The sequence below is a fragment of the Pristiophorus japonicus genome, unplaced genomic scaffold (assembly GCF_044704955.1).
Source record: "Pristiophorus japonicus isolate sPriJap1 unplaced genomic scaffold, sPriJap1.hap1 HAP1_SCAFFOLD_45, whole genome shotgun sequence".
NCBI classification, from domain to species: domain Eukaryota; kingdom Metazoa; phylum Chordata; class Chondrichthyes; family Pristiophoridae; genus Pristiophorus; species Pristiophorus japonicus.
The window spans coordinates 2,191,124-2,263,212 of NW_027254352.1; the positions used below are offsets into that span (position 1 = coordinate 2,191,124).

The 72,089-nt window shown below is 45.4% G+C and overlaps 1 protein-coding gene and 1 pseudogene across 1 annotated transcript in view; one reads left to right on the plus strand and one right to left on the minus strand.

The window, feature by feature from the left end:
* Positions 1 to 10,848: 10,848 nt before the first annotated feature.
* LOC139251830 (probable G-protein coupled receptor 139) lies at positions 10,849 to 54,238 on the minus strand (annotated as a pseudogene).
* An 8,409-nt stretch (positions 54,239 to 62,647) lies between these two features.
* The window catches only part of LOC139251831 (probable G-protein coupled receptor 139), a 9,581-nt gene continuing 139 nt past the window's right edge, over positions 62,648 to 72,089 (plus strand). The window contains exons 1-2 of the mRNA XM_070873314.1: positions 62,648 to 62,828; positions 71,327 to 72,089. The exon at positions 71,327 to 72,089 is cut by the window's right edge and continues 139 nt beyond it. Coding sequence (XP_070729415.1) covers positions 62,648 to 62,828; positions 71,327 to 72,089 — 944 coding nt within the window. The remainder of the gene's footprint in view (positions 62,829 to 71,326) is intronic.

The following is a 72,089-nucleotide window of genomic DNA, read 5'->3' on the forward strand; positions in this document are numbered from 1 at the left end:
AAAATGGCGGACCATTTGAACAAGTACTTTGCTTCGGTATTCACTGAGTAGGACACAAACAACCTTCCGGATATAAAAAGGGTCGGAGGGTCTAGTAAGGAGGAGGAACTGAGGGAAATCCTTATTAGTCGGGAAATTGTGTTGGGGAAATTGATGGGATTGAAGGCCGATAAATCCCCAGGGTCTGATGCGACTGCATCCCAGAGTACTTCAGGAGGTGGCCTTAGAAATAGTGGATGCAGTGACAGTCATTTTACAACATTCCATTGACTCTGGATCAGTTCCTATAGAGTGGAGGGTAGCCAAAGTAACCCCACTTTTTAATAAAGGAGGGAGAGAGAAAACAGGGAATTATAGATCGGTCAGCCTGACATCGGTAGTGGGTAAAATGATGGAATCAATTTTTAAGGATGTCATATGAGTGCATTTGGAAAGAGGTGATATGATAGGTCCAAGTCAGCATGGATTTGTGAAGGGGAAATCATGCTTGACAAATCTTCTGGAATTGTTTGAGGGTGTTTCCAGTAAAGTGGACAAGGGAGAACCAGTTGATGAATATTTGGACTTTCAGAAGGCTTTCGAGAAGATCCCACACAGGGGATTAATGTGCAAAGTTAAAGCACATGGGATTGGTGGTAGTGTGCTGACATGGATTGAGAACTGGTTGTCAGACAGGAAGCAAAGAGTAGGAGTAAATGGGGACTTTTCAGAATGGCAGGCAGTGACTACTGGGGTGCCGCAAGGTTCTGTGCTGGGGCCCCAGCTGTTTACTCTGTACATTAATGATTTAGACGAGGGGATTAAATGTAGTATCTCCAAATTTGCGGATGACACTAAGTTGGGAGGCAGAATGCGCTACGAGGAGAATGCTATGAGGCTGCAGAGCGACTTGGATAGGTTAGGTGAGTGGAGAAATGCATGGCAGATGAAGTATAATGTGGATAAATATGAGGTTATCCACTTCGGTGGCAAAAACAGAGAGAAAGACTATTATCTGAATGGTGACAGATTAGGAAAAGGGGAGGTGCAAAGAGACCTGGGTGTCATGGTACATCAGTCATTGAAGGTTGGCATGCAGGTACAGCAGGCGGGTAAGAAACCAAATAGCATATTGGCCTTCATAGCGAGGGGATTTGAGTACAGGGGCAGGGAGGTGTTGCTACAGTTGTACAGGGCCTTGGTGAGACCACACCTGGAGTATTGTGTACAGTTTTGGTCTCCTAACCTGAGGAAGGACATTCTTGCTATTGAGGGACTGCAGCGAAGGTTCACCAGACTGATTCCCGGGATGGCGGGACTGACCTATGAAGAAAGATTGGATCAACTGGGCTTGTATTCACTGGAGTTCAGAAGAATGAGAGGGGACCTCATAGAAACGTTTAAAATTCTGACGGGTTTGGACAGGTTAGATGCAGGAAGAATGTTCCCAATGTTGGGGAACTCCAGAACCAGGGGACACAGTCTTTGATAAGAGGTAAGCCATTTAGGACCGAGATGAGGAGGAATTTCTTCACCCAGAGAGTGGTGAACCTGTGGAATTCTCTACCACAGAAAGTTGTTGAGGCCAATTCTCTAAATATATTCAAAAAGGAGTTAGATGAAGTCCTTACTACGAGGGGAATCAAGGGGTATGGTGAGAAAGCAGGAATGGGGTACTGAAGTTGCATGTTCAGCCATGAACTCATTGAATGGCGGTGCAGGCTGGAAGGGCCGAATGGCCTACTCCTGCACCTATTTTCTATGTTTCTATATTTCTATGTTTCTAAAATGGTGGAACTACGCGGGGAAGTGTTCCATTGGTTAATACAGGTTACAGCAATTTCATTGGCTGGTACAGTGCAATTAATTTTATTGGATAGAGTAAATTCTACTGATTCCATTGGTACATTCAGTTCTGACGACTGTTGCTGAGGAAAAGCCTTTGCAGGTTATGTGTTAATTTTCTGCGAAAGTCTTCCCAGGCTTATTCTCAGGCTCATGTTCTTGGCAGACATATGGCTACCATCTACTTAATAGAGGCATTGTCCCTGTTATCTTCTGTGGCTGGAACATCGTGGCCTCCTCACATTATATCTGAGAGCTGTCTACATAAATCTTGTGCGTGTTCTTATCTCCTAAGCGAATTTCTCTGACCTCAGTGTTTCTGCCGAACACAGCTATTTTAGCATGAACGCAATTTAAATCTTACTCTCAGTCTTCCTTACTTTATTTTAATTACACCGAATTACTTTACCTCTAATTAACGTTTTTCGCTCTAACACTCATATACATCCACATCTACCCAGTCTTGAGCCTGGGACCCTCTGTCTCCACGCACTGGTTTGGCAGACGTCATCTTCATCCTCAATACAAGCTTTTTCTGTTATGTTTTTAAGTTTCCATGCTGACGACGGAATACAGGATTTTGATAGTAATGAGTCCTAACTAAGTGCATTACAATTTGAAAAAACGATTTATAATTTATTATTTTCAACAGTTTGCAAGTGCTCTGTGTGATTCTACCTTCAGAGAAGCGACATGAGCGATAAACTAAGACAGATCTGAGCTCCTCGGTATTATTTCCCAGTGCGTTTGTTTCGCAGTGATACTGTGTGACGCAACACCATAATGACTGGTGGGAGAGCTAGAGCCTTGCGTCAGCAGAAAATCCAAAGCAGTGTCTTTGTCTTTGCAGAAGCAAGCTTTTCAATGAATGTCCTTGGTTAATTTTATACTTGCAATGCCTAATCCCTCAAAATACTCACCAAAGCCTGTATTCTTACAGCTGGATGCAAGTTGTGATCTCCTTGTGAGGTGCAGTTTTTTCAGGTCATGTTCCTGAGCTGCCCCAGGGATGGGGCAGTGTGAGATGTCCCTTTGCGGTGCAGTTTCTGAATCTGAGATGCCCCACGGATGGGAAAGTGTGTGATGTCACTGTGGGATGCAGTGTGTTCAGTGTCTGGCCTTGAGCTGCCCCAGCGAGCGTGCCGTGTGTGATGTCACTGTGAGGTGCAGTAAGCCGTGAGTCTGAAACTGGGCTGTCCCAGGGAAGGGGCAGTGTGGGATATCACTGTGGTGTGCAGTGTCTGACCGTGAGCTGGCCGGGAAGCGGGCGGTGTATGATGTCCCTCTATGGTGCAGTCTTTTCAGTGTCTGACCATGAGCTGCCCCAGGAGTGGGCAGTGCGTGATGTCTCTGTGGGGTGAGATAAAGCGAAAGTCTGACCCTGAGCTGCACCAGGGAGGGGTTAATGTGTGATGACACTCTGGGGTGCAGTGTCTACCCCTCAACTGCCGCAGGGAGAGGCAGCGTGTGATGTACTTGTGGGGTGCAGTGCCTGAACCTGAACTGCCCCAAGGAGCGGGCAATGTGTGCTGACGCTGTGGGGTGCATATCCTCAGTGTCAGACCCTGGGCTGCCGTGGGGAGGGGGCAGTGTGAAATGTCCCTCAGGGATGCAGTAAGTGGTGAGTCTGACCCAGAGCTGCCCCACGGAGAGGCAGTGTGTGATGTCCCTGTAGGGTGCAGTATGTTCAGTGTCTGACCCAGAGCTGCCCCAGGGAGGGGGCAGTGTGAAATATCCCTGTGGGATGCAGTAAGTGGTGAGTCTGACCCAGAGCTGCCCCAGGGAGGGTTCTGTGTGTGATGTCCCTGCAGGGTGCAGTATGTTCAGTGTCTGACCCAGAGCTGCCCCAGGGAGGGTGCAGTGTGTGATGTCCCTGTGGGGAGCAGTATGCTCAGAATCTAACCCTGAGCTCTGCTCACACATACTTTTCTCGGGGACAGTTGCACGCTTCTCAGTTGGCATTAAATTGTCGGACATCACCATCTGCTGGACGCAGGTGGCACTACTGAACAGATCTTGATGGCTCAGCCGGTTCACAGAGTAATCTAATTGCAACGCCCGGCAAGAAGAATGAATCTTATTTCGGTTGTATTGACGACATACTTGGTAGTTTACAGTATTGGAAGTAAGCACTTTAAAAAGCCCATCACTCATTACGTTATTTGAAAAATATACAGAATCGTATTCACAGCTCAGGTACAGTTCAGACCTGGATGTGTTTAAAACTTGCACGAACAGTAGAAGTGAACAGGGCGACTCTCTTATGAACTGCTCGGTGTGTGCTTCAGCAGAAAGCTCCAATAAGTACCTCCCTTCCCACATTGGGGGCAGGTGAACATAGACATAGAGAAACAGAGAAAATAGGTGCAGGAGTAGGCCAATCTGCACTTCGGGAGTGCACCGTCATTCAATAAGATCATGGCTGAACATTCCCTCAGTATACCTTTCCTGCTTTCTCTCCATACCCCTTAATACCCTTAGCTGTAAGCGCCATATCTAACTACCTCTTGAATATATCCAATGAAGTGGCATCAACAACTCTGTGCGGCAGGGAATTCCATAGGTTAAGAACTCTCTGAGTGAAGAAGTTTCTCCTCTTCTCAGTGCTAAATGGCAAACCTCATGTCGTATGACACAGTCCCCTGGTTGGGGACTTCCCTAACATCGGGGACATTCTTCCCACATCTAACATTTCCAGTTCCCTCAGAATACTATCGGTTTCTATGAGATCCGCTCTCATCCTTCTAAACTCCCGTGAATCAAGGCGCAGTTGATCCAGTCTCTCCTCACATGACAGTCCAGCCATCCCTGGAATCAGTCTGGTGAACCTTCGCTGCACTCCGTCAATAGCAAGAACGTCCTTCCTCAGATTAGGAGACCAAACTGAACACAATACTCCAGGTGAGGCATCACCAAGGCCCTGTGCAACTGTAAAAGACCTCCCTGTTCCTATCCACAAATCCCTGTGCTTTTAAGGCCAACATGCAATTTGCCTTCTTCACTGCCTGCTGTACCTGCATGTCAACTTTCAATGACTGATGAAACATGATACCAAGGTCTCGTTGCATCTCTCCTTTTCTTAATCTGCCGAAATTCAGATAATATTCTGCCTTTCGTGTTTTTCCACCAATTGCACATTATAATGCATCTGCCATGCATTTGTCCACTCACCTTACCTGTCCAAGTCACCCTGCAGCCCTTTAACGTCCTCCTCATAGCTCACACCGCCACCCAGTTTAGTGTCATCAGCAAACTTGGAGATAATACACTCAATTCCTTCATCTAAACCGTTAATGTATCTTATAAAGAGCTGGGGTCACAGCACTGAGCCCTGCGGCACTCCAGCAGTCACTGCCTGCCATTCTGAAAAGGACCCGTTTATCCCGACTCTCTGCTTCCTGTCTGCCAACCAGTTCTCTATCCACGTCAGTACTCTACACCCAATACCATGCGCTTTGATTTTGCACACCAATCTCTAGTGCGGGACCTTGTCAAAAGCCTTTTGAAAGTCATATACACCACATCCACTGGTTCTCATTTGTCAACTCTGCTAGTTGCATCCCCCAAAAATGCCTGAAGATTCGTCAAGCATGATTTCCCCTTCATAAATCCATGGTGACTTGGTCCGATCTTGTCATTGCTTTGGAAATGCGCTGCTATTTCATTCGTACCGATTGATTTCAACATTTTCCACACTGCTGATGTCAGTCTAATTTCTGTATAATTACCCGTTTTCTCTTTCCCTACTTTTTAAAAAAAGTGGTGTTACGTTAGCTACCCTCCAGTCCATATGAACTGATCCAGAATCGATAGACTGTTGGAAAATGATCACCAATGCATGCACTATTTCTAGGGCCACTTCCTTATGTACTCTGTTTGCAGACTATCAGGCTCCCGGTATTTATCGGTCTTCAAACCCATTAATTTCCCTAAAACAATGTCCTGCCTAATAAGGATATCCTTCAGTTCCTCCTCACCAGACCCATTGTCCCTTCGTACATTCGGAAAGTTATTTGTGCATTCCTTCGTGAAGACAGAATGGAAGTATTTGTTCAATAGGTCTGCCATTTCTTTGTTACCCATTATAAATTCAACGAATCCGAATGCAAGCGACATACATTTGCCTTTACTAATCTTTTTCTCTTCACATTGCTTCCGAAGCTTTTGCAATCAGTTTTTATGTCCCTGCAAGCTTCCTCTCGTAATCTATGTTCCTCCCGTCAATTAAATCATTAGTCCTCCTCTGTTGAATACTAAATTTCTCCCAGTCCTCAGGTTTGTTGCTTTTTCTAGCCAATTTATATTCCTCTTCCTTGGCTTTAACACTATCCTTAATTTTCCTTGTTAGCCATGGTTGAGCCACCTTCCCCTTCTTATTTTTACCCTAGACAGAGATTACAATTGCTGAAGTTCATCCATGTGATCTTTAAATGTTTGACATTGCTTATCCACCATCAACACTTTGAGTATCCTTAGGAAGTCTATTCTAGCCAATTCACGCCTCATACCGTCGAAGTTACCTTTCCTTAATTTCTGCACCCTTGTTTCCGAATTAATTGTGTCACTCTCCATCTTAATAATGAAATCTACCATATTATGGTCACTCTTCCCCAAGGGGCCTCGCACAAAAAAATTGCTAAATAGTCCCTTCTCATTACACATCACATTATGATGGTCAGCTCTCCAGTTGGTTCCGAGACATATTGGTCTAGAAACAATCCCTCATACACTCTAGGATATTCTCCCCCACTGCATTGCTACCAGTGTGGTTGGACCAATCAATATGTAGATTAAAGTCGCCCATGATAACTGATGTACCTTTATTACACACACCGCTTATTTCTTGTTGGATGCTGTCCCCAACATCACTACTACTGTTTGGTGGTCCTATTAACGTTTTCTGCCCTTTGGAATTACGCAGCTCCACCCATAACTATTCCACATCATCCAGACTAATGTCCCTACTTACTAAAGCATTAATTTCCTCTTTAATCAGCAACGCCACCCCGCCTCCTTTTCCTCTCTCCTATCCTTCAAAATGATGAATACCCCTGGCTGTTGCGTTCCCAACCTTAGTCAACCTGGAGCCATGTTTCTGTGATGCAAAATACATCATATCCATTCTCACAGAGCGTTCAGGCTTGTATTTTCAACACACTTTGCCTCTTCAGAATGTTTCTGTTATGCGGCCCTTTTTGTTGTTTGCCTTGGGTTTATCTGCCCTCCTCCTTTACTATTCCCCTTTCTATCTTTTGCTTCTGCCTCCATTTTACTTCCCTCTGTCTCCCTGCTTAGGTTCCCATCCCCCATGATGGGAGCTTAAATCCTCCCGAACATCACTAACAAACACTCTCCCTAGGACATTGGTTCCGGTCCTGCCCAGGTGCAGACCGTCCGGTTTGTGCTGGTCCCACCTCCCCCAGAGCCGGTTCCCATGTCCTAGGAATTTGAATCCCTCCCTCTTGCACCACTTCTCAAGCCACGTATTCATCTGAGCTATCCTGCGATTCCTCCTCTGACTAGCACGTGGCACCTCTACCAATTTTGTGATTATGACCTTTGAGATCCTAGCTTTTCATTTATCTCCTAGCTCCCGAAATTCGTCTCGTAAGGACCTCAGCCCGTTTTTTACCTACATCGTTGGTACCTACAGCACCACGACAATTGGCTGTTCACCCTCAATTTTCAGAATGTCCTGCACCCGCTCCGAGACATTCTTCACTGTTGCACCAGGGAGGCAACATACCATCCTGGCGTCTCGGTTGCGGCTGCAGAAACGCCTAGCTCTTCCCCTTACAATAGAATTCCCTCTCACTATAACTTTCACACTGATTTTCCTGCCCTCCTGTGCAGCAGAGGCTCCCACGGTGCCTTGACCTTGGCCGCTGCTGCTCCCACCTGATGAGTCATCCCCCTCAAAAGTACCCAAAACGGTGTATCTGATTTGCAGGTGGCAGGATGCATGGGGCCCATAGACTACCTTCCTTGCACTACTCTCCCCAGTGTGAACTCGCTGATGCACCATCAAGCGGGAGGGATGGGTGGATCCATTGCCATACACGGTACATTTAACAGCATATGGACATAAGAACATAATAAATAGAGCAGGAGCAGGCCGCACTGCCCTTCGAGCCTGCTCCACCATTTAATACGACCAAGCCTGATCTGATCACGGATTCATGTCAACTTCGCTGCCTATTACTCATAACCCCTTATCCCCACATCTGTTAATAAACTGTCTATTTCTGTCTTAATTTTATTCAATGACCCACCTTCAACAGCGCTCTGAGGAATCGAATTTAACACCTCCACTAAGCTTTGAAAGAAGAAATTCCTCCTCATATCAGGTTTAAATGGGCGTTGCACCTCCCCTTTTCCTAGTCTGCCGCCATTCAGAATATTATCTGAATGATTGCAGATTAGGAAAAGGGGAGGTGCAAAAAGACCTGGGTGTCATGGTGCATCAATCATTGAAAGTTGGCATGCAGGTGCAGCAGGCGATGAAGAAGGCAAATTGGTTGTTGGCCTTCAGAGCGAGGGGATTTGAATATAGTAGCAGGGAGGTCTTACTGCAGTTGTACAGGGCCTCAGTGAGGCCTCACCTGGAATATTGTGTTCAATATTGGTCTCCTAATCTGAGCAAGGACGTTCTTGCTACTGACGGAGTGCAGCGAAGGTTTACCAGACTGATTCCCGGGATGGCACGACAGACATATGAAGAGAGACTGGAGCGACTGGGACTGTATTCACTGGAGTTCAGAAGGATGCGAAGGGATCTCATAGAAACAACTAAAATTCTGTCGGCCTCTACAGGTTAGATGCAGGAAAAATATTCCCGATGTTGTAGAAGTCCAGAACCAGCGGATAGTCTTAGGATAAGGGGTAGGCCATTTAGAACTGAGATGAGGAGAAACGTCTTCACTCAGGGAGTTCTTAACATGTGTAATTCCCTACTGCAGAGATTTGTTAATGCCAGTTCATTGGAAATAGTCAAGAGGTAGTTAGATATGGCCCTTTCAGATAAATGGATGAAGGGTTATGGAGAGAAAGGTGCAAATGAGTACTGAGATGAATGATCAGCCATGATCTTATTGAATGGTTGTGCTGGTTCGACGGGCCGAATGGCCTACTCCTGCAACTATTTTATATGATTCTATGTTTTTAATGTCCCCTTATTCTAATTTTAACTTGTTTCTCTCCGCTGTGAATCCACTGCAGTTGCATGGGGTTCGTGGACTGAGTGAATCCCTTCGCACGCCCGTGGCAGGTGAACAATCTCTCTCCAGTGTGAACTCTTAATGTGTCAGCAGGTGGAAAGAGTGCGTAAAAGACTTTCCACAGTGAGAGCCTCTGAGTGATAGCTCTCATCAGTGTGAACTATCGCGTGCTTCTGCACGCCGGATGAATTATTGATTTTCTTCCGACACACCGCACAGAACTACCTCCCTATGATGTGAACACGCTGATTATTTTCCAAATATCACTATTACTACCCTAACACTTTTAGACTTCACAATAACTTGCCTTAATTATTGCTCCTCGATTTCGCTCCCAACGCATCATTTGTCGGCGTGGAAGTAAGCCCTCTTCATGCTTGGCCAGTCTTCAAGAATTTTTTGAGGATTTAACGAGTAGAGTGGACAAGGCGGAACCAGTAGTTGTGATGCCTTTCAAAAAGCGTTGGACAAGGGCCCACACAAGAGATCGTTGTGCAAAATTAATGCACATGCTATTGGTGGTAATATTTTGACGTGGATAGTGATCTAGTGGGCAGACAGGAAGCAGAGATTCGGGATGAACGGGTCTTTTTCAGAATTGCTGGCAGTGACTAATGGGGTGCAGATGGGCTCAGTGCTGGGACCCCAGCAATTTATAATATACATCGATGATTTAGATGAAGGAATTGTGTATACTATTTCCCAGTTTGAAGATGATACAAAGCTGGGTGGCGGTGTGAGCTGTGAGGAATATGCTAAGAGGCTGCAGGGTGACTTGGACTGGTTCGGTGAGTGGGGAAATGCATGGCAGATGAGGTATAATGCGGATAATTGTGAAGTTATCACTTTTGGTGGCAAAAACGTGAAGGCAGAATATTATCTGAATGGTGGCTGATGAGGAAAAGGGGAGGTGCAACGAGACCTGGGATTCATGGTGCATTTGTCATTGAAAGTTGGCAAGTGGTGAACAAGACAAATGGCATGTTCGCCTTCATATCTTGGGCATTTGAGTATTGGAGCAGGGAGATATTACTGCAGTTGTACAGGGCCTTGGTGAGGCATCACCTGGATTATTATGATCAGTTTTGATGTCCAAATCTAAGGAAGGACGATCTTGCTATTGAGAGAGTGCAGCGAAAGTTCACCAGACTGATTCCCGGGTTGCCATGGCTGGCCAATGAGAAGAGATTGGATCCACTGAGCCTGTATTCACTGGAGTTTAAATGAATGAGATGGAACCTCTTAGAAACATATACAATTCTGACGGGACTGGACAGTTTAGATGCAAAAAGAATGTTTCCGATGTTGTGGAAGTCCAAAAGGACAGGTCACAGTCTAAGGATAATTCGTAAGCCATTTAGGACCGAGATAAGGAGAAACCTTTTCACTCAGAGAGTTGTGAACCTGTGGAATTCACTACCACAGAGAGTTGTTGATGCCAATTCGTTAAATATATTCAAAATATGGCCCTTACGGATGGATCAAGGGGTATGGAGAGAAAGCAGGAACGGGGTACTGATGTGAATGATCAGTCATAATCTGATTGAACGGTGGTGCAGTCTCGGAAGACCGGATGGCCTACTCCTGCACCTATTTTCCATGTTTCTATGTTTCTATATTTCGTGGGACTGCCTACGATGCTGATGGTGATTCACCCGGACTGCAGGCCCCTCACAGGCCGCCCGTTGTAGACAGTGTGTGAGTGAGAGTATTATTATTCACGCGAATCACTGGCCACGCGGGGAGAGCAGCTCGCTCACAATACCAGGACACAGGGAGTCTGATGCAGGAACGTTTCTGCATCCTCTCATCGTTTAATTAATTTCAGAATCAGTGTGAAGGGATATTTCCCTACATTCTTCAACTCCTGTCTGAACTTAGTCTGGGTCACGGCATAAATTCCCGTGTTTGTGCAGCAACTCAGCAGCTGCAGCATTATTCCAACGTCCATTACATAAATAGGTATATATACAGAATCATACTCCAAAAAGTACATCTGGGTCCAGATAGAATTCACCATAAGCACCGCCCACAACAGGATGAAATTGCCGGAGATAACAAACAGTAAAATGATGGAATTCCTGCGGCTCGCCATCTCTGGGTCACTGGGACACTCCCCACTGCTGGCACCCAGGAGTTGCCTGCGTGCTCTGCTGGCCAATATAATATGCCTGGCGGTGACAGTATTGAGCAGCAGAATCAGAGCAAATGGGATACATGGGGTGAGAATATAATGAAGGAATGTGATTGCTGCCCAGACTGGTGAATTCAGAACATCATCTGTTATAAAGCAAAACCAGGGCATGTTGTCAAGTATATAGAAACCTGTCAACATAAAATACCAGAAAATGTTCTTGAACCCGCTCAGCAAAGTCACGGTTCCCAGAACCACAGCCGCCGTTCTCTCGGTGCAATATTTAGTTTTCAGCTTCTGGCAACAAATGGCCACAAAGCGATCAAAGTTGAAACTAACGGTGAACCAGACAGAACAATCTGTGGCTGCGTGAATTAAGACGGCGTGAATATTACACACATGGAAGGACCGCACGAAATGGAACTCTTTCTGATAAAGAATCGGAAAGTGTCTCAGTATCAGGTCGAGGATAATGACCAGGAGATCTGTCGCTGCCATGGCCACCAGATAGCGAGTGACACATCTGGAGAGACCGCACTTTCCACGAGGCAGGATCATAATCGTCAGGATGTTAACTGTCAGGCAGGGAAATAAACAGGTAGAGCAAACGTTAATTTGGGAGCAAGGAATAGACTCCAAACTAAAATAATTAACAATCTTTGACAAGGTAATCACCAACTAAATTGATTTATCAGCATTAAATCAGACGACCCATCCCTCAGTCAATGAGCCGCCAAATGCTTATGCAACATCATGATCATATGCAGCCCCTCGAAAGCGAGAAAGACTTGCTTCCACGCTAAAAGTGAGTTATCTGGTAACTTGAACAGTCCAACATGGTAATTACAGTCTCTGTCACAGGCGGGACAGAGAGTGGTTGAAGAAAATGCTGGGTGGGGATTCTGGTTCGCCGCACGCTCATTCCGCAGCCCTCGCTTGGTTTCTACATGTTCTCGGCGACGACTCGAGGTGATCAGCGCCCTTCCGGATGCACTTTCTCCACTTTAGGTGATCTTTGGCTCGGAACTACCATGTATAGGTGGGGATGTTGAGTTTTAATATGAAGGCTTTGAGGGTGTCCTTGAAACGAGCATTTGAAGTATTTGAACACAAATGGAAGAGATTAATTGTTGAGCTTTTCACCTGTTGGTTTCCACTTGTGCAGAGAATATTAGACGAGAAAATATGATAGTTTGTTCATATTCTAAGCACCTAAGTTACAATCAGCCGGGGTTGTTTATCCTGAAATACAACTATTTTTGATTGAAACTATATATGAATTGCTCCCTCATTGTAGAAACATAGAAAATATAGAAAATAGTTGCAGGAGTATGCCATTCGGCCCTTCAAGCCTGCACCGCCATTCAATGAGTTCATGGCTGAACATGCAACTTCTGTACCCCATTCCTGCTTTCTCGCCATACCCCTTGTTCCCGCTGGTAGTAAGTACTGTATCTAACTCCTTTTTGAATATATTTAGTGAATTGGCCTCAACAAATTTCTGTGGTAGAGAATTCCACAGATTCACCACTCTCCGGGTGAAGAAGTTTCCCCTCATCTCAGTCCTAAATGGCTTACCCCTTATCCTTAGTCTGTGACCCCTGTTTCTGGACTTCAGCAACATTGGTAACATTCTTCCTGCATCTAACCTGTTTAAACCCGTCAGAATTTAATACGTTTCTGTGAGATCCCATCTCATTCTTCTGACTCCAGTGAAAACAAGTCCAGTTGATCCAGTCATTCTTGATATGTCAGTCCCACCATCCCGGGCATCAGTCTGGTGAACCTTTGCTGCACTCCTTCAATAGCAAGAAAGTCCTTCCTCAAGTTAGGAGACCAAAACTGTACACAATACTCCAGGTGTGGCCTCACCAAGGCCCTGGACAACTGCAGCAATAGCTCCCTGCCCCAGTACTCAAATTCCCTCGCTATTAAGGCCAACATGCCATTTGCTTTCGTAACCGCCTGCTGTACCTGTATTCCAACCTTCAATGACTGATGTACCATGGCACCCAGGTCTCGTTGCACCTCCCCTTTTCCCAATCTGTCACCATTCAGATAATAGTCTGTCTCTCTGTTTTTAACACCAAAATGGATAACCTCATATTTATCCACATTGTACTTCATCTGCCATGCATTTGCCCACTCGCCTAACCTATCCAAGTTACTCTGCAGCCTCATAGCATCCTCCTCACTCCTCACACTGGCACCCAACTTAGTGTCATCCGCAAATTTGGAGATTCTACATTTAATCCCTTCGCCCAAATCATTAATGTACAATGTAAACAGCTGGGGCCCCAGCACAGAACTTTGCGGTACACCACTAGTCACTGCCTGCCATTCTGAAAAGTAGCCATTTACTCCTACACTTTGCTTCCTGTCTGACAGCCAGTTCTCAATCCATGTCAGCACACTAAACCCAATCCCATGTGCATTGGCTTTGCACAATAATCTCTTGTGTGGGATCTTGTCGAAAGCCTTCTGAAAGTCCAAATATACCACATCAACTGGTTCTCCCTTGTCCACTCTACTGGAAACATCCTCAAAAAATTCCAGAAGAATTGTCAAGCATGATTTCCCTTTTACAAATCCATGCTGACTTGGACCTATCATGCCACCTCTTTCCAAATGCGCTGCTATGATATAAATGTGCAATAAAACCGATAACTGGAATGATATTACACTTTTACCATTGAAGAAGCGAATTAAATCTGGTTGCCGGTGTTGATGATGCACTTCAGTCCCTCCGGCAGCCACCTCTCGTGGAAGGCCGCGAAAGTTCCGGTGGACACCACTTGCTCCATCTCAAGGTACACCTTGGCTTGAACGTATCCGCGGAAAAGAGGGAGGCAGCCGGGCTGAACGATCCTCTCGAACACCCGCTGCCTGGACCAGCTGATGGACCTCTTGGCCATGTCCCGGAGCAGTCCAACGATGATGATTCGGACCTCCCGCTCCCCCTCCGCACGAGGGGCCCAAAGATCAGAAGTGTACAGCCGGAGGCAACAGATATATCCACTCTGTTTCTCGCAGAGAGACCTACTGAACTGAGACAGATCGGCATGGGACCAAATTGCAAATTCAAAATAAAGATTGGAAATAAATGAATGAAATCTGGCTGAACGAACATTTTGTTTGAATGTTAATGACGCCTGTAATCCTGTTCCACCCATCAGAAGCACTGCAATTAATGCAGAACTTGAGATGGTGACAAAGGAGACACTGACTGGAACTAAACCATCAGCGGATATTTACCCGCCTGTAACATAGCGTGGACAGAACAGAGCGAAGAGAGTTTCGCTTCCTCTGTTCAACTCCAAGTGAGAACAAAAGACGAGAAATTGGCTGATAAAAGGAAGGAATAAAATAATAAAAAATGACGGCCTCTGATATGATTTCTGAATTATTGCATCACAGAAAATAACGGTAAAACATTCACAATAAATAAATATTCATGAACCTCAGGATCTCTGAGATGATTCCAGTGATGCGACGATGCGACTTCCCAGATAGGGCTCCCACCTCGCTCCAGGAGTTCACACCAACATCTGCCTAGATTACACTGCTCCCTCCCTCAGTCTCGATGTTTAATGACCAGATTCGCCGACATTACACTACTCCCACCTCTGTCGAGAAATTTCATTCCCAGGAGCGCCTAACTTCCAGTGCTCTCACGTCGGTCCAGGGATTTCATTCCGAGATCCAAAAGCATTACTCCGCTCCCGCCTCTGTGATTGGACCTGACTTTTTGGAATGAACATATGATCTTGGCCGCAACTCCCCTTCCATGCCCATTCCCTTAACTCCCTTCTCGTTTAAAACTCAGACTATCTCCAATGAATAATATTCAATGAAGCTGCCTCCACAGCTTTCTGTCGAAGAGAATTCCAAAGATTCACGCCCCCCTGAGAGAATAAATTGCTTCTTATTTGTGATATAAATGGGCGATCCCTTATTCTGAACCTATGTGCCCTGGTTCTAGATTTCTCCCACTAGAGGAAACATCATCTCTGCGTCTACCCCATCAAGCCCCTATAGAATCTTACACATTTCAATAAGATCACTTCGTAGTTTTCTAAACTCCAATGTATACACGCCCAACCTGCTCAACCTTTATTCTTATGACAACATATTCATCTCAGTAATCAACGTCGTGAACCTTCTCTGAACTGCCTCCAATGCAAGTAAATCCTTCCTTCACTGAAGTGACCAAAACTGTACACAATACTCCAGCTGTAGTCTTATCGACAACGAGTGCAGTTGTAGCAGGACTTCTATATTATGTCCCACTTGAAATAAAGCCTGACATTCTGCTGCCTTTTCTAATTGCGAGCTGTACCTCCATGCTAACCTTCTGTGTTTTATGTACAAGAGCACCCAGATCAATCTGGACCACAGCAATTTGGTATCTCTCCCCATTTAATGATAATTTGCTTATTTATTTTTCATAACAAAGAAGATAGCGTCACATTTTCCACATTATACCCCATCTGCCATTGTTGTGGCCCACCCACTTAGACTATCTATATGCCTTTGCAGATTTTTTGCGTCCTCCTCACAACATGCTTTGACACTTATCTTGTATTAGTGCTTCGATGCTGGTACACCTGGACAGTTCCATTGGGCGGGCCACATCATCTGGATGCATGACACAAGACTCGCAAGCAAGCGCTCTACTCGGAACTCCTACACAGTAAGCGAGCCCAAGGTGGGCAGAGGAAACTCTTGAATGAAACGATCAAAGCCTCCTTGATAAAATGCAACACCCCGACCGACAGCTGAAGTCCCTGGCCCAAAACTGCCTGAAGTGCACGAAGTGCATCCAGGAGGGCACTGAGCACCTCGAGTCTCATCGCCGAGAGCATGCAGAGACCAAGCGCAGGAGTAAGAAGGAGCATGCGTCAAACGAGTCCTACCACCCTTTCCTTCAACCACTGTTTGTCCCACGTGTGACAGAGAGTGTAATTCCCGTATTGCACTGTTCAGTTACATAAGAACTCATTTTTAGAGTGGAAGCAAGCCTTCCTCTATTTAAAGTGACTGTCTACGTTGATGACGTCGTATCATCAGCAAAGATTTAACATTTAATATAGATTTTTAAATTATGATGGGTTTTGATAGACCGAGTATGTCGAAAATGTTTCCAGTTGCACAATGGTGTATAACCAGAGGAGACAGGTTTAAGGTAATTGACAAAAGAACCACAGGAGAGATGGAAAGAGTGTTCTTTATGCAGTGAGCTGCTGCGATCTGGAATGCGATTTGAGAGAACACGGTGGAAGTAGATTCAATAGTTATTTTCGAAAGGGAGTTGCTTTATTCGTGGAAGGGGATATATTTACATTTTTCTGGCTAAAGAGTTGGGCTTCTGAGATAGTTCTATCCAAGAGACGGCATGGACACGATGGACCGAGCGGCCTCTTTCTTTGCTGTATTAATCTAACAGTCGATGAGCAAGAGACAGAGACAGTGAAATGAGGAGAGGCAGCGTGAAACTGCCAGAGAGACAGAGAGAAAGTGAAAAATTCACAAAGTGCCAGAATGAATGAGAAAAAGAGAATAGAGACAGACAGTATGATTGGAGGACGGAAAGAGGGAAGTAAATTAATATTTATTGGACAATTGGATAAATATTTGAAGGGGAAAAAATTGCTGGACTATGGGAATAGAGTAGGGGAATGGGACTAATTGGAGGGGTGAGACCATGGTGGGAGTTGAACACATGGATGAGAATAATAAAAATGAGATATTACTTAATCGGGAGCCAATGTTGAAGAGCAGATTGTTGATGGGTGAACAGGACTTAGTGGAGTTAGGTTATGATCAGCAACTTGGTTAGGTGATCTATAATTTATAGTGGACTGTAACTGCGAGGTGGGCAAGGAAAGCATTGTAATGGTTGATTCTTGTTTCACAAAGTCACTTGGTTATTGAGGCGAAGGGATGAGATGACCAGTATTATGGAGATGATAGTGGGCAGAACCAGTGATTCAGAGGAGAAGAGGTCAGAATTGAACTCAGGGAAAAAACAGAATGCTGAATTTGTGAACAATCTCGTTCTGATTCAGACATTGGCCACAGAGGGGACTGAGTCAGAAGATATACAATGTGATGAAGACTTCCAAAGAATGAAGTGACATACTCAGTCATACAGTGAAATATAGAGTGGAGTTATAATTGTTGGATCTAGAGACTTACCAGGAACACCAACTACAGGAAAGAGTGTGGAATAAATTAAAATATCACTCGTACAATTAACAAAGTATGCATAGTTAACAGCTGTATGAAGAGATTTCCCAGGAACAACAACTGCATCAAAGGTGAGAAAGCAATTTACAAGTCTTGTAATACAGCGAAATTTGGTTGCAGAGTTAATAGTTGGATGCATAGACTACCATGAACAACAAATGCAGCAAGGAGGGGAGAGTAAAATATAAGATCAGTAATACATTGAACCATGATTACTGGAATAATTAGATAGACTTACCAGTAAAACCAACAACAGCAAGGACGGGAAAGTAAATGTATTGAATAATACGAAATGCGTAACGGATTCGCAATAACAATGATAATTCCTCATAATGTGCAACAAGAAAGTTAAAATACAAGATGAAACTCCTGCCATTTGTTGTAACAGTCCAATCCATTTTTTTTCAGATTCTGATACATTGTTGTATCATTCCAATCTACTGTTCTCAGATTCCGACTCCCTCTCTGTGGAGCAGTGCGATGATCGCTGTTAGTGCCAGAGGTGATGTATTCACTGTGACTATGGGGTAACACTTTGAAAGGAGTGCTATTCAATATGAGCCAGAATCACTCCAGTGACACAATTTGGTAAATAGAGCCTATTATTAATTACAGTCACTGAATAAATGGCTTCTGTAAACCCGTGGAGACTGATATTAATTACAGTCCCTGAACAAACATTTTCAACTAACCCCTTTCAATCTAACACTTTATGTACCACAATAAAGTAGCTATCCTGGAGGAGCTTTGATCACCTGGATGGGTAAGAGAGGAAGGTTCCCAGATACTTTTCCCGAAATTGACCTGGATTTTAAACTGGTTTTTGCCTCTCCCGGTAGATCACATTGCTCCGGTTGGGTTGGAGTGTATACTGTTTCAGTTTATGGTGTGTCTCAGCTGTGTGGGGCAGTCTGCTTGTGCTTGGTGCTCTTTACTTTTCCCCATTGTTAATGGTTCAAAAGATTACATGTAAGCTTCAGGGCTACTGACCGATGGTCTGAGTCTTTGTCGGCCGGCGTGGATATGATGGGCCGGAAATGACCTCCTGTGTTGTAAATTTCTATATTTCCATGTTTCTATATAACTGGTCCGAATGGGAATTATGAGTGTTGCTGAGTGAAGGAATGATGGAAATCACTCAGGCCAGAATCTTTAATCCTCCCTGGATATGTCAGTGGTGCCAGAGGACTGGATGTTCGCAAATGGTACACGCTGTTCAAAAAAGGAGAGAGGGAAAAAGCCTGTCGCTACAGGCCAGTCAGAATAACGTCTGTGGTGGGGAAACTTCGAAAGGCCATAATCCGGTATGAAATTTTCTGTCACTTGGAAAAACATGGATTAATAAATGACAACCAGCGCAAATTGTGTTAATGTCGTAGTGTGTCTGAAAAACATGATTGAATTTTTTGATGTAATAACCTAAAGGTTTGATGAGCGTAGTGCAGCTGATTTTGTATACATCGACTTTTAAAAGGCGTTTGATAAAATGTCACTTCATCGACTTGACAGGGAAACTGAACCTCATGGAATTAAAGGGTCAGTGGCTGTGTGGAGACAACATTGGCACCGGAACAAATAACTGAGAGTGGTGGTGAAAAGTTGGCGTTCAGACAGAAGGGAAGTATAGAGTGGTGAAACCCAGGTTCTATATTAGCGCCAGTGCTCTTTCTGATAGAGATTAATAGCCAGGACCTAAGTCTAAAGGCATAATTTCAAGTTTGCAGATGTCACGAAACTCAGAAATGTAGTTAGCAGTCGGGAGCATAGCAGACATCAGGAGCACAGTGATAGTCTGCTTAAATGGGAAGATGCATGACAGGCAAAATTAAACATGTGTGAAGTGATACATTTTTGAGAAGGAACATGACAAGATACAATATAAGTTAAACAATACATTTTTTAAATGGCGTGCGGGTGCAGAAACACCTGGGAGTCGATGTGCACAAATCTTTGAAGGTGGCAGGGCAAGTTCATAAAACTGTTAAAAACGGAGGAAGAATCTTTGACTTAATGAATCATCGGGTATGGCAGGAAAGTGATTGTGCTACTGTACTAATGATCCAGAGACCTGGAGTAAAGATCCAAGGACATGAGTTCAGATCCCACCACGGCAGCTGTGCAATTTAAGGTGAATTAAATAAATCTAGAATTAAAATAGTGTGTCAGCATTGGTGACCGTGTGGATCTCGGATTGTCATTACCCATCTAGTTCAATAACCTGTTTTCGGGATGGAAATCCCCCGTCCTTACCTAGTCTGCCAGCTATATGATCCCAGTCTCACAGCAATATGGCTAACTCTAAATAGCCCTCTAGATGTATCGATGAATTCACCAGCAGCTTCTCGGTGGAATTTGGGATGGACAATAAATGCAGCCCCCACCACCGATTCACACATCATGAAAGTACAATAAAAATCTGTTCAACATCGGTTAATCTCTGCATGACGATTCGGCAGCGCACATTGCGAAAGCATTGGAGAAGGTGTGGAAGAGATTTAATCATCATCATAGGCATACCTCGAAATCGGGGATTACTTGCTTCCACTCGAAAAGTGAGTTCTCAGGTGATTGAACATTCTAATATGGGAATATCGATCTCTGTACCAGGTGGGGTAGATAATGGTTGAGGGAAAAGGTGGGTGGGACTGGTTTGCCGCACACTCCTTCCGCTCTCTGCGCTTGTTTGCTGCATGCTCTTGGCGACGAGACTCGAGGTGCTCAGCGACCTCCCGGATTCTCTTACTCCATGAGTGCAGTCTTTGGCCAGGGACTCCCAGCTGGCAGTGGGAATGTTTCTCTTTTTCAAGGATTCGTTGAGGGTGTCCTTGTAATGTTTCATCTGCCCACGCGGGGCTCGTCTGCCATGTAGGAGTTCAAATAGAGCGCTTGCTTTGCGAGTCTCGTTTCAGGCATGCGGACAATGTGGCCCGCCCAGCGGCTCTGATCAAGTGTGCTCAGTGCTTCGCTGTGGGGATGCTGGCCTGATCGAGGACTCTAACGTCTGACATCCCAAGGGATCTGCAGGATCTTGAGGAGACATAGGTATTTATCCAGTAATTTGTGGTACCTACTATATACGGTCCACGTTTGTGATCCATACAGTAGGCTGGCTATGACTACATTCTCGTCGACCATGAGCTTGGTGCCAGATTTTATGGTATGATCTTCCAACACTCTCTTCCTCATGCGACCGAAGGCTGCGCTGGTGCACTGGTACCCCCAGAGAGAGTTATAAGTTGATATAAGCAACTGTGATTTTTCCCGTTCGATCAGAGAATATTAACGGGAGATTTAATAGAGGTTTTCAAGAATATGAGGGCTTTGGATAAAGTAACTGAAGAGAAACTCTGCCAATGGTAGAAGAGTTGTTAACCAGGGGAAAGAGTTTTACGAAAATTAACAGAGAGAAGATGAGGAGAATTTGTCTTACACTGCGAGTTTGCATCATCTGGATTGTTCTCACTGAAATTGGGCTGGAAGCAGATTTAACAATAACTTTTAAAATTTGCAGATGACACAAAGATTAGTGGGAAAGCGGGTTGTGTGGAGGACACAGAGATTTGGATAGATTAAGCGAATGGGCTAAATTTTGGCAGATGGAATAAAATGTCGGAAAATGTGAGATCATCCACCTTGGAAAAGAAAACAGTAAAAGAGAATATTATTTGAATGGGGAGAAATTACAACATGCTGCGGTGCAGAGGGACCTGGGGGTCCTTGTGCATGAAACTCTTTTTGAGTCTACCTGCAAAACATAAACCATTAAACCGTGCCATCCGACCTGGGTGACACACCAGACATTTACAAGGCCCTTTTTTTTTCCTTTTTTTTTGTGTTTTTCTTTTTTTTTTTTTTGGGGCTCTAAAATCACAATTTTCCCAGTGCCCCCTATAAAAGGGAAGGGGACACTAAAAGCACCGGCAATTAAAACAAATTAAACTTTTAAACGCAAAATCGCATGAATCTCAAAAATTTAGTTTGCAGGTGCAGCAGGTCATCAGGAAGGCGAATGGAATGTTGGCCTTCATTACGAGAGGGATGGAATACAAAAGCAGGGAGGTCATGCTGCAACTGTACAGGGTATTGGCGAGGCCGCACCAGGAGTACTGCGTGCAGTTCTGGTCACCTTACTTAAGGTAGGCTATGCTAGCTTTGGAAGGGGTACAGAGACGATTTACTAGGCTGATCCCGGAGATGAAGGGGTTAACTTATGATGATAGATTGAGTAGACGATGTTTTTACTCGTTGGAGTTCAGAAGGATGAGGGGTGATCTAATAGAAAAATTGAAAATAATGAAAGGGATAGACAAGATAGAGGCAGAGATGTTGATTCCACTGGTCGGGGAGACTAGAACTAGGGGACACAGCCTCAAAATACCGGGGGGGAAATTTAAACGGAGTTGAGAAGGAATTTCTTCTCCCAGAGTGTTGTGAATCTGTGGAATGCTCTGCCCAAGGAAGCAGTTGAGGCTAGCTCATTGAATGTATTCAAATCACAGATAGATAGATTTTTAACAATTCATGGAATTAAGATTTATGGGGAGCGGACGGGTAAGTGATGCTCAGTCCACGGTCAGATCAGCCATAATCTAGTTGAAAGGTGGAGCAGGCTCGAGGGGCAAGATTGCTTACTCCTGTTACTAATTCTTATGTTCTTAAATTCTTATGTAATTGGAATCAACATTGGAATTCCGGTATTTGAAGGGATCTGGGAACAGAACAGGGGTGTGCGGCTGATTGAATAGCTCGATCACAGAGCCTGGAGCAGCATGATGGATCGAATGGCCTCTTCTGTGCTGTATGATTCTGTGGTCCTGTGATAACAGAAGCCATTGAGTCCTTGTCTCGTGTGGAATCGATGCTGTGCTCTTTTTGAGCCTGTTTCTGATCGTTACTTGTGCTCTGATAAATGCAATAGCGGAAAAGCAAGCACAGTATAAAATAGAGTTTAAAAAACCTGAAATCATGAAATAATTATGAGACCAAAAATAGGGCCATGATGATAAAATCGTCACCAATAAATCCAATAATAATTTCAGGAGAAGCCTCTGCAACCAGAGAGGTGAGAATGGGGAACCAACCTCCAGAGGCAGTGGTTGAGGCGAATAGTACAGAATCATTTAATGGGAAGCCAGATCAACAAATCAGGGAGAAAACAATAGAAGATTCTGCTAATAGGGTAAGATGCAGAGTTGTGGGAGTTGTGTGGAGGAATGGTGGTGGTGTGTGTGCTGCATAAACGCCAGCGTGGTGCAGTCGGTTCGAATGCCTGCTTTGTGTGCTGTACGATATATATAATTTGCTTAGCCGAGCATGAGCCCCGCTCTGATCACATCCCGCGCCGGGATTCAATCCTTGCATTATAAAGCATTGCTCTGATTCCTATTACATTATTTGTATCTATTTCCTCTAAGTATATCAGGGATAAATGTAACCAAATCACAGATGAAGGTTGCAGCAGAAGAGAAGATCGTGCAGGAGGGCAGACAGTCAAAGTTATGAAGGTGGAAATCACGATGAAGACAGAACATGATGCCACCGATGTTTCAATCGCAACACTCAGCGCTGAGGAGTGAAGGAAGTGCCTGAGGAACCCGAAACCCAGCCAGAGACAGAAACTACCAGGGTGAACAGAATGAGTTTTGTAATAATACGACTGACCAACAAAAATGCTGCATCTGCGTTAAATGCTCAGCAATTTGAGGCGTGGAGAATGACAACCAGTTCAGGTTAAATTGTTCCACCGGCAGGTACAGCACGGGTTTAGATACACAGTAAATTTATCTCTACAACGTCCCATCAAATACTTCCAGCGCAGGTACAGCACCGGTTACATATCGAGTAAACTTCCCGCTACACTGTCCCGATCAAACAGTCCCAGGTCAGGTACAGCGGGTTAAATACAAAGGTAAGCTCCTGCACAATATCCAATCAAACAATCCTAGGACAGGTACAGCAAGGGTTAGATGCAGAGTAAAGCTCCCTCGAGACTGCCCATCAAACATACCCAGGGCAGGTCCATCACCGGTTAGATAGAGAGAAACGCTCCCTCTTAACTGTCCCATCAAACGTTCCCAGAGCTGGTGCACACGGGTTCGACACAGATAAATCTCTCTCTACACTGTCCCATCCGGTGTGTGTTGCGCTCAGACCCTCACTGGGTGTGAGATCAGCCGAACTTAGAACCAGCCTGGATTAAGTAACAGACTTTCGCAATGATCACTGCCTCTCCTCCCTCAGTGATTCCCCTCGCTGGGCTGTTTTGCTCCAGTCTCCGCATGCGATCCATGACGAGATTTCAATACCTCCTTCTGTCGCCCACTCTATATAAATTAATCCACTTTCATCCTGGAACGAATCTATTGACCATCTGCAAGGGCATGGTTGATTAGCAAAGATGTTATCTGGCTATTGTGAAGGCCCTGAGCTATCTCAACAAGAGCTATGCTTAAAACCACACCTCCGCATAAAACACACCAGACGACCACGCGTTGACCTCGGACTCAAGGGAGCAATAAAGAAAATCCAAAGATAAACTTGTACAACAATATAACAATATAAGGCAAGTGACACCTGGAAGAAGCGACCAATTGGGTTTTCGATCATGCTTTGAAAACCAATCACGTCACTGTTAATGCCTGTCCACGAGGTCACTCATGTGGCAAAACCTGTATAATTAACGTGTAATTTGAACAGTTCGGTTGAGATCCTCTCAGGCGGATGGGAAGTGAAATGCTCCCCCTGTACGTGCTGAAATAAAAATTCGTTGAACATTATTGAAGTTATCAGTCTGTAGATTCCGAGTTTGTTAATTGAGTAGAAGGGCGATCCTCCCCATCAATTGGCGTAGTTTGCAGGATTCTGAAACGCAAACCCGAAACGATGTGGCAGCTGTTGGGGTGAATAACCTTTATTAAATACCAGCTACAAGTTGGAGCTGTTAAACTGTTTACGGGAAAGCAGGAAATCTACAGAGAGAACAAATAAACGCGACAAGGAGAGGACGGAGGCAAAGGAATAAGGACAATTTGGGTTATGAGTAGGCTGCAATGAGCTTAAGTGGCGTGCAGTACTAACGACCAAGAATCGGTCAGGAGACACGATAGAGGTACAAAAGGAGCCCACTAAGGGAATGATAGTCCCTTAGCAATCTTGGAAGTGTCGGGGAATACGACTGGTGACCATCAGGATCTATACGGAAAATGCTAGCAGATAAAAACATAAAACTAATTGAGTGAATGAAGAAATAGGAATGGCAACCAGACGAAACACTGGAGAGGCAGGCAAAGTGACTGAGATGCAAGCCAAGGAATAAAGGAGACCGGGATCATACGGAAGTATTAGCCTGCTATCGGGTACAAAATAAAGTGATAGAAACAAAGGATCAGATAATGCAGGAGCGAAAAGCTAAAATAAAATAGATGGAAGAGGCAGAAGTAAGCAGTAGGAATGTTACAATATGTGCAGCAGTAACTGGGCGACCTACACTGCCTGCACCGATACCAATATAACGCCCACTTGAACATTTCAGTGAAGAAATAGAGAATAGTTGGGGACCACAGATGGTGAAGGGCGAACACGGGGAGCTGCTAAATCGGAATCGAGCCTCTCAGCCCAAGTGGCCGAATTAGTCGCCCTAAAGGAAGGCCTCAAAGAGGCAAAAGGTAAAAGGGTAAATATGTATACAGACAACTGATACGCATTTATGTGGTCCACAATTACATGGTGGCCTGGAGTCCGCGAGGTCATATGACATCGGGGCGAGGACCAATTCGACACGAGAACAGATTTACCGAAGAGGTAGAGACTTCCCTCCAGCCCCAGGGATATGTCATAATAAAGAACAAAGCCCATAACTAAATAACTGACTGACATCAGCAAGGCAATGCATAGGCAGATGAGGCAGGTAGGAAATTGCCAGAAGCATGGGGCCTATGGGCTAAAATAAGCACCTGTGCGCTTGGGCCGGAAGAAGAAAATATGTTTAACGTACAGGAGGCAACCCGACAGCAGGGAAATGTTGAATGGAAAAGACGGGAAGCTAAACAAGGAATGGATGGTATCTGGAGAAAATATTTTAATGTGGTAGCCCCAGGGTGCATCCGACAACACCTACTGAGTATATAGCACGGGTATGCGCACACAGGAAAGACCAGCGTGACGAGTTCAATATCCCGATGTTGGTGGTGGAAGGGAATGGGAAGAGATAAAGAAAATTACTGTAGGAAGTGCTTAACATGCACAAAGCATTACCTTGGTGGAAAAACAAAGTTGAGAATGAGAGAGCAACCCCGACCAAAGGGAGCATGGTAAAACATGCTGACAGGCTTCATGGGCCCACTGTCAAATCACCAGGGGGAACGTATTGCTTGTTTATAACAGACCAATTCAGAAAATGGGGAGAAGCAATCACAACAAAAATTGCTCAATGAGACGGTGGCTAGAATATTTGCAGAAGAAATTATACCTCGTTGAGGATTGCCCCAACAGATAGATTCATGTCAGCTTACAAACATCACGGGTCAAGTAATGAAATAAACATGCTGCCGACTGGGAACCAGGCAGAAATTCCATATCCCCTATCATCCGGCATAATCCGGATTAGTAGAACGAATGAATAGGACCCTGAAGAACGCATTGGCCAAAGTGATCAACGATACAGGAAATGGATGGGTAGATATACTGCCCCTCATTTTAACGAACTTCAGGGCGACCCTAATCCGGACCACCAGACGCACGCCTTTCAAATTAATGACAGGAAGAGCAATGAGATTACCTGCGTTTCGAGTGATGGGGAGTGATGATATCGGACTTTACTCAGACCCTACTGCGACCGAACAAGGAGATTAGTGACGCAATTATGTTAACAATTACATGATCTGAGGCATACATCAGGGATCAGCAAGTGATCAAGGACTGGGAAACTGATAGCAAGGAACAAAAGGCTCAGAAACACAGATTGGGAGCAAGGTAACGGTAGAAATATACGCCGAAAAGCCAGGATTCTCAGCAAAATGGACAGCCACTCACCAGGTAATAATGGTAAGCGACAGCTGCATGTTTGTGGTGATAAGAGGAACCGGACGGTGGACTAATTGAATACAGTTGAAACATTATGCATAACATGACTCCTGGAAAACATGTTGTATTTTAGAGAACCTTATTCCTAGTAGGAGGGATATTGGGTAACTCCATCTTAGACCACGACCCAGCGATAATTTGTCCAGACCGATATCAATAAAATATTTCCAATACAAACTCAATCTTTCACGAAAAATGCAAAAGGGGGCGAATTGAAATGGAATGGACAAGCCTGGTAAAGGGTCCGTCATGGCTGAACCAATCATGGACATGCATCAGTAGCTCGGACCAAGACAATCCACACAAGTGTGTGTGGGTAAGATGAAACATCACCAGGGAAGTGGGGGGGACTATGCCCATGCCCATGCCCATTAGTGAATCACAATTCGGTAATGGTTACTTTTGGGGAATGTTCTTGTGTAAGATAGAGATCCCAACCATCACAAGAGCCCAAAGCAAAACGACCCCAGAACCCCAAGGATGCCCAGTCATTGACCCCGGGGTTCAAGCAGAGGATTAGAAAGGAAAATAACTGCAGAAAATATCCACATCATGGTACTCCAAAGGATTATTACAGTATTGTTAAACCTAAAGAATATAATTATCCCACTGCTGTGCGATAAGTAAACCATATGGTTCGTCAAAAACCTAATACTAACAGCCCTTGACGGGCCCGAATACAAGACTATGACGTTCAATATAAAAGAGCAAAGCAAAAATGGGAAATGCATGAGGAGAAAGAGGGGAAGATTAGAAATGGTGGCTGCAGGATAGGTGGCTGGCGTTGTGACGGTTAATGCAATAGATTATCAAACAACAGAAGAGTAGGTCATCACCCTCACACATTCATTAAAAGAACTGCTGGAAAGGGGAGATTGTAACGGGAAAATGCAGACCCAGCTATGGGACGGGGAGGAATGGGAGCTGTAACAGGTTGCCCATACTTTGCGGGACCATGCAAAAACGATCAATTTTAAACCAGGCTGGACGGACCATGATTAAATGAATGGAGGCCGGGATAGTTTGTGCGGGATATGCGGTTTGGATCTCAATACGGTTGAACATAACCTAGAACAATTGCAGGATGTGTGGGTGCCGGATTGGATAACCAATGGTGTATTTGCTGAATGGACATTGGGCAAGAATGACACCCAATCCTGTGAGGTCGGGAGCGAACGCCATGCCTGTTCCCTAATAACAGTTATGGAAGCAGAAATCGGAATATAATACGGCTTATATTATTAATAACACAATACGACGTGACTAAGGGAAACAAATAGTACCAAGGAAGATATATTTTAAATAAATAAATAATCAGATCCATGTGCAATGTCACAAATTGCACCAGTACGTAAATAAAAAGCGAAACAATACGAAACGTGCCGATATTAAAAGTTGTTACAAGAATAATCAAGTTGTTTTATGCCAAGAGCACCCAGAACTTAATAACAACGACTCTGGATATGGCCGAACAGATGGATGTGTGTTGAGAGTAACATCGTTAAAACTGGACTCCGAAACGACTGCAGACTCACACGTCAAGGGAGGATGGTGTTTGAGCACCACGGCGGTCAACATTACGGTGTGGAAGTCAGCAACTGCCGTATCACGAGCATCAACTTCTGTTTTGCCCCAGAAGAAGAAGCCGATATCCAGTGATATAATATATATCCAGAATTGAAAGAAAGTCCTTCAGTGGGACGGTGGTGGACATTATCGAAGCAAGGTATAAATGTTTCGAGGAACCACAAGTACGATATGTACTCAGAATTAGTGAAGAACAAACTAAGTTGTAACAGGACAAAGAAACATAGAAACATATAAAATAGATGCAGGAGTAGGCCATTCGGCCCTTCTCGCCTGCAGCGCCATTCAATGAGTTCATGGGGGAAATGCAACTGCAGTACCCCATTCCTGCTTTCTCGCCATACCCCTTGATCCCCCGAGAAGTAAGGACTTCATCTAAATCCTTTTTAATATATTTAGTGAATTGACCTCAACAACTTTCTGTGGTAGAGAATTCCACAGGTTCACCACTCTCTGGGTGAAGAAGTTTCTCCTCATCTCGGCCCTAAATTATTCTTGACTTCCCCAACATTGGGAACATTCTTCCTGCATCTAACCTGTCTAATCCCATCCGAATTTTAAACCTTCCTCTGAGATCCCCCCTCATTCTTCTGAACTCCAGTGAATACAAGCCCAGTTGTTCCAGTCCTTCTTGATCAGTCAGTCCTGCCATCCCGGGAATCAGTCTGGTGAATCTCCGCTGCACTCCCTCAATAGCAAGAATGTATTTCCTCAAATTAGGAGACCAAAACTGTACACAATACTCCAGGTGTGGCCTCGCCAAGGCCCTGTACAACTGTAGTAACACCTCCCTGCCCCTGTACTCAAATCCCCTCGCTATGAAGGCCAACATCGGCGGCAGTCAGGAGCACCGTCGAGGAGGTGCCTGGAGAGGTCTATAAAAGGCACAGCAGGGAGTCAGGGGCCCAGCGTCGGCGGCAGTCGGTAGCAGTGTCGAGGAGGTGCGTGGAGAGGCCTATAAAAGGCACAGCAGTGAGTCCGGGGCCCAGCGTCGGCGGCAGGCGGGAGCAGCGTCGAGGAGGTGCGTGCAGAGGCCTATAAAAGGCACAGCAGGGAGTCCGGGGCCCAGCGTCGGCGGCAGTCGGGAGCTGCGTCGAGGAGGTGCTTGGAGAGGCCTCTTAAAGGCGTGACTTGTGCAGCTACAGGGAGAAGGCAAAAAGTAGAAAGAAATCAAAAGGTGACGTCACAGTCAAGAGGGTAAGTGATTGGCTGGTGATTGGTGAGTAGTTTTTCTTTTTACTCTTCGATATCAGTGAGTAACTTTTAACATTGTTGTTGCCAATTTAAGTGTATCTAAGGGTTAAGTCATGGCAGGAGAGCTCGGTCGGGTGTTATGCTCCTCCTGCACCATGTGGGATCTCAGGGACGACACCAGTGTCCCTGACGACTATATCTGCAGGAAGTGTATCCACCTCAAGCTCCTGATGGTCCGCGTTGCGGAGTTGGAGCTGAGGCTGGATTCACTCTGGAGCATCCACGATGCTGTGACTGACGTGAGTATCACGTGTAGCGAGTTGGCCGTACCGCAGGGAAAGGGTCCACAGCCAGATAGGGAATGGAAGACGAACAGGAAGAGCAGTGCAAGGAAGGTAGTGCAGTAGTCCCATGTGGTCATCCCCCTGCAAAACATATACACTGCTTTGGTTACTGTTGGGGGGGATGACTCATCACGGGAGGGCAGCAGCAGCCAAGTTCATGGCACCATGGCTGGCTCTGCTGCACAGGAGAGCAGGAAAAAGAGTGGGAGAGCAATAGTGATTGGGGATTCAATGGTGAGGATAATAGATAGGCGTTTCTGTGGCCGCAACCGAGACTCCACGATGGTATGTTGTCTCCATGGTGCAAGGGTCAAGGATGTCTCGGAGCGGGTGCAGGACATTCTAAAAAGGGAGGGAGAACAGCCAGTTGTCGTGGTGCACATTGGTACCAACGACATAGGTAAAAAAAGGGATGAGGTCCTACGAAACGAATTTAAGGAGCTCGGAGCTAAATTAAAAAGTACGACCTCAAAAGTAGTAATCTCGGGATTGCTCCCAGTGCCACGTGATAGCCAGAGTAGGAATTGCAGGATAGCGCAGATGAATACGCGGCTTGAGCAGTGGTGCAGCAGGGAGGGATTCAAATTCCTGGGGCATTGGAACCGGTTATGGGGGAGGTGGGACCAGTACAAACCGGACGGTCTGCACCTGGGCAGGACCAGAACCAATGTCCTAGGGGGAGTGTTTTCTAGTGCTGTTGTGGAGGATTAAAACTAATATGGCAGGGGGATGGGAACCAATGCAGGGAGACAGAGGGAAACAAAAAGGAGGCAAAAGCAAAAGACAGAAATGAGATGAGGAAAATTGGAGGGCAGAGAAATCCAAGCTAAAAAACAAAAAGGGCTACTCTACAGCAACATACTAAAATGTCAAAGGGTGTTAAAAAAACAAGCCTGAAGGCTTTGTGTCTTAATGCAAGGAGTATCTGCAATAAGGTTGATGAATTAACTGTACAAATAGATGTTAACAAATATGATATGATGAGGATTACGGAGACGTGGCTCCAGGATGATCAGGGCTGGGAACTCAACATCCAGGGGTATTCAACATTCAGTAAAAATAGAATAAAAGGAAAAGGAGGTGGGGTAGCATTGCTGGTTAAGGAGCAAATTAAGGCAATAGTTCGGAAGGACATTAGCTTGGATGATGTGAAATCTATATGGGTGGAGCTGCAGAATACCAAAGGGCAAATAACGTTATGGGAGTTGTGTACAGACCTCCAACCAGTAGTTGTGATGTTGCGGAGGGCATCAAACATGAACTCTTCATGTACCATGACACCCAGGTCTCGTTGCACCTGCCCTTTTCCTAATCTGTCACCATTCAGATAATAGTTTGTCTCTCTGTTTTTACCACCAAAGTGGATAACCTCACTTTTATCCACATTATATTTCATCTGCCAGGCATTTGCCCGCTCACCTAACCCATCCAAGTCACTCTGCAGCCTCATAGCATCCTCCTCGCAGCTCACACTGCCACCCAACTTAGTGTCATCCGCAAATTTGGAGATACTAAATTTAATCACCTCGTTTAATCATTAATGTACAGTGTAAACAGCTGGGGCCCCAGCACAGAACCTTGCGGTACCCCACTAGGCACTGCCTGCATTTCTGAAATGTACCCATTTACTCCTACTCTTTGCTTCCTGTGTGACAAGAAGTTCGCAATTCATGTCAGCACACTACCCTAAATCCCGTGTGCTTTAACTTTGCACATTAATCTCTTGTGTGGGACTTTGTCGAAAGCCTTTTGAAAGTCCAAATATACCACATCAACTGGTTCTCCCTTGTCCACTCTACTGGAAACATCCACAAAAAAATCCACAAGAGTTGTCAAGCATGATTTCCCTTTCAAAAATCCATGCTGACTTGGTCCTATCATTTCACCTCTTTCCAGATGCGCTGCTATGACATTCTTAATAATTTATTCCATCATTTTACCCAGTACTGAGTTCAGGCTGACCGGTCTATAATTTCCTGTTTTCTCTCTCCCTCCTTTTTTAAAAAGTGGGATTGCATTGGTTACCCTCCACTCCATAGGAACTGATCCAGAGTCAATGGAATGTTGGAAATTGACTGTCAATGCATCCGCTATTTCCAAGGCCACCTCCTTAAGTACTGTGGGATGCAGTCCATCAGGCCCTGGGGATTTATCGGCCTTCAATCCCATCAATTTCTCCAACACAATTTCCCGAATAATAAGGATTTCCCTCAGTTCTTCCTTCTTACTAGACCTTCTGACCCCTTTTATATCCGGAAGGTTGTTTAAGTCCTCCTTAGTGAATACCGAACCAAAGTACGTGTTCAATTTGTCTGCCATTTCTTTGTTCCCCGTTATGACTTCCCCTGATTCTGACTGTAGAGGACCTACGTTTGTCTTTACTAACCTTTTTCTCTTTACATATCTATAGAAACATTTGCAGTCCGTTTTAATGTTCCCTGCAAACTTCTTCTCGTACTTAATTTTCACTGTCCTAATCAAACCCTTTGTCCTCCTCTGCTGAGTTCTACATTTCTCCCAGTCCCCAAGTTCACTGCTATTTCTGCCCAATTTGTATGCCACTTCCTCGGCTTTAATACTATCCATGATTTCCCTTGATAGCCACGGTTGAGCCACCTTCCCTTTTTTATTTTTACGCCAGACAGGAATGGACAATTGTGTAGTTCATCCATGCGGTCTCTAAATGTCTGCCATTGCCCATCCACAGTCAACCCCTTAAGTATCATTCGCCAATCAATCCTAGCCAATTCACGCCTCATACCTTCAAAGTTACCCTTCTTTAAGTTCCAGAGCATAGTCTCTGACTTAACTGTTTCTTTCTCCATCCTAATGCAGAATTCCACCATATATGGTCACTCTTCCCCAAGGGGCGTCCATGAACAGCGGCAGAAATACGATGAAGAACATCGATAAACTCCAGAAAGACACGAATCAAATGTTGGAAAACCAACCTTGGTATGCCAGGCTTTGCTTCTTTGGACCAAACGTGCAGGTGCACCCCAGGATAAAAATAATATCCCATGTATTGGAGATTGTGCCGTCTGTGGTTTTAATGGTTATGTTGAATGAATTATGTTGGAGATGTTAACGACGAACGAGGAAAGCCATAGCTCCGGCCCCCATAAAAGACTTCGAAAAAACAAAAGCAGTATGATCTGAAGAAAAATCTATCAAACAGGAAGATGGTGTGTCAAGGGAAAAGCAAACGAGAAGCCATCCGAACGTTAGAGCTTGGCAACCCAGACGGAACAATTAAGCTGACAATATCACTTCCCCTTTGGATGAAATAATTAGTGGATGGCACATTGGCCTACCTTGGGGTATATAGCGAAGGGCCAAAATGGAGAATTGCAGAGGCAAGTTCGATTATCACAGTTGTTATCTGGCTAATTTGAAGGCCGTCAACTGGCAAAAGAGAAGGTAGGCTTAAAAATGCCACAAGCTGACCACTCGTTTAATGTATGCTTAAAATTGCACGTACGCAAGATGGCCACTCGTTGAACTCGGGCTTAAGGGAGCAATATAATATAAGGAGAGTGGCACTTGGAACAATCGAACAAATGGGTATTTGTTCAAGCATTGGCACAACCAATCATATTACTGTTAAGATCTGTCCATGAGGATACCCATGTGCTATACCCTGCAAAATTAAGATGTAATTTGGACAGCTCGTTGGAGATCTTCTCTCCGGCCGCTGAGTATTGAGATGTTCCCCCTTCATGTTTTCGAATTAAAGTCATTGGACTTATCCAAGTTGTCCGTCTGTTGAATCAAGGCGTGTTAAGAGAGGAGAATGGCGATTCTCCCCATCAGATGCAAGCGATCAGGTCCAGGGGATTTATCTGTCTTTCGTGACATTATCTTACTGAGTATCACCTCCTTAGTGATTCTGATTTTGTTAATTTCCTCAGGCCAAAGTCCCTTGATTATCCACTATTGAAATATTGTTATTGTCCTCTACCGTACAGACTGATACAAAATATTTGTTCAGTGTTTTTGCAATCTCCATATTCCCCATTACGAATTCCCCGGCTTGTCCTCTTAAGCACCAACATTTACTTTAGCCATTCTTTTCCTTTTCATATACATATTGAAAACTCTTGCTATCTGATTTTTATATTTCGTGCTAGTTTACTTTCACAGTCTAACTTCCCTTTCTTAATCATTTTCAGTCGTTCTTTGCTGGCTTTTCAAAGATTCCCAGTCTTCTGTCCTCCCACTAGTTTTGGCCACTTTGTATGCGCTTGTTTTTAACAGGATACCATCCTTTATTTCTTTCGTTAGCCATGGATCGCTATCCTTTCTCTTACACCTTTTCCTCCTCACTGGAATATATTTTTCTTGGAGTTGTGAAATATCTCCTTAAATATAGACCACTGTTCATCAATCGTCCTAGAATTTAACTATATTCCCAGTCCACTTTGCTCAATTTTGTCCTCATACCTTCATAGTCTATTTTATTTAATCTTAGTAAGCTGGCTTGAGATCCAAATTTCTCACCCTCTATCTGAATTTGAATTTCAATCATGTTATGATCACTCATTCCAAGGGGATCCTTTACTAAGCGATTGTTTATTGATCCAGATCTAAGATATCCTGCCCCCTGGTTGGTTCCGTTCTATACTGCTCAAGGAACCCTTCCCATATGGACTCTGTGAACTCCTCCTCAAGGCAACCTGATCAATTTCATTTGTCCAAAGTATATGGAGGTTAAAATCACCCATGATTATTTTTGTTCCCATTTTACAAGCCCCCACTATTTCCTGCTTTGTATTCCGACCAACAGAGTTGCTACTATTGGGGGGCCTATAGACTATGGCCACCTGTGATTTTTTCCCCTTATTGTTCCTTATCTCCAGCCAAACTCTTTCAACATCCTGATCGTTTGAGCCAATTTCGTTTCTAACTATTGCAGTGATTCCATCCTTTATCAATAGAGCTACCCCACCTCCGTTTCCTTTCTGTCTGTCCTTCAGGATTGTCAAGTACCCATTGAATATTTAATTCCCAGTCCTGGTCGCCTTGCAACCACTTCTCTGTAATGGCTATTAGATCATACCCATTTGCATCTATTTTTGCTGTCAACTCATCTATTTTATTACAAATGCTTTACAAATGTTGTATTCTGCCCAGCTACAAACCCAGGACGCTAAGGTTGGAAAATACCCAGACTTACAGCGATGCCGGGAGATCCACAGGAGACAATTCCAGCAAGAATATCGGGAACTTCCTCATATCTCCCACAATTGTGTCCTGGTCACACCGGGTCTGAGCAACGCTCCCAACAATAAGGTCCTGATCATCCCGGGTCTGAGCAACCCTCCCCACAATATGTTTGTACAACATCGTTATAGCTAAAACTGTCATGTCTGAATGTCAATTAATAATTTATAACAATTATAGAGTCAAGCATTTCTCTTCCATGTCAGGTGCAGCACGCGGTTATATACAGAGTGAAATTCCCTCTGCACGATCCCATCAAACACGCCCAGGGCAGGTTAATTGGGTGAGATACAGAGTAAAGCTCCCTCTGCACTGTCGCACTAAACACTCCCAGGGCAGGTACAGGGGGTTAGATACAGAGTAAAGCTCCAAGGGTAGGCAGGCAGAAAGGAAAAATTGGTGGGGTAGCGTTGCTGGTTAAAGAGGAAATGAAAACATTAGCAAGAAATAACATTAGCCTGGATGATGTGGAATCTGTATGGGTAGACCAGCAGATTAACAAATGGGCAGAAAACGCAAGTGGGAGTTGTGCACAGACCATCAAACAGTAGTAATAAGGTTGGGGATGGTATCAAACAAGAAATAAGGGATGCATGTAATAAAGTACAGCAGTTATCATGGGCGAATAAATCTGCTTACAGATTGGGTTAATTTGGTAGCAATGCGGTGGAGGAGGATTTCCTGGAGTGTATTAGGGATGGTTTTCGAGACCAATATGTCGAGGAACCAACCGGAGAGCTGGCCATCCCAGACTGGGTGTTGTGTAATGAGAGAGGACTAATTAGCAATTTTGTTGTGCGAAGGCCCCTGGGGAAGAATGACAATAATATGGTAGAATTCTTTATGAAGGTGGAGAGTGAGAGTTAATTCAGAGGCAAGGGTCCGGAACTTAAGGAAAGGTCACTCCGAAGGTATGAGATGTGAATTGGCCAGGATAGACTGGCAAATGCTACTGAAAGTATTGGCAGTGGATAGGCAATGGCACACATTTATAGATTATATGGATGAACTTCAACAAGTGAACATCCCGTTCTGGAGCAAAAATAAAACGGGTTAGGTAGCACAACCGTGGCTAACAAGGGAAATTATGGATAGTGTTAAATCCATGGAAGAGGCATCTTAATTGCTGAGAAAAAGCAGCAAACCTGAGGACTGGGTGAAATTTAGAATTTAGGAGAAGACAAAGGGTCTAATTAGGATGCTGAAAATAAGGTATGAGCGGAAGCTTGCAGGGAATATAAAAGCTCCCTGCCACCTCTCTCTCTCCCTGCCCCCGTTCACTCTCCATGCCCCCGATTTTTCTCCCTGCCCTGCTCTCTCTCCCTGCCCCGCTCTCTCGCCCTGCTCCGCTCTCTCGCCCTGCTCCGCTCTCTCTCCCTGCCCACTTTTTCTCCCTCCCTTGCTTCCCTGCCCGGCTCTCTCTCCCTGCACCGCTCTCTCCCCTGCCCCGCTGTCTATCCCGGTCCCTCTGTCTATCCCTGCTCCGCTCGCTATCCCTGCCGCGCTCTCAATCCCTGCCGCGCTCTCTATCCCTGCTCCATCTCTCTCTCCTTGCCCCGCTCTCTCTCTCCCTGCCCTCCCTCTCTCGTCACATGCTATGTTCTCTCTCACTGCCCCACTGCTATGTCTCTCTGCCCCCCGTTCTCTCTCTCTGCCCCACTCTCTCTCTCCCTGCCTCCCTCTCTCTCTCCCTGACCCACCGCTCGCTCTCTCTGCAAACCCCCCGCTCTCCCTCCCTGCCCCCACTTTCTCTCCCCGCCACGCGCTATCTCCCTGCCCCCCACGCTATCTCCCTCCCCGACTGTCTCTCTCCCTGCCCTGCTCTCTCTGTCCCTGCCCGCCGCTCTCTCTCGCTGCCGTCCGCTCTCACTTCCTGACGCCTTTCTCTCTCTCCCGGCCCCCCTTCTCCCTCTCCCTGTCCTGCTCTCTCTCCCTGACCCGCTCTCTCTCTCCCTGCTCCGCTCTCTCTCGCCCTGCCCCCTCTCTCCCTCTTCCTGCCCCACTCTTACTCTCTCCCTCTCCCTGACCTACTCTCCCTCTCTCCCTGTCCGGCTCTCTCTTACTGCCCCACGCACTCTCTCCCTTTCCCGCTCTTTTCTCTTTCCCTGCCCCGCTCTCTCTCTCCCTGCCCGCTGTCTCTTTCCCTGCCCCCACCTCTCTATCTCCCTGCCCCGATCTCTCTCACTACCATTCCCTCTCTCTCTCTCTCCCTGCCCCAATCTCTTTACCTGCCCTGCGCTCTCTCTCTCGCTGCCCAACTCTCTATTCCTGCCCGGCTCTCACTCTCCCTGCCCCACTCTCTCTCCTTGCCCTGCACGTTCTCTCCCTGCCCCACTCTCTCTCTCTCGCTGCCCTGCTCTCTATCCCTTCGCCGCTCTCTCTATCACTGCCCCGCTCTCTCTCTCCCTGCACTGCAATCTCCCTCCTTGCCCCGCTCGCTCTCTCCCTGCCAAGCCCTCTCTCTCCATGCCCACCCCGGTCGCTTCCTGTCTGCTCCACTCCCTAGTGGGATATTTACACAAGACATAACCCGTGTGATACCTTGGGAATGTTTATTGCACAGTGTAGAGGGAACTATGCTCTGTAGCGAGACCATGCTCTAGTTGTGATCAGATCATGCTTGGTCGTATTAAATGTGGAGCAGGCTCGAAGAGCCGTGTGGCCTGCTCCTGCTCCTATTTCTTATGTTCTTAAGTCTTTATGCTGTGAAATATACCGTGTACGGCAATGTGTCCACCCATCCCTCCCGCTTGATGGTGCATCAGCGTGTTCACACTGAGTGGAGCAGTGTAAGCAATGTAGTGCAGGGGACCCATACGTCCAGCCCCCTGCAAAACAGATACACTGCTTTGGGTACTTTTGAGGGGGCTGACTCATCAGGTGGTAGAAGCAGAATCCAAAGGCAAGGCACCGTGGGAGCCTCTGCTGCACAGCAGGGCAGGAAAATCAGTTGGAAAGCTCTAGTGAAAGGGGATGCGATTGTAAGGGAAATAGATCGGATTTTCTGGAGCCGCAACCGAGACGCCAGGATGTTATATTACCTCCCTGGTGCAACAGTGAAGAATGTCTCGGAGCGGGTGCAGGACATTCTGAAAAGGGTGGGTGAACAGCCAATTGTCATGATGCTGTAGGTTCCAACGATATCGGGAAAAAAAATGGATGAGATCCTACGAGACGAATTTCGCGAGGTAGGATCTAAATTAAAAGGTTGGATCTCAAAGGTAGTAATCTCAAGATTGGTACCAGTGCCACGTACTAGTCAGAGGAGGAATCGCAGGATAGCTCAGATGAATACGTGGCTTGAGGAGTGGTGGAAGAGGTCAGGATTCAAATTCGTCGGACATGGGAACCGGTTCTGGGGGAGGTGGGAAAAGTACAAACAGGACGGTGTGCACCTGGGCAGGACCGGATCCAATTCCGAGGGGGAGCGTTTGTTAGTGATGTTGGGGAGGACTTAAACTAACATCACGGTGGATGGGAACCTATGCAGGGAGACAGAGGAAAGTAAAATGGAGGCAGAAGCAAAAGATAGAAAGGGGAATAGTAACGGTGGAGGGCAGATAAACCCAAGGCAAAAAAACAAAAGGGCCGCATAACCAAAAAAATTCTGAAGCGGCAAAGTGTGTTAAAAAGACAAGCCTGAAAGCTCTGTGCCGCAATGCGAGGAGTATTCGAAATAAGGTGGATGAATTAACTGTTCAGACAGCAGAGAATGGATATGATGTATCATGCATCACAGAGATATGGCTCCAGGTTTACCAAGGCTGGGAACGCAACAGCCAGTGGTATTCAATATTTAGAAGGATAGGACAGAAGAAAAGCAGGCGGGGTGGCGTTGCTGATTAAAGAGGAAATTAATGCTATAGTAAGGAGGGACATTAGCCTGGATGATGTGGAACAGGTATGGGTGGAGCTGTGGAATTCCAAAGGGCAGAACACGTTAGTGGGACTTGTGTACAGACCACCAAACAGGAGTCGTGATGTTGGGGACAGCATCAAACAACAAATAAGCGGTGTGTGTAATAAAGGTACATCAGTTATCATGGACGACTTTAATCTACATATTGATTGGGCGAACCACACTGGCAGCAATGTGGTGGGGGATAATAACCTGGAGTGTATTAGGGATGGTTTCTAGAGCAATAAGTCTGGGAACCAACTAGAGAGCTGGCCATCATAATGTGATGTGTAATGAGAGGGGACTATTTAGCAATCTTTTTGTGCGAGGCCCCTTGGGGAAGAGTGACCATAATATGGTAGATTTCATTATTAAGATGGAGAGTGACACAATTAATGCGGAAACTGGGATGCTGAACTTAAGCAAAGGTAACTTCGACGGTATGAGGCGTGAATTTCTAGAACAGACTTGCAAAGGATACTTAAAGGGTTGATGGTGGTTAAACAGTGGCAAATATCTTAAGATCACATGGATGAAGTTCAGCAATTATACATCTCTGTCTAGAGTAAAAATAAAACGGGGAAGGTGGCTCAACCATGGCTAACAAGGGAAATTAAGGAGAGTGTTAAAGCCAAGGAAGAGGCATATAAATTGGCCAGAAAAAGCAACAGACCTGAGGGCTGGGAGTAGGTTGGAATTCAACAGAGGAGGACTAATGATTTAATTGAGAGGGGGAACATAGATTAGGAGAGGAAGCTTTCAGGTACATAAAAACTGATTGCAAAAGCTTCTAAAGAAATGTGAAGAGAAAAAGATTAGTGAAGGTAAATGTAGATCGCTTGCAATCGGTTTCAGGTGAATTTATAATGGGGAACAAAGAAATGGCATATGAATTGAACAAATACTTCGGTTCTGTCTTCATGAAGGAATGCAACAATAACCTTCCGAATGTACTAGCGGACAATGGGTCTAGTGTGGATGAACTGAAGGATATCCTTATTAGGTAGGATATTATTTTCGGGAAATTGATGGGATTGAAGGCCGATAAAAACCGGGAGCCTGACAGTCTGCAACTAGAGTACTTAAGAAAGTGGCCCTCGAAATAGTGGATGCATTGGTGATCATTTTCCAACAGTCTATCGATTCTCGATCAGTTCCTATGGACTGGAGGGTAGCTAACGTAGCACCACTTTTTAAAAAAGAAGGGAGAGAGAAAACTGATAATTATGGACGAGTTAGACTGACATCAGTCGTGGGGAAAATGTTGGAATCAATCGTTAAGGATGAATAGCAGTGCATTTGGAAAGCAGCGACAAGATCGGATCAAGTCAGCATGGATTTATGAAAGGGAAATCATGCTTGTCGAAATGTCTGGCATTTTTTTGGGATGCAACTAGCAGAGTGGACAAGGGAGAACCAGTGGATGTGGTGTATTTGACTTTCAAAAGGCTTTTGACAAGGTCCTGCACGAGAGATTGGTCTGCAATATCAAAGCGCATGTTATTGCGGTAGTGTACTGACGTGGATAGAGAACTGTTTGGCAGACAGGAAGCAGTGAGTCGTGATAAATGTTCCTTTTCAGAATGGCAGGCAGTGACTAGTGGAGTGCAGCAGTGCACAGTGCTGTGACCCCAGCTCTTTATAATATACATTAACGATTTAGATGAAGGAATTAAGTGTAATATCTCCAAGTTTGCTGATGACACTAAACTGGGTGGCGGGGTGAGCTGTGAGGAGGACGTTAAAGGGCTGCAGGGTGACTTGGGCAGGTAAGGTGAGTGGACAAATGCATGACAGATGCAGTATAAAGTGCAATTGGTGGCAAAAATACGAAACGCAGAATATTATCTGAATGGCGGCACATTAAGAAAAGGGAAGATGCAACGAGACCTTGGTATCATGGTTAATCAGTCATTGAAAGTTGACATGCTGGTACAGCAGGCAGTGAAGAAGGAAAATTGCAGTGTGGCCTTTATAGCACGTGGATTTGTGGATAGGAACAGGGAGGTCTTACTGCAGTTGTACAGGGCCTTTGTGAGGCCTCACCTGGTGTATTGTGTTCAGTTTGTTCTCCTAATCTTAGGAAGGACATTCTTGCTATTGAGGGAGTGCAGCGAAGGTTCACCAGACTGATTCCCGGGATGGCAGGACTGTCATGTGAGGAGAGACTGGATCAACTGCGCCTTGATTCACTGGAGTTTAGAAGGATGAAGAGGGAATCTCACAGAAACGTATAGGATTCTGAGGCAACTGGAGAGGTTAGATGTGGGAAGAATGTTCCCGATGTTAGGGAAGTCCAGAACCAGGAACTTTGTCTTAGGACATGAGGTTTGCCATTTAGGACTGAGATGAGCAGAAACTTCTTCACTCAGAGAGTTCTTAACCTATGGAATTCCTTGCCGCAGAGACTTGTTGATGCCACTTCATTGGTTATATTCAAGAGGGAGTTAGATATGGCCCTTACAACTAAGGGGATCAATGGGTATGGAGAGAAAGCAGCTAAGGTGTATTGAGCGAATGTTCAAGCCATGATCTTATTGAATGACGGTGCACTCCCGAAGTGCAGATTGGCCTACTCCTGCACCTATTTTCTCTGTTTCTCTCTGTCTATGTTCACCTGCTCACAGGGTGGGAAGGGAGATACTTATTAGAGTTATCTGCTGAAACACACACCGAGCAGTTCACAAAAGATTCCCCCTGTTCACTTCTGATGTTAGTGCTAGTTTTAATCACATCAAGGTCTGAACTGCACCTGAGCTGTGGTTAATATTCTGGATATATTCTTCAAATAAAGGAAAGAGTGATGGGCTTTTTAAAGGCTTATTTCCAATACTGTAAATAAACAAGTATGTCGTCAATACAACCGAAGATAAGATTAATTCTTCTGGCCGGCCGTTGCAATTAGATGACTCTGTGTATGATCTGAGCCATCACGATCTGTTCAGTAGTGCCACCTGCGTCCAGCAGATGGGGATGTCCCACAATTTAATTCCAACTGAGAGGCGCGGAAATGTCCCCGAGAAAAGTATGTGTGAGGAGAGCTCAGGGTCAGATTCTGAGCATACTGCTCCCCACAGGGACATCACACACTGCACCCTCACTGGGGCAGCTCTGGGTCAGACACTGTACATACTGCACCCTACAGGGACATCACACACTGCCATTCCGTGGGGCTGCTCAGCGTCAGACTCACCACTTACTGCATCCCACAGTGACATTTCACACTGCCCCCTCCCTGGGGCAGCTCAGGTTCAGAGACTGAGCATTCTGCACCGCACAGCGTCATCACACTTTGCCCGCTCCTTGGGGCAGCTCAGGGTCAGACACTGCACCCCAAAAGGACATCAAGCACCGCCACTCCCTGGGGCATCTCAGGTCAGAAACTGCACCCCACAGTTCAACACACACTACCCCCTCCTTGGGGCGGCTCAGGGTAAGCCTCACGCCTTACTTCACCCCACAGGACATCACGCACTGCCTGCACCCCGGACCAGCTCAGGGTCAGATACTGAACATACTACACCGCTGAGCGACATCATACACTGCCCGCTCCCTGGAGCAGCTCAGGGTCAGACACTGCAGCACACAAGGACATCAAACATTGCCCCGTCCCTGGGGCAGCCCAGGGTCAGACTCACGCCTTACTGCACCCCACAGGGACATCACACACGGCGCCCTCTCTGTGGCAGCTCAGGGCCAGACACTGAACTCACTGCACACCACAGGGACATCACACACTGCACCCTCCTTGGGGCAGTGAAGAATCAGAAACTGCACCCCACTGGGACATCACACATTGGCCGCTCCCTGGGGCAGCTCAGGGACATGACCTCAACAAACTCCACCTCACAGGGTGATCACAACCTGCATGCACCTGTAAGAATACAGGCTTCGTAGAATATTTTGAGGGATGAGGTATTGCAAGTGTAAAATGAACCAAAGACGTTCATTGAAAAGCTTGCTTCTGCAAAGACAAAGACACTGCTTTGGATTTTCAGATGACTTAAAGATCTGGCTCTGCCACCAGTTACTATGCTGTTACATCACACATTATCAATCGGAAACAAACATATTATCACTGGGAATTAGCACCGAGGAGCTCAGATCTGTCTTAGTTTATCGCTTATCTCGCTTCTCTGAACGTAGAATCACAAACAACATTTGCAAACTGTTGAAAATAATAAATTATACATCGTTTTTACAAATCAAACTGTAATGCACTTTGTTAGTACTCATTACTATCAAAATCCTGTGTTGCGTCGTCAGCATGGAAGCTGAAAAACATAACAGAAAAAGCTTGTACTGAGGTTGAAGATAAGATCTGCCAAAACCAATGCCTGGAGACAGAGGGTCCCAGGCTCCAGACTGGGAAGATGTGGATCTATAGGAGTGTAAGAGCGAAATACCTGAATTAGGGATAAAGTAATTAGGTGTAATTTAAATAAAGTAAAAAAGTCTGAGAGCAAGATTTAAAGTGCGTTCATGGTAGAATAGCTGTATTAGGCAGAAACACTACAGTCAGAGAAATTCTCTAAGGAGATAAGTGCACCCATAAGATTTATGTAGACACCTCACAAATATAATGAGAGGAGGCCACGATGTTCCAGCCACAGCAGATAAAAGGGACAATGCCTCTTTTAAGCAGAGGGTAGTCATATGGCTGCCAAGAACATTAGCCTGACAATTAGCCTGGGTAGACCTTCGCAGAAAAGTAACACAAAACCTGCAGAGGATTTTCCCCAGCAACAGTCGCCAGAACTGAATGTTCCAATGGAATCATTAGAATTAACTGTATCCAATAAAATTAATGTAACTGTACCACCAAATGAAATTGCTGTAACCTGTATTAACCAATGGAACACTTCCTCGCGTAGTTCCACCATTTTGACTGTATTTGAACTGTATAAGAATGTAACTGCGTAGCTTGTCCCATGAGATCGGCGTTGAGAGCAGTCAGTAACGGTACTTATGAGGCTGGATCTCCGTTGTTTAATCTGGTTTTAATAAACAACACTTTTCTCTATAAATGACCTTTCGTGTGAGTGTTATATTTTTAATAATCCACACCAGGAGATACACGCTGGGACAGATTTTTCGGTGGCTCCGTTCCTGGGGTGTATCTTCGTGAATTTGGATTTTTCTCATCGTGATCGTGTCAGGAAAGGCACCGATCCAGAGAGGGGCAGACGGTATACCAGTAGCAGGAATGAGGAATAATTCTTCCTCCTTCCCAAATCACCATCACGAGTAATATCATTCTCATTTTTAATTAGAAAATTCTGCTCAACTCCGTTATTAATTCTCGCTTATTCTTAAATAACATCTGAACTATTCGCACTGTGGTGTCAGCTTCAGTCTTTTGAGCGGACAGTCCAAAGAGAGTTCCAATTTAATCTTACGCAGGCACATCACACACTGCCCCCTCGTCGGGACAGCTCACAGTCACTCACTGCTCAAAGTGCCACCCCCTGACCCCACCACCCCGACCCCCCACAGGGACATCACACACTGCTCCCTCCTTGCGGCAGCTCACGGTCAGACACTGAATACACTGCACCCCACAGGAACATCACACATTATCCCCTCCCTGGGGCAGCTCACGATCAGACACTGAACACACTGCACCCCACAGGGACATCACACATTACCCCCTCCCTGGGGTAGCTCAGTGTCAGACACTGAACACACTGCACCCCACAGGGACAGCACACATTACCCCCTCCCTGGGGCAGCTCAGGGTCAGACACTGAACACACTGCACCCCACAGGAACATCACACATTATCCCCTCCCTGGGGCAGCTCAGGGTCAGACACTGAACACACTGCTCTCCAGAGGGACATCACACGTTCTCCCCTCCCTGGGGCAGCTCAGGGTCATAATTGCAACATACTGCTCTCCACAGAGACATTAGACACGGCCGGCTCAGGTTCATTCGCTGCATAAAATGCCAACCCCCCCATAGATACATCACACACGGCCCCCTCATTGGCGCAGCTGAGGTTCAGACACTGCACCAAACAGGGACATCACACATGCCCCCTCCCTGGGGCAGCTCACAGTCACACACTGCTCAAAGTGCTCCCCACACCCCCGAGCACACATTGACGTCACACACTGCCTGCTCCCTGGGGCAGCTCAGGATCAGACACTGCACCCCACAGGAACATTAGGCAACGCCCTTTCCCTAGGGCAGCTGAGGGTCTGACACTGCACACCACAGGGACATCACACACTGCACCCTCCCTGGGGCAGCTCAGGTCAGACACTGCAACCCACAGGGACATCACACACTGCCCCATCCCTGTGGCAGCTAAGGGTCAGACTCAGAACGTACTGCACCCTATAGGGACATCACACACTGCTCCCTCCCTGGGGCAGATCAGGGTGAGTCACTGCACCCCACAGGGACATCACACACTGCCCCCTCCCTGGGGCAGCTCAGGTCAGAAACTGCAACCCACAGGGACATCACACACTGCCCCCTCCCTGGGGCAGCTCAGGGTCAGACTCTGAACATACTGCACACCACAGGGACATCACACACTGCCCCCTCCCTGGGGCAGCTCAGGGTCAGACTCTGAACATACTGCACCCCACAGGGGCATCACATACTGCCCGCTCCCTGGGGCAGTTCAACTAAGATACTGAACATACTGAACCCCACAGGGACATCACACACTGCCCAATCCATGGGGCTTCTCAGCGACATGACCTGAAGAAACTGTACCTCACATGGAGATCACTGGCTTTGGAGAGTATTTTTCAGGATGAGGCATTGCAAGTGTAACATGAACCAAAGTCTTTATTTGAAAAACTTGCTTCTGCAATGACTAATACATGGCTTTGGAGTTTCTGCTGATGCAAGGATCTAGCTCTGTCACCAGTGACGATGGTGTTTGCATCACGCATTATTACTGGGAAACACACGTATTATCACTAGGAAATAACATCGGTGAGCTCAGAACTTTCTTAGTTTGTTGCGCATCTAGCTTCTTTCAAGGTAGATTCACACAGAAAATTTGCAAACTGTTGAAAATAATAAATAATGTAGTTTCACCTTCTGTACATTGAGCAGACAATCCAAAGAGACTTCCAATTTAATCTTATACAGGGACATCACACACGGCCCCCTCCCCGGGGCAGCTCAGTTTCACTCGCTGAACAATATGCCCTGCCCCCCACCCCCCACGGGAACACCACACACTGCTACCAGCCCGGGGCAGTTCACGGTCACTCACTGCACATAATTTCCCCCCCTCCCCGCCCACACAGGGACATCTCACACTGCCCCCTCCATGGGGCAGCTCACGGTCACTCACTGCCCCTACTGGGAAATCACAGGATGCCAATCCCTGGGGAAGCTCACTGTTATGAATTGCACATACATCAACGCACATTGACATAAAAACATCCCCCTCCCGAAGGTAGCTCGGCGTCATAAAGTGAAAAGGCTGCACCCTTGCGGTAATGTGCACACTGCCCCCACCCTGGGGAAGTCAGTGTTGGAGGAATTGCAGCTAGAGTGAATCTACTCCACACCTTCTTGCCATGAATCCAGAATCTGACCCGTACCGAATCCAGCCATTCCCGGCTGCAGTCTGTGAAGCCACAGACACCACGGGAATCACACAAACACGGCAGAAAATTACACTCGCTCCCACCGCAGACCCCATAGGTTAGGGCAATCGACCTGGGACAGTGGGAGCATTGTCTCTCCAAAGGATTGTTTGCTCCATCCTCTCCCAGAACCCAAAGCATTGGCTAACAGACCAGGGCGATTGTGTCACGAAACGGAAGAAGACATCTCTCCCCCATTCCAGAGCCCACAGGTGAACAGCTCTGTCATTTCTCCACAGCAGCTATACTCCCTTGAAGATGCTGACTCGGGCTTGGGGGAGAATTAATCACTGATCATCTTCGATTGATACCACAAGTCATACAATTGAAACCTCTCATCGTCCACTGTCCGAGTCTCAACCAGAACCTCACTCACGGTCTCCTGTCCGAAGACCCACGCCCCCTCACCAGTCCCTGTGCAGACTAAACCACACCTTCACTCATCATCCCCTGTCCCAGTCTGAACCAGACTGACACAGAACCTCCTTCACCAGTCCTGTCGCAGATTGATTCAGATACTCTCACCAGTCTCTGTTTCAGGGTGAACAAGACGGAACCAGATCCGCTCACCGGTCCCTGTCCAACGTTGAAGCACAATCGTCCCCACTTACTCCTGTACCATTCCCTAGCAGACTGAAACAGACACTGCCTCACGAGCGCCTGTCCCAGACTGAATCACACTGAACCAGATGCTCTTACCATCCACTGTCCCAGTCTCCAACAGAGTGAAATCGACCCGATCACCAGGCACTGTCACATTATGCACCAGACGGAAGTGCACCTCCATCACCATCCTCTGTCCCAGTATGAAAATGACTGACCCAAACCATGCCTTAACATCGCCTGTCGCAGTGTGAACCACGCTGAGCCAAACCCTCTATCACCAGCCTCTGTCCCATCCTGAACCAGACTGAATCAGACTCATCCTCACCATCCACTGACCCAGTCAGAACCAGACTGACCCAGACCTCCTTCACAATTCACTGTCCTAGTCAGAACCAGACTGACCCAGACCTCCTTCACAATTCACTGTCTCAGTCTGAACCAGACTCACCCAGACCGGTCCCCGCCAGCCCCTGTACCAGACAGAAATAGACTGAACCAAACCTCCTGCACCAGCCACCGACTCGGTCTAAACCAGGCTGAAGCAGAATCTCCCGAATCAGTCCCTCTCCCAGTTTGAACAAGAAACTCCCGAATCAGTTCCTGTCCCAGACTGAACCTGAATCTCCCCAATCGGTCCCTGTCCATGTCCCAGCGAGAAACGTCCTAATCAGTTCCTCTCCAAGTCTGAAACAGAAACTCCATAATTAGTCTCTATCCCAGAGTGAACCAGACCCTCGCTAATCAGATCCTGTCACAGTCTGAACCAGAAATATCTCAATCAGTCCCTGTCACAGAATGAAACAGAAATTCCCTAATCAGTCCCTATCCTAGACTGATCCAGAAACTCCCGATTCAGTCCCTATCCCAGACTGAACAAGAAACTGCCGAATCAGTTCCTATCCCAGGGTGAACCAGAAACACCATAATCAATCCCTGACCCAAACTGAACCAGAAACTTCCTTATTAGTCCCTTTCCGAAAGTGAACCAGACCCTGCCTCATCAGATCTTTCCCTAGTCTGAACCAGAAGCTGCCTAATCAGTCCTGTCCTGGACTGAAACAGAAACTCCCTAACCAGTCCCTGTCCCAGTATGAATCAGAAACTCACTAATCAGTTCCTGTCCCTGGCTGAACCAGAAACGCCCGAATCTGTACCTATCCCCGAACGAACCATAAACTCCGTAATCACTCCCAGTCCATGTCTGAACCAGAAACTCCCTAATCATTCCCCGTCTTAGTCTCAAACAGACCCTCCCTAATCTGTTCCTCTCCCAGACTGAATACAAAACTCCCTAAACAGTCCCTGCCCCAGACTGAACGAGAAACTCCCTAATCTGTACTTGTCGCAGTCTGAACCAAAAACTCCCTCATCAGTCCCTGTCCCAGACTGAACCCGAAAGTCCCTAATCAGTCCATGTCTCAGTCTCAACCAGAAACTCCTGAATCAGTCACTGTCCCAAACTGACCCAGACCCTCCGTAATCAATCCCTGTCCCAGTCTGAACTAGAAACTCCCTCATCAGTCGCTGGCCCAGACTGAACCCGAAAGTCCCTAATCAGTCCCTGTCCCAGACTAAAACAGGAACTGCCTTTTCAGTCCAACTCCCAGTCTGAATCAAACGCTCATTAATAAGACCCTGTCCTAGTCTGAACAAGAAACTACCTAAGTCGTCGCTGTCTCAATCTGAACCAGACCCTTCCAAATCAGACACTTTACCAGGCTGAACCAGAAACGCCCTAATCAGTCCCTGTCCCAGACTGAACAAGACCATCCCTAAACAGTATCTGTCCCAATCCGAACCAGACCCTCCCTAAACAGTCCCTGTCCCAGACTTATCCATCAACTCCATAATAAGCCCCGCTCCAAGTCTGAACCAGAAGCTCCCCAATCAGTCCCTATCCCTGTCTGGACCAGAGCCTCCCTATTTTTCCCTGTCCCTGTCTGAACCCGAAACTCCCTTATCGTTCACTTTCCCAGAATGAACCTGACCCTTCCTAATCAGTGCCTGTCCCAGTCTCAAACAGAATCTCTCTTATTCGTCCTTTTCCCAGACTAAAGCAGACCCTTATCTAATCAGTCCTTGTCTCAGACTGAACCAGAAACTCGCTAATCTGTCCCTGTTCAAGTCCGAATCAGAAATACCCTAATCACGCCTGTTCCAGTCTGAACCATAAACTCCCTAATCAGGCCCTGTCCCAGTCTGAATCAGAAACTCGCTAATCATTCTCCTGCCCCAGTCTGAACCAGACCATCTCTAATCAGCCCCCGTCAGTCTGAACCAGACCATCCCTAATCAGCCGCTGTCCCAGTCTGAACTAGACCCAGCGGTCGCACATTTAAGTTGTATAAGGCTAGCACTAGGGTAAATGTAAGGAGCTGGTTATTTACCGGGTAATGAATGGACATCTGGAACAAGGTGTCATTTCATGTGGTGAATGCATTTTCGCTAAGTTCCTTCAACCGAGAGCTGGATCTCAGGGAATTCACGGTTAGAGTGATCTTCTGGACAACGTTTCTATAGCCGAGATTGGACGCAGAGGAATTTCATAGATTTTTCCCCCCAAATTGGAATGTTTATTTCTGCTTGTTTGCCTGTCCCATGAGATCACACTAGTTTGGTTTGGTAGGCGTCTATATATTGTAGTACACAAGGTGTCGGACATACAAGGTCCCATGGGAGAAGGTTAGAGATTTCTCCCCTCTGCCGATGCAGAATATCCGGTTATTTCTCATATATACTTCATTGAAGAGATAGATAAATATATAATCGTATCAATAGGCCACCTCGTAGTGAACACGTGACACCCTCAGTGATACGGGTACCAATTCCCCAATCGGAACATACACCAACAAAATTATTTGTTTTACTTCTTCTTCAACCACTATATCCCAACTGAACATTTAATTCAGTCTCACTGAGAGTATCACCGATGAATATAAGAGCAGACCGGTTATGCTTCAACTGCATAAAACACTGGTTCAGCCACAGTGAGAGTGCAATTCCTGCACATCTACTACAGGAAAGATGTGATTGCACAAGAGAGGGTACAGAGGATATTTAACAGGATGTTGCCTGGACTGGAGAATGTTGGCTATGAGGCAAGGTTGGATAGGCTGCGGTTGGTTGCTTTCGAACAGAGAAGGGAGACATTGTTGAGGTGTATAAAATTATGAAGGGACTAGATAGAGTTGATATTTCCCTTAGCAGAGTGGCCAACAACCAGGGTCACAGACTTAAAGTAATTGGTAGATGGTTTAGAGGGGATTTGAAGGGAAATGTATTCATGCCAAGAGTGGTGGGGGTCTGGAACGCACTGCCTGAAAGGAAGTTAGAGGTAGAAATGCTCACTACATTTAAAAAGAGCATTGGATGTGCACTTAAACTGCTGTCACACACAGGGATACGGGTACAGAGGTTGAAGGTTGGGTTAGACTGGATAGCTCTTGGTCGGCCTGCGGAGACAGGATATGTCAAAAATGGCCACTTTCCGTGCTGTAAATTTCTATGATTCTATTATCGTGCTGACCTAGAACCTGGAGATTATAGTTAGATATATTTGTGTAAAAATTACATAATTGAAGAAGTTTTAATTTGAAGGACATTGTTTTCTACGGAGAAAAAGTAATCCTATCTCGACAACAATATTACCAGGTGGATACAGTGGGTTGGTACATAGTGATAAACTACCAAGTATTTGAGTGAGAGACGCTTGTTGATGGTCGGGGAGTGCACTGTTGTGTTCAGGGTTGTTGGGGAAGGGGAAATGAGGGGTTGTAGCAGATTGCGTCAAGAGCAGCGTCAACCCCTGTTCACCATCCTACAGGGCGCAGATGAATGAAAAGGATATCACTGCTTTATTCTCAACGCTATTGGCATCCCGTGAAATATAAACAGACGAGTTACCTCCTCCTGTTCCCAGGTATCTTTAACCTGTTTCTTGCCAGTTAGTCATTTCGATTCACACAACCGAGAACGGTCGCATAGTAGTTATGTTACTGGACTAATAATCCAATAATGACCTGGAGATATAAAAGCCCACAATGGCAGCCGGGGCATTTCTGTACAGTTAATTAATTAAATCTGCAATAAAAAGCTATTGGCAGTATTTGTGACCAGAAAGCTACCGTAATAATGAAAACAACATTTCCGGATTGTCTTAAAAGCCCATCTATTAAACTCCTTCATTACAGGGAAATCTACCGTACTTACCCAGTCTGGCATATATTTGTGACTCCAGACAAAGAGCGCGGATCCAGATTTAGTTTAGGTCTAACTGATCTCTGAAACGGTCTACCGAGCCATTCAGTTGCACCGAGAAGAACGGATGCAGAAGGCGGTTCACCACCACCTTCTCAAGGACAGTGAGGGATGGGCAATAAATCACGGCCTTGCCAGCGACGGCCACATCCCATAAACGGATAAATAAAAGAAACCCTGTACCAATGGAACTTTCTTGTACTCTTCCAGCAACACTATACGCTGCTGTCAACAATGGTATGGTTAACCAAGAAAATATTTCCCAGGCTTCAAAAACAATAGCTCCTCAATACCATTGACTTTTTCTGCAAGATCTGCATAGAATAACCAAAGAGAGCAGGCCGATTTCTCCAAACAGGGAGGGCATGGAGGATAATTCCGACTGTAAGCACTCGACATCGTGATCTGGCACCAAAGTGTCAGCTGTGACTCAATGGGAGCACTCACTTCAGTGGCGGAATGTCAGAGGTTCCAGCCCCACACCACAGACTTCAGCATATGCTCGAGGCTGGCACTTCAGTGCAGTCCTGAGGGAGTGGGCCAACGTCCATAGTGCTGTTTTTTGTTGTGTGAGATATGAAACCAAGGCCCCATCTACTTGCTCAGATTCCATGACATTATGTACACAAACAGTAAGCCTTTCTTTAGTCACTTTTGCCACATGCCTGATATCAATGATTTTATTACCAACAACGTTCACATTATTCCCCAAACCAAAACCCGATGCATTAATCTATCCCTTATAACAAGTCAGTAAAAGTAAGGATGGTAACCCATAACAGTTAAAACGAAACCAAGTCATATATTACTTTACTAATTACATTTAAAAGCAATCACAGAAAGACACAGCACAGAATGAGGCCATTCGAACCATCATGATTGTGTAGGCTCTTTGAAAGTGCTACCCATTAGTCCCACTACAGTGCTCTTTCCCCATTACCCTCAGAATGTTTCCCTTTAAACGATATATCCAATTACATTTTGAAAGTTACCGTTGAAGCGGCCTCAAAAACCTTTTCGAGCAGTACATTCCAGATCATGATAACGTGGTGCATAAAAAACTCTCTTCATCAGCTCAGTGGCTATTTATTTGGTATATAACTTAAATACGAATGAGAGGTGATCTTATCGAAACGTATAAGATTACGAGGGGCTCGATAAAGTGGATGCAAATGGGATGTTTCCACTGATGGGGGACACTAGAATTAGGAAGCATAATCTTAGAATAAGGGGCCGATAATTTAACACTGAGATGAGAAGGCATTTCTTCTCTCAGAGGGTTGTAATTCTGTAGAATTCGCTGCCTCAGAGAGCTGAGGAAGCTGGGTCATTGAATAACTTTAAGAGAGAGAGAAACAGTTTCTAAACCGATAAGGGAATACGGGGACATTGGTAGCGGACAGGAATGTTGACCTGAGTCCATGATCGGATCAGCCATGATGATATTAAATGGCGGAGCAGTCGCGAGGGGCCATATGGTCCACTCCTGCTCATATTTCTTATGTTCCTGTGTTCTTATGTAAATATGTGTCCGATGGTCCAGCCCCTCTTCCCAGTGGAAGCAGTCTACCCTTTCTGTCCTGTAAATAAATACAATAATGTTGAACACCTCTGTTAAATCTCGTCGTATTCCACTTTGCTCGAAGAAGAAGTATCGCAGCCTCTCTATTCTCTCCATGTAACGGGATTCCCCCATCCCTGGGATCTTTGTGTTAAATCCCTCAGCATTATCTTCAAGGCAGATATACTTCACATAACGTGGAGCCAGGAATTGGACACATTACTCTAGATTAGACCTCATCTCTAATTTACAAAGATTTCGAATAACTTCCTTGTGTTTATACTCTATATAATATAAGAATTAGGAACAGGAGTAAGCCATCTTGCCCCTCGAGCCTGCTCCGCCTTTTAAATAGATTATGGCTGATCTGGCCGTGGACTCAGCTCCACTTACCCGCTCGCTCTCCGTAACCCTTAATTCCCTTATTGGTTAAAAATCGATCCATCTGTGATTTGAATACATACAATGAGCTAGCCTCAACGACTTCCTTGGGCAGAGAATTCCACAGATTCACAACCCTCTGGGAGAAGAAATACCTTCTCAACTCGGTTATAAATTGGCTCCCCCGTATATTGAGGCTGTGCCCCCTAGTTCTAGTCTCCCCGACCAGTAGAACAACCGCTCTGCCTCTATCTTGTAATTATCCTTTGGCATACCATGATGTGGATTTTTTCTTTCGTTATTTTCCTTTCTAATCCTCTGCTTGAACTCCGGGGTCAATGATTGGGCATCCTTGTGGTTCTGGGGTCGTTTTGCTTTGGGCTCTTGTGATGTTTGGGATCTCTATCTTGCACAAGAACATTCCCCAAAAGTAACCATTACCGCATTGTGATTCACGAATGGGCTTGGGTGTAGTCCCCTCCAGTTCCCTGGTGATGTTTTACCTTACCCACACACACTTGTGTGGATTTCCTTGGTTCGAGCTATTCGTGCATGTCCATGATTGGTTCAGCCATGACTGAACCTTTTTCAGGTTTGTCCGTTCCAATTCAATTCGCCCCCTTTTGCATTTTCCGTGAAAGATTGAGTTTGTATTGGAAATATTTTATTGATAGCCCTCTGGACAACTTATCGCTGGGTCGTGGTATAAGATGTAGTTACCCAGTATTCCTCCGACTAGGACTCAGGTCCTGTAAAACACAACATGTTTTCCGGCATCACCAGTCGGTTAGGGTTTCATGTTATGCATAATGTTTTAACTGTATCCAATGTGTCCACCGTCCGGTTCCCCTTATCGCCACAAACATGCAGCTGTCGCTTACCATTATTACCTGGTGAGTGCCTGTAAATTTGGTGAGAATCCTGGCTTTTCGGCGTATATTTCTACCGTTACCTTGCTCCCAATCTGTGGTTTCTGAGCCTTTTGTTCCTTGGTGCCAGCTTCCCAGTCCTTGATCACTTGCTGATCCCTGGTGTATGCCTCAGATCTTGTAATTGTAAACATAATTGCGTCACTAATCTCCCTACTCGGTCCCGGTAGGATCTGACTAAGGTCCGATATCATCACTCCCCATCACAAGAAACGCAGGTGATCTCATTGCTCTTACTGTCATTAGTTCGAAAGGCGTGTGGCTAGTGGTCCGGTTTCGGCTCGCCCTGAACTTCTTTAAAATGAGGGTCACTATATCTACTCATCCTTTTCCTCTTTCGTTGATCACTTTGGCCAGTGCCTTCTTCAGGGCCCTATTCATTAGTTCTACTAATCCGGATGATTGCGGATGATAGGGGATATGGAATTTCTGCCCGGTTCCCATTAGGCAGCATGTTTGTTTCATTACTTGAGCAGTGATGTTTGTAACCTGATCTGAGTCTATCTGTAAGGGCAATCCTCAACTAGGTAGAATTTCTTCTGCTAATATTCTAGCCACCGTCTCATGGAGCAATTTTTGTTGTGATTGCTTCTCCCCATTTTCTGAATTGATCTATTGTAACTACATTTTCCCCTGGTGATTTGGCACTGGGCCCATGAAGCCTGTCAGCATGTTTTACCATGCTCCCTTTGGTCGGGGTTGCTCTCTCATTCTCAACTTTGTTTTTACACCAAGGTAATGCTTTGCGCATGTTAAGCACTTCCGACAGTAATTTTCTTTATCTCTTCCCATTCCCTTCCACCACCAACATCGGGACATTGAACTCGTCATGCATATCTTACCTGTGTGTGCATACCCGTGCTATACACTCAATAGGTGTTGTCGGATGCACCCTGGGCTATCACATAACAATCTTTTCTCCAGATTCCATCCATTCCTTGTTTAGCTTCCTGCCTTTTCCATTCAACATTTCCCTGCTGTAGGTTTGCCTCCTGTACGTTATACATATTTATTTCTTCCGGCACAAGCGCACAGGTGCTTATTTTAGCCCATAGGCCCCATGCTTCTTGCAATTTCCAACCTGTCTCATCTGCCTATGCATTGCCTTGCTGATGCCGGTCTGTTATTTTCTTAAGGGCTTTGATTTTTATTATTGCATATTCCTGGGGCGGGAGGGAAGTCTCTACCTGTTCGGTAAATATGTTCTCGTGTCGAATTGTTCCTCGCCCCGATGTCATGTCACCTCGCGGACTCCAGGCTATCATGTAATTGTGGACCACCCCAAATGCGTATCGGTTGTCTGCACATATATTTACCCTTTTACCTTTTGCCTCTTTGAGGGCTTGCGTTAGGGAGACGAATTCAGCCACTTGGGCTGAGAGCCTCGATTCAGTTTAAGCTACTCCCCGTGTTTGCCCTTCACCATCTGTGGTCCCCTACGATTCTCTATTTCTTCACTCAAATGTTCCAGTGGGGGTTATATTGTTATCGGTGCAGGCAGTGCAGGTTGCGCTGTCAGTCGCCCAGTTACTGCTGCACATATTGTAACATTCGTACTGCTTACTTCTACCTCTTCCATCTATTTTATTTTAGCTTTTAGCTCCTGTATTATCTGATCCTTTCTTTCCATCACTTCATTTTGTACCCGATAGCAGGCTAATACTACCGTGTGAGCCCGGTCTCCTTTATTCCTTGGCTTGCACCTCAATCACTTTGCCTGCCTCTCCATTGTGTCATCTGGTTGCCATTCCTATTTCTTCATTCCCTCATTTAGTGTTATGTTTTTACCTGCTAGCATTTTCCGTATAGATCCTGAGAGTCACCAGTCGTATTCCCCGCCATTTCTAAGATTGCTAAGAGACTACCATTCACTTAGTGGGCTACTCTTGAACCTCCATCGTGTCTTTGACCGATTCTTGGTCGTTAGTACCGCACGCCGGTTAAACTCATTTTAGCCTACTCACACCCCAAATTTTCCTTATTCCTTTGCCTCCGTCCTCTCCTTGTCGCGTTTATTTGTTCTCTCTGCAGATCTCCTGCTTTCCCGTAAACAGTTTCACAGCTCCAACTTGGAGGTGGTATTTAATAAAAGATATTCACCACAATAGCTGCCACATCGTTTCGGGTTTGCATTTTAGAATCCTGCAAACTACGCCAATTCATGGGGAGGATCGCCCTTCTGCTCAATTAACAAACCCGGAATCAATAATGTTCAACGATTTTTTATTTCAGCACGGACAGGGGGAGCATTTCACTTCCCATCCGCCTGAGAGGATCTCAAACGAACTGTACAAATTCGACGTTAATTATACAGGTTTTGGCACATGAGTGACCTCGTGGACAGACCTTAACAGTGACGTGATTGGTTTTTCCAAAGCATGATCGAAAACCCAATTGGTCGCTTCTTCCAGGTGTCACTTGCCTTATATTGTTATATTGTTGTACAAGTTTATCTTTGGATTTTCTTTATTGTTCCTTCGAGTCCGAGGTCAACGCGTGGTCATCTGATGTGTTTTATGCGGAGGTGTGGTTTTAAGCATAGCTCTTGTTGAGATAGCTCAGGGACTTCACAATAGCCAGATAACATCTTTGCTAATCAACCACGCCCTGACAGATGGTCAATAGAGTCGTTCCAGAATGAAAGTCGATGAATTTATATCGAGTGAGCGACAGAAGGAGGAACTGAAATCTCGTCATGGATCGCATGGGGAGACTGTAGCAAAGCAGCCCAGCGAAGGGAATCACTGAGTGAGGGGAGGCAGTGATCATTGCGAAAGTCTGTTAATGAATCCAGGCTGGTTCTGAGTTCGGCTGTTCTCACACCCAGTGATGGTCTGAGCCCAACACACACCGAATGGGACATTGTAGAGAGGGATTTATCTGTGTCCAACCCGTGTGCACCAGCTCTGGGAAAGTTTGATGGGACAGTTAAGAGGGATCGTTTCTCTGTATCAAACCGGTGATGGACCTGCCCTGAGTATGATTGATGGGACAGTTAGAGGGAGCTGTACTCTGCATCTAACCCGTGCTGTACCTATCCTAGGATTGTTTGATTGGATATTGTGCAGGAGCTTACCTTTGTATCTAACCCGCTGTACCTGACCTGGGAGTGTTTGATCGGGACAGTGTCGAGGGAAGTTTACTCTATTTGTAACCGGTGCTGTAACTGCGCTGGAAGTATTTGATGGGCAGTATAGAGGGAGCTTTAATCTGTATCTAACCTGTGCTGTACCTGCCCTGGGAGTGTTTGATGGGTCGGTGTAGAATGAGCTTTGCTCTGTATCTAATCCCGTGCTTTACCTGCCCTGGGCGTGTTTGATAGGCCAGTGTAGAGAGAAATTTATTGTGTGTCTAACTCGTGCTGTACCTGCACTGGGAATGTTTGATGGGACGGTGTCAAGAGAAATTTACTGTGTAACTAACCCTGTGATGTCCCTGCCGATGGTACAAATTAACCTGAACTGGTTGTCATTCTCCATGCCTCAAAATGCTGAGCATTTAACGCAGATGCAGCATTTTTGTTGGTCAGTCGTATTATTAGTAAACTCATTCTATTCAGCCTGGCAGTTTCTGTCTCTGGCTGGAGTTCATGTTCCTCAGGCACTTCCTTCACTCGTCAGCGCTGAGTGTTGCGATTGAAGCAGCGGTGGCATCATGTTCTGTCTCCATCGTGATTTCCACCTTCATAACTTTGACTGTCTGTCCTCCTGCCCGAGCTTCTCTTCTGCTGCAAACTTCATCTGTGATTTGGTTACATTTATCCTTGAGATACTTAGAGGAAATAGATACAAATAATGTAATAGGTATCAGAGCAATGATTTATAATGCTTGGATTGAATCCCGGCGCGGGATGTGATCAGAGCGGGGCTCAAGCTCCGCTAAGCAAATGATATATCACGTACAGCACACAAAGCAGACAATCGGACCGACTGCTCCATGCTGGCGTTTATGCAGCACACAGACCGCCACCCTACCCCCACACAACCCCCACAACTCTGCATCTTACCCTATTAGCAGAATCTTGTAATGTTTTATGCCTGATTTGTTGATCTTGCTTCCCATTAAATGGTTCTGTACTATTCGCCTCAACCACTGCCTCTGGAGGTTGGTTCCCCATTCTCGCTTATCTGATTACAGAGGCTTCTCCTGAAATTATTATTGGATTTATTGGTGACGATTTTATCATCATGGCCCCATTTTTGGTATCATAATTATTTCATGGTTTCAGTTTTTTTAAACTCTATATTAAACTGTGCTTGCTTTTCCGTTATTGCATTTATCACAGCACAAGTAACGATTAGAAACAGGCTCAAAAAGAGCACAGCATCGATTCTACACACGAGACAAGGACTCAATGGCTTCTGTTATCACAGGACCACAGAATCATACAGCACAGAAGAGACCATTCGATTCATGATGCCGCTCCAGGCTCTGTGATCGAGCTATTCAATCAGCCCCACATCCTTGTTCTGTTCCCAGATCCTTTCAAATACCGGAATTCCAGTATTGATTACAATTACATAAGAACATAAGAACTTAAGAATTAGTAACAGGAGTAAGCCATCTTGTCCCTCGAGGCTGCTCCGCCTTTCAACTAGATTATGGCTGATCGGACCGTGGACTGAGCATCACTTACCCGTCCGCTCCCCATAAACCTTAATTCCCTGAATTGTTTAAAATCTATCTATCTGTGATTTGAATACATTCAATGAGCTAGCCTCAACTGCTTCCTTGGGCAGAGCAGTCCACAGATTCACAACCCTCTGGGAGAAGAAATTCCTTCTCAAATCCGTTTAAATTGCCTCCCCCCACCCCGGTATTTTGAGGCTGTGTCCCCTACTTCTAGTCTCCCCGACAAGTGGAAACAACATCTCTGCCTCTATCTTGTCTATCCCTTTCATTATTTTCAATTTTTCTATGATCACCCCTCATCCTTCTGAACTCCAACGAGTAAAAACATCGTCTACTCAATCTATCATCATAAGGTAACCCCCTCATCTCCGGGATCAGCCTAGTGAATCGTCTCTGTACCCCTTCCAAAGCTAGTATATCCTACTTTAAGTAAGGTGACCAGAACTGCACGCAGTACTCCTGGTGCGGCCTCGCCAATACCCTGTACAGTTGCAGCATGACTTCCCTGCTTTTGTATTCCATCCCTCTCGGAATGAAGGCCAACATTCCATTCGCCTTCCTGATGACCTGCTGCACCTGCAAACTAACTTTTTGAGAATCATGCACAAGGACCCCCAGGTCCCTCTGCACCGCAGCATGTTGTAATTTCTCCCCATTCAAATAATATTCTCTTTTACTGTTTTCTTTTCCAAGGTGGATGATCTCACATTTTCCGACATTGTATTCCATCTGCCAAAATTTAGCCCATTCGCTTAATCTATCCAAATCTCTTTGCAGCCTCTCTGTGTCCTCCACACAACACGCTTTCCCAGTCTTCTTTGTGTCATCTGCAAATTTAAAAGTTATTGTTAAATCTGCTTCCATCCCATTTTCAGTGAGAACAATCCAGATGATGCAAACTCGCAGTGTAAGACAAATTCTCCTCATCTTCCCTCTATTAATTTTCGTAAAACTCTTCCCTCTGGTTAACAACTCTTCTACCACTGGCAGAGTTTCTCTTCAGTTACTTTATCCAAAGCCCTCATATTCTTGAAAACCTCTATTAAATCTCTCGTTAATATTCTCTGATCGAACGGGAAAAATCACAGTTGCTTATATCTACTTATAACTCTCTCTGGGGGAACCAGTGCACCAGCGTAGCCTTCGGTCGCATGAGGAAGAGAGTGTTGGAAGATCACACCATAAAATCTGGCACCAAGCTCATGGTCTACGAATATGTAGACATAGCCAGCCTACTGTACGGATCACAAACGTGGACCGTATAAAGTAGGTACCACAAATTACTGGATAAATACCTATGTCTCCTCAAGATCCTGCAGATCCCTTGGGATGTCAGACGTTAGCGCCCTCGATCAGGCCAGCATCCCCACAGCGAAGCACTGAGCACACTTGATCAGATCCGCTAGGCGGGCCACATTGTCCGCATGACTGAAACGAGACTCGCAAAGCAAGCACACTACTTGTAACTCCTACACGGCAAACGAGCCCCGCGTGGGCAGATGAAACGTTACAAGGACATCCTCAACGTCTCCTTGAAAAAGAGCAACATTCCCACTGACAGCTGGGAGTCCCTGGCCAAAGTTTGCACTAATGGAGGAAGAGCATTCGGGAGGTCGCTGAGGACCTCGAGTCTCGTCGCCAAGAGCATGCAGCAAACAAGCGCAGAGAGTGGAGAGAGTGTGCGGCAAAGCAGTCCCACCCACCCGTTCCCTCAACCATTATATACCCCACCTGGTACAGAGACCGATATCCCCATATTGGACTGTTCAATCACCTGAGAACTCACTTTTAGAGTGGAAGCAAGTAATCCCCGATTTCGAGGTACTGCTTATGATGATGATTAAATATCTTCCACACCTTCTCCAAGGCTTTCCTAATGTGTGCTGCCGAATCGTCATGCAGACATTAACCGATGTTGAACAGATTTTTATTGTACCTTCATGATGTGTGAATCGGTGGTGTGGGCAGCATTTATTGTCCATCCCAAATTCCACCGAGAAGCTGCTGGTGAATTCATCGATACATCTAGAGGGCTATTTAGAGTTGACCATATTGCTGTGGGACTGGGGTCATATAGCTGCCAGACTCGGTAAGGACGGGGGATTTCCATCCCGAAAACAGGTTATTGAACTCGATGGGTAATGACAATCCGAGATCCACACGGTCACCATTGCTTACACAATATTTTAATTCTAGATTTATTTAATTCACCTTAAATGACACAGCTGCCGTGGTGGGATCTGAACTCATGTCCTTGGATCTTTACTTCAGGTCTCTGGATCATAAGTACAGTAGCACAATCACTTTGCTGCCATACCCGATGATTCATAAAGTCAAAGATTCTTCCTCCGTTTATAACAGTTTTATTAACTTGTCCTGCCACCTTCAAAGATTTGTGCACATCGACTCCCAGGTGTCTCTGCACCCGCACGCCATTTAAAAAATGTATTGTTTAAATTATATTGTATCTTGTCATGTTCCTTCTCAAAAATGTATCACTTCACACATGTTTAATTTTGCCTGTCATGTGTCTTCCCAATCAAGCAGACTATCGCTGTGCTCCTAATGTCTGCTATGCTACCTACTGCTAACTGCATTAGTGTTTCGTGACATCTGCAATTTTGAAATTATGCCTTTAGACTTCGGTCCTGGCTATTAATCTCTATCAGAAAGAGCACTGGCACTAATATAGAACCCTGGGTTTCGCCACTCGATACTTCCCTTCTGTCTGAACGCCAACATTTCACCACCACTCTCAGTTATTTGTTCCGGTGCCAATGTTGTCTCCACACAGCCACTGTCCCTTTAATTCCATGAGGTTCAGTTTCCCTATCAAGTCGATGAAGTGACATTTTATCAAACGCCTTTTGAAAGTCGATATATACAACATCAGCTGCACTACGCTCATCAAACCTTTAGGTTATTACATCAAAGAACTCAATCAGGTTTTTCAGACACACTACGACATTAAAACAATTTGCGCTGGTTGTCATTTATTAATCCATATTTTTCCAAGTGACAGATAATTTCATACCGGATTATGGCCTCTAGAAGTTTCCCCACTACAGACGTTATTCTGACTGGCCTCTAGCTACAGGTTTTATCACTCTCTCCTTTTTTGAACAGCGTGTACCATTTGCGAACCTGCAGTCCTCTGTCACCACTGACATATCCAGGGAGGATTAAAGATTCTGGCCTGAGCTATTTCCATCATTCCTTCACTCAGCAACACTCATAAATCACGTTCGGACCAGTTATATAGAAACATAGAAATTTACAACACAGTAGGCCATTTCCGGCCCATCATATCCACGCCGGCCGACTTTGACTCAGGCCATCGGTCAGCAGCCCTGAAGCTTACATGTAATCCTTTGAACCATTAACAATGGGGAAAAGTATCGAGCAGCAATCACAAGCAGACTGCCCTGCACAACTGTGACACACCTTAAACTGAAACAGTATACACTCCAACCCAACCGGAGCCATGTGATCTCCCGGTAGAGGCAAAAACCAGTTTAAAATCCAGGTCAATTTCGGGAAAAGTATCTGGGAACCTTCCTCTCTTACCCATCCAGGTGATCAAAACTACTCCAGGATATCTACTTTATTGTGGTACATAAAGTGTTGGATTGAAAGGGTTGAATTGAAAATGTTTGTTCAGGGACTGTAATTAATATCTGTCTCCACTAGTTTACAGAAGCTATTTGTTCAGTGAGTGTAATTAATATAAGTCTCTATTTACCGAATTGTGTCTCTGGAGTCATTCTCGCTCATATTGATAAGGCACTCCTTTCAAAGTGTTACCCCATTGTCACAGTGAATACATCACCTCTGGCACTAACAGCGATCATCGCACTGCTCCACAGAGAGCGAGTCGGATTCTGAGAACAGTAGATTGGAATGATACAACAATGTATCAGAATCTGAAAAAAATGGATTGGAATGTTACAGCAAATGGCAGGAGTTTCATCTTGTATTTTAACTTTCTTTTTGCACATTATGAGGAATTATCATTGTTATTGCGAATCCGTTATGCATTTCGTATTATTCAATACATTTACTTTCCCGTCCTTGCTGCTGTTGGTTTTACTGGTAAGTCTATCTAATTATTCCAGTAATCATGGTTCAATGTATTACTGATCTTATATTTTACTCTCCACTCCTTGCTGCAATTGTTGTTCCTGGTAGTCTCAGTATCCAACTATTAACTCTGCAACCAAATTTCGCTGTATTACAAGACTTGTAAATTGCTTTCTCATCTTTGATGCAGTTGTTGTTCCTGGGAAATCTCTTCATACAGCTGTTAACTATGCATACGTTGTTAATTGTACGAGTGATATTTAAATTTATTCCACAATCTTTCCTGTAGTTGGTGTTCCTGGTAAGTCTCGATATCCAACAATTATAACTCTACTCTATATTTCACAGTATTACTGAGTTTGTCACTTAATTCTTTGGAAGTCTTCGTCACATTGTATATCGACTGACTCAGTCCCCTCTGTGGCCAATATCTAAGGCTGAACGAGATTGTTCACAAATTCGGCATTCTGTTTTTTCCCTGAGTTCAGTTCTGACCTCTTCTCCTCTGAATCACTGGTTCTGCCCATGATCATCTCCATAATACTGGTCACCTCATTCCTTCGCCTCAATAACCCAGTGACTTTGTGAAACAAGAATCGAGCATTGCAATGCTTTCCTTGCCCACCTCGCAGTTATAGTCCACTATAGGTTAGAGCTCACCTAAACAAGTTGCTCATCATAACCTAACTCCACTAAGTCCTGTTCACCCATTAACAATCTGCTCTTCAACATTGGCTCCCGATTAAGTAATACCTAATTTTTATTATTCTCATCCATGTGTTTAAATCCCACCATGATCTCGCCCCCTCCAATTAGTCCCATTCCCCTGCTCTATTCCCATAGTCCAGCAATTTTTTCCCCTTCAAGTATTTATCCAATTGTCCAATACATGTTAATTTACTTCCCTCTATATGTCCTCCAGTCATACTGTCTCTATTCTCTTTTTCTCATTCATTCTGGCACTTTGTGAATTTCTCATTTTCTCCCTGTCTCTCTGTCAGTTTCACGCTGTCTCTCCACATTTCACTGTCTCTGTCTCTTGCTCATCGACTGTTAGATTAATACAGCAAAGAAAGAGGCCGCTCGGTCCATCGTGTCCATGCCGTCTATTGGATAGAACTATCTCAGAAGCCCAACTCTTTAGCCAGAAAAATGTAAATGTATCCCCTTCCACGAATAAAGCAATTCCCTTTCGAAAATAACGATTGAATCTACTTCCACCGTGTTCTCACAAATCGCATTCCAGATCGCAACAGCTCACTGCATGATGTGAATGGGATTACGGAGACGTGGCTCCAGGATGATCAGGGCTGGGAACTCAACATCCAGGGGTATTCAACATTCAGGAAAGATAGAATAAAATGAAAAGGAGGTGGGGTAGCATTGCTGGTTAAGGAGCAAATTAAGGCAATAGTTCGGAAGGACATTAGCTTGGATGATGTGGAATCTATATGGATGGAGCTGCAGAATACCAAAGGACAAACAACGTTAGTGGGAGTTGTGTACAGACCTCCAAACAGTAGTAGTGATGTTTGGGAGGGCATCAAACATGAAATTAGGGGTGCATGCAATAAAGGTGCAGCAGTTATAATGGGTGACTTTAATATGCACGTAGTTTGTGTTAACCAAACTGGAAGCAATACGGGAGAGGAGGATTTCCTGGAGTGCATAAGGGATGGTTTTTTCGACCAATATGTCGAGGAACCAAACAGGGGGGAGGCCATCTTAGACTGGGTGTTGTGTAATGAGAGAGGATTAATTAGCAATCTCGTTGTGCGCGGCCCCTTGGGGAAGAGTGACCATAATATGGTGGATTCTGCATTAGGATGGAGAATGAAACAGTTAATTCAGAGACCATGGTCCAGAACGTAAAGAAGGGTAACTTTGAAGGTATGAGGCGTGAATTGGCTTGGATAGATTGGCGAATGATTCTGAAGCGGTTGACTGTGGATGGGCAATGGCAGACATTTAGAGACCGCATGGATGAACTAAGGGTTTGATTAGGGCAGGGAGAATGGAGTACGAGAAGAAGCTTGCAGGGAACATTAAGACGGATTGCAAAAGTTTCCATAGATATGTAAAGAGAAAAACGTTAGTAAAGACAAACGTAGGTCCCCTGCAGTCAGAATCAGGGGAAGTCATAACGGGGAACAAAGAAATGGTGGACCAATTGAACAAGTACTTTGGTTCGGTATTCACTGAGGAGGACACAAACAACCTTCCGAATATAAAAGGGGTCGGAGGGTCGAGTAAGGAGGAGGAACTGAGGGAAATCCTTATTTGTCGGGAAATTGTGTTGGGGAAATTGATGGGATTGAAGGCCGATAAATTCCCAGAGCCTGATGGACTGCATCCCAGAGTACTGAAGGAGGTGGCCTTGGAAATAATGGATGCATTGACAGTCATTTTCCAACATTCCATTGATTCTGGATCAGTTCCTATGGAGTGGAGGGTAGCCAATGTAACCCCACTTTTTAAAAAAGGAGGGAGAGAGAAAACAGTGAATTACAGACCGGTCAGCCTGACATCGGTAGTGGGTAAAATGATGGAATCAATTATTAAGGATGTCATCGCAGTGCATTTGGAAAGAGGTAATATGATAGGTCCAAGTCAGCATGGATTTGTGAAAGGGAAATCATGCTTGACAAATCTTCTGGAATTTTTTGAGGATGTTTCCAGCAAAGTGGACAAGGGAGAACCAGTTGATGTGGTATATTTGGACTTTCAGAAGGCTTTCGACAAGGTCCCACACAAGAGATTAATGTGCAAAGTTAAAGCACATGGGATTGGGGGTAGTGTGCTGACATGGATTGAGAACTGGTTGTCAGACAGGAAGCAAAGAGTAGGAGTAAATGGCGACTTTTCAGAATGGCAGGCAGTGACTAGTGGGGTACCGCAAGATTCTGTGCTGGGGCCCCAGCTGTTTGCACTGTACATTAATGATTTAGACGAGGGGATTAAATGTAGTATCTCCAAATTTGCGGATGACACTAAGTTGGGTGGCAGTGTGACCTGCAAGGAGGATTCTATGAGGCTGCAGAGCGACTTGGATAGGTTAGGTGAGTAGGCAAATGCATGGCAGATCAAGTATAATGTGGATAAATGTGAGGTTATCCACTTTGGTGGTAAAAACAGAGAGACAGACTATTATCTGAATGTGACAGATTAGGAAAAGGGCAGGTGCAAAGAGACCTGGGTGCCATGGTACATCAGTCATTGAAGGTTGGCATGCAGGTACAGCAGGCGGTTAAGAAAACAAATGGCATGTTGGCCTTCATAGCGAGGGGATTTGAGTACAAGGGCAGGGAGGTGTTGCTACAATTGTACAGGGCCTTGGTGAGGCCGCACCTGGAGTATTATGTACAGTTTTGGTCTCCTAACCTGAGGAAGGACATTCTTGCTATTGAGGGAGTGCAGCGAAGGTTCACCAGACTGATTCCCGGGATGGCGGGACTGACCTATCAAGAAAGACTGGAACAACTGGGCTTGTATTCACTGGAGTTCAGAAGAATGAGAGGGGACCTCATAGAAACTTTTAAAATTCTGACGGGGTTAGACAGGTTAGATGCAGGAAGAATGTTCCCAATGTTCGGGAAGTCCAGAACCAGGGGACAAAGTCTAAGGATAAGGGGGAAGCCATTTAGGACCGAGATGAGGAGGAATTTCTTCACCCAGAGAGTGGTGAACCTGTGGAATTCTCTACCACAGAAAGTTGTTGAGGCCAATTCACTAAATATATTCAAAAAGGAGTTAGATGAAGTCCTTACTACTAGGGGAATCAAGGGGAATGGTGAGAAAGCAGGAATGGGGTACTGAAGTTGCATGTTCAGCCATGAACTCATTGAATGGCGGTGCAGGCTAGAAGGGCCGAATGGCCTACTCCTGCACCTATTTTCTATGTTTCTATGTCGATGTTAAAGAACACTCTTCCCATCTCTCCTCTCGTTATTTTGTCAATTACCTTAAGCATGTCTCCTCTGGTTATGCACCATTGTGCAACTGGAAACATTTTCGACATACTCGCTCTATCAAAACCCATCATAATTTTAAAATCTATGTGAAATGTTAAATCTTTGCTGATGATACAACGTCATCATCATATAAAGTCACTTTACATGGAGGAAGGCATGCTTCCACTCTAAAAATGAGTTCTTATGTAACTGAACATGCAATAAGGGAATTACAGTCTCTGTCACAAGTGGGACAAACAGTGGTTGAAGGAAAGGGTGGTGGGACTCGTTTGCCGCATGCTCCTTCTTACACCTGCGCTTGGTCTCTGCATGCTCTCGGCGACGAGACTCGAGGTGCTCAGTGCCCTCCTGGATGCACTTCCTCCACTTCAGGCAGTTTTGGGCCAGGGACTTCCAGCTGTCAGTCGGGATGTTGCATTTTATCAAGGAGGCTTTGATCGTTTCATTCAAAACTTTCCTCTGCCCACCTGGGCCTCGCTTACTGTGTAGGAGTTCCGAGAAGAGCGCTTGCTTGCGAGTCTTGTGTCAGGCATCCGGATGATGTGGCCCGCCCAATGGAACTGTCCATGTGTACCAGCATCGAAGCACTGATAATACAAAGATAAGTGTGAAAGCATGTTGTGAGGAGGACGAAAAAATTTGCAAAGGCATATAGATAGTCTCAGTGGGTGGGCCACAACAATGGAAGATGGAGTATAATGTGGAAAATGTGACATTATCTTCTTTGTTATGAAAAACATTGAAGCAAATTATCATTAAATGGGGAGAGATACCAAATTACTGTGGTCCAGATTGATCTGGGTGTTCTTGTACATAAAACACAGAAGGTTAGCATGTAGGTACAGCTAGCAATTAGATAAGGCAGCAGAATGTCTGGCTTTATTTCAAGTGGGACAGAATATAGAAGTCCTGCTACAACTGTACAGGTTGTCCATAAGACTACAGCTGGAGTATTGTGTACAGCTTTGGAAACTTTAGTGAAAGAAGGATTTACTTGCATTGGAGGCAGTTCAGAGAAGGTTCACGACGTTGATTACTGGGATGAATATGTTGTCATAAGAATAAAGGTTGAGCAGGTTGGGCGTGTATACATTGGAGTTTCGAAAACTACGAGATGATCTTATTGAAATGTGTAAGATTCTATAGGGGCTTCATGGGGTAGACGCAGAGATGATGTTTCCTCTAGTGGGAGAAATCTAGAACCAGGGGCCATAGGTTCAGAATAAGGGATCGCCCATTTATATCACAAATAAGAAGCAATTTATTCTCTCAGGGGGGCGTGAATCTTTGGAATTCTCTTCGACAGAAAGCTGTGGAGGCAGCTTCATTGAATCTTGTTCACTGGAGATAGACTGAGTTTTAAACGAGAAGGGAGTTAAGGGTGCGTGCACGGAAGGGGAGTTGCGGCCAAGATCACATGTTCATTCCAAAGAGTCAGGTCCAATCACAGAGGCGGGAGCGGAGTAATGTTTTTGGCTCTCGGAATGAAATCCCTGGACCGACGTGAGAGCACTAGAAGTTAGGCGAACCTGGGAATGAAATTTCTCGACAGAGGTGGGAATCGTGTCATGTCGGCAGATGTTGGTGTGAACTCCTGGAGCGAGGTGGGAGTCCTCTCTGGGATGTGGCATCATCGCATCACTGGAATCATCTCAGAGATCCTGAGGTTCATGAATATTTATTTATTGTGAATGTTTTACCGTTATTTTCTGTGATGCAATAATTCAGAAATCATATAAGAGGCAGTCCATTTTTTATTATTTTATTCCTTCCTTTTATCAGCCAATTTCTCGTCTTTTGTTCTCACTTGGAATTGAACAGAGGAAGCGAAACTCTGTTCGCTCTGTTCTGTCCACGCTATGTTACTGGCGGGTAAATATCCGCTGATAATTTAGTTCCAGTCAGTGTCTCCTTTGTCACCATCTCAATTTCTGCATTAATGGCTGTGCTTCTAAAGGGTGGAACAGGATTACAAGCGTCATTAACATTCACAAACAAAATGTTCGTTCAGCCAGATTTCATTCATTTATTTCCAATCTTTATTTTGAATTTGCAATTTGGTCCCATGCCGACCTGTCACAGTTCAGTAGTTCTCTCAGCGAGAAACAGAGTAGATATATCTGTTGCCTCCGGCTGTTCACTTCTGATCTTTGGGCCCCTCGTGCGGAGGGGGAGCGGGAGGTCAGATGGCCTCCACGTCGGACTGCTCCGGGGCATGGCCAAGCGGAGCATCAGCTGGTCCAGGCAGCGGGCGGTCGAGAGGATCGTTCAGCCCGGCTGCCTCCCTCTCTTCCGCGGATACGTTCAAGCCAAGGTGTCCCTGGAGATGGAGCACGCGGTGTCCACCGGAACGTTCGCGGCCTTCCACCAGAGGTGGCTGCCGGAGGGACTGAAGTGCATCAACAACACCGGCAACCAGATTTAATTCGGTTCTTCAATGGTAAAAGTGTAATATCATTCCAGTTATCGGTTTTATTGCACATTTATATCATAGCAGCGCATTTGGAAAGAGGTGGCTAATAGGTCCAAGTCAACATGGATTTGTGAAAGGGAAATCATGCTTGACAAATCTTCTGGAATTTTTTGAGGATGTTTCCAGTAGAATGGACAAGGGAGAACCAGTTGATGTTGTATATTTGGAATTTCAGAAGGCTTTCGACAAGCTCCCACACAAGAGATTAATGTGCAAAGTTAAAGCACATGGGATTGGGGTGAGTGTGCTGAAATGGATTGGGAACTGGCTGTCAGACAGGAAGCAAAGTGTAGGAGTAAATATCTACTTTTCAGAATGGAAGGCAGTGACTAGTGGGGTACTTACAAGGTTCTGTGCTGGGGCCCCAGCTGTTTACATTGTACATTAATGATTTGGACGAGGGGATTAAATGCAGAATCTCCAAATTTGCGGATGACACTAAGTTGGGTTCCAGTGTGAAGAGCGAGGAGGATGCTATTAGGCTGCAGAGTAACTTGGATAGGTTAGGCGAGTGGGCAAATGCATGGCAGATGAAGTATAATGTGGATAAATGTGAGGTTATCCACTTTGGTGGTAAAAACAGAGAGACAGACTATTATCTGAATGGTGACAGATTGGAAAAGGGGAGGTGCAACGAGACCTGGGTGTCATGGTACATCAGTCATTGAAGGTTGGAATGCAGGTACAGCAAATGGCATGTTGGCCTTAATAGCGAGGACATTTGAGTACAGGGGCTGGGAGGTATTGCTGCAGTTGTCCAGGGCCTTGGTGAGGCCACACCTGGAGTATTGTGTGCAGTTTTGGTCTCCTAACTTGAGGAAGGACATTCTTGCTATTGAGGGAGTGCAGCGAAGGTTCACCAGACTGATTCCCGGGATGGCGGGACTGACATATGATGAAAGACTGGATCAACTGGGCTTGTATTCACTGGAGTCAGAAGAATGAGATGGGATCTCACAGAAACGTATAAAATTCTGACGGGTTTAAACAGGTTAGATGCAGGAAGAATGTTCCCAATGTTGCTGAAGTCCAGAACCAGGGGTCACAGACTAAGGATAAGGGGTAAGCCATTTAGGACTGAGATGAGGAGAAACTTCTTCACCCGGAGGGTGGTGAACATGTGGAATTCTCTACCACAGAAAGTTGTTGAGGCCAATTCACTAAATATATTCAAAAAGGAGTTAGATACATTACTTACTACCAGGGGGATCAAGGGGTATGGCGAGAAAGCAGGAATGGGGTACTGAAGTTGCATGTTCAGCCATGAACTCAATGAATGGCGGTGCAGGCTCGAAGGGCCGAATGGCCTACTCCTGCAACTATTTTCTATCTTTTCTATGTTTCTATAATGAGGGAGCAATTCATATCTAGTTTCAATCAAAAATAGTTGTATTTCAGGATAAACAACCCCGGCTGATTGCAACTTATGTACTTAGAATATGAACAAACTATCATATTTTCTCGTCTAATATTCTCTGCACAAGTGGAAACCAACAGGTGAAAAACTACAACAATTAATCTCTTCCATTTGTGTTCAAATACTTCAAATGCTAGTTTCAAGGACACCCTCAAAGCCTTCATATTGAAACTCAACATCCCCACCGACACATGGTAGTTCCGAGCCAAAGATCACCTGAAGTGGAGAAAAAAACATCCGGAAGGGCGCTGATCACCTCGAGTCGTCGCCGAGAACATGTAGAAACCAAGCGAGGGTTGCGGAATGAGCGTGCGGCAAACCAGACTCCCCACCCACCCTTTTCTTCAATCACTCTCTGTCCCGCCTGTGACAGAGACTGTAATTACCATGTTGGACAGTCCAGTCACCTGATAACTCACTTTTAGCGTGGAAGCAAGTCTTTCTCGCTTTCGAGGGGCTGCATATGATCATGATGTTACTTAAGCATTTGGCGGCTCATTGACTGAGGGATGGTTCGTCTGATTTAGTGCTGATAAATGAATTTAGTTGGTGATTACCTTGTCAAAGATTGTTAATTATTTTAGTTTGGAGTCTATTCCTTGCTCCCAAGTTAACGTTTAATTTACCTGTTTATTTCCCTACCTGACAGTTAACATCCTGACGATTGTGATCCTGCCTCGTGGAAAGTGCGGTCTCTCCATCTGTGTCACTCGCTATCTGGTGGCCATGGCAGTGAAAGATCTCCTGGTCATTATCCTCGACCTGATACTGAGTCACATTCCGATTCTTTATCAGAAAGAGTTCCATTTCGTGCGGTTCTTCCACTTGTGTAATATTCACGCCGTCTTACTTCACGCAGCCACGGATTGTTCTGTCTGGTTCACCGTCAGTTTCACCTTTGATCGCTTTGTGGCCATTTGTTGCCAGAAGCTGAAAACTAAGTATTGCACCGAGAGAACGGCGGCTGTGTTTGTGGGAACCGTGAGTTTGCTGAGCGGGTTCAAGAACATGTTCTGGTATTTTAGGTTGACACGGTTCTGTATACTTGAGAACATGCCCTGGTTTTGCTTTATAACAGATGATGTTCTGAATTCACCGGTCTGGGCAGCGATCATATTCCTTCATTCTATTCTCACCCCATGTATCCCATTTGCTCTGATTCTGCTGCTCAATACTGTCACCGCCAGGCATATTATATTAGCCAGCAGAGCCCGCAGGAAACTCCTGGGTGCCAGCTTTGGGGAGTGTCCCAGTGACCCAGAGATGGCGAGCCGCAGGAATTCCATCATTTTACTGTTTGTTATCTCCGGCAATTTCATCCTGTTGTGGGAGGTGCTTATGGTGAATTCTATCTGGACCCAGATGTACTTTCTTGGGTATGATTCTGTATATATACCTTTTTATGTCATGGA